This window comes from Dipteris shenzhenensis, chromosome 11 (genome assembly GCF_047967505.1).
Source record: "Dipteris shenzhenensis isolate YYH24624 ecotype China chromosome 11, Dip_SZ_1.0, whole genome shotgun sequence".
NCBI classification, from domain to species: Eukaryota; Viridiplantae; Streptophyta; class Polypodiopsida; order Gleicheniales; family Dipteridaceae; genus Dipteris; species Dipteris shenzhenensis.
In genome coordinates, this window is record NC_141606.1 from 39,219,939 (window position 1) to 39,292,027 (window position 72,089).

General features: G+C 40.3%; 1 protein-coding gene and 1 pseudogene across 1 annotated transcript; one reads left to right on the forward strand and one right to left on the reverse strand.

Annotated features, from left to right (window-relative positions):
* Positions 1 to 20,065: 20,065 nt before the first annotated feature.
* Positions 20,066 to 23,572, reverse strand: LOC147897001 (pentatricopeptide repeat-containing protein At3g53360, mitochondrial-like). Its single transcript, XM_087381028.1, has one exon. The coding sequence runs from the start codon at positions 23,131 to 23,133 to the stop codon at positions 20,593 to 20,595; it is 2,541 nt and encodes an 846-aa protein (XP_087237154.1). The 5' UTR covers positions 23,134 to 23,572; the 3' UTR covers positions 20,066 to 20,592.
* A 23,504-nt stretch (positions 23,573 to 47,076) lies between these two features.
* On the forward strand, positions 47,077 to 50,151 carry LOC147897002 (pentatricopeptide repeat-containing protein At3g12770 pseudogene; annotated as a pseudogene).
* Positions 50,152 to 72,089: the final 21,938 nt, after the last annotated feature.

Genomic DNA, 72,089 nt, shown 5'->3' on the forward strand with positions numbered 1-72,089 from the left:
CCCTAATTGGTCTCAAGACTTTTATGTAAATCCAAGTGTATCTTTGCATTCAGTTGGTGCTGTATTGCTACAAAAAGAAGAGGCAGGTAGAAAGCAACCCATATATTATGCTAGCCGATAGCTTACAGAGGTGGAAACAAGGTATGAAGAAATGGAGCAGCAAGCTCTCTCTTTGGTGTTTCCAATCCGAAAGTTTTGCTCCTATTTATTACCTCGACCATTTTTCTTCCTTACCTCCATTAGGGGAGAATTGGGGTCTCAAAAGGGCCTCCAATTAGTGTTTCCTAATTTTAAGGGATTAGAGAGTGATTTGAGGTGTACCAATGAGAGTGCTAGAAGGTGTGGGGCAATGGTATGTTGAGGTGGAGCGTGGGCAGGCCTGCAGAGAGCCCCTATTGGTTGCTCCCCTTACACTAGGGACCACCCAAACCATCCCCCCCCTCTTAACCCATGTTTGACCCTCCTACTAGGTGCACCTCCCCCACATGAGCCCAAAGCTGCCTTCAATGGGATGGTAGGGCTCTTTTGGCAAATTTTCTTTCTCCCCTCCCTCTTTCTAGGGCCTCTGCCCCCCACTGTTCTAGTCCAACCTGCCAAATCACTCCATTTGAACCAAATCCCACGCATTTTTCCTCTCCCCTCTTCTTTCTTTGCTCCCTCCTACTCTGGCCTACTTGTTGCAGCTCCTCTCTCTCTCTCTCTCTCTCTCTCTCTCTCTCTCTCTCTCTCTCTCTCTCTCTCTCTCTCTCTCTCTCTCTCTCTCTCTCTTTTGTGCCTCTATTGGAGCTACTCTGTCCCTCTCCTTCTCCCTCTCCTGTGCCTCTATTTTGCTGTTGCTCTGTCCCTCTCCTTCTCCCTATTTTGTGCCTCTGTTGGAGCTGCTCTATCCCTCTCCTTCTCCCTCTCATGTGCCTCTATTGTTGTTGTAAGAGATCCCGCATATGGAAAATGTGCTTTTGAACATTGAAGTAACCAATTTGTTAATCGGCATCTCTATGGTAGATATTGATGATGTTCATGTTGTTGCTTAGCATGGTTCTCGTCTCTTCCATTTGAACAATGTGTAGTGATTAATTGGTTAATCAACTCTGTGGTAGATATTGATGATGTTCATGTTTTTGCTTAGCATGGTTCTCATCTTATCCATTTGCGGTTGTTGTTACAACCATTGCATTGCCTTATTGAAGAAGTTATTCATTCCCATGGTTTATTGGTACCCAACTATTTCAATTGATCAATGCTTCTTGTTTTTGTTTACTTTTCTTTATGATAATTTCCACATAGTATGTATCTTCATATACTTTGCTCAACTCAACCCAATATGAATTGTAGAAATTTATCCACTACTCTATTTTTATTTTGCTTGCTCTAGACAATAGCCTATACTCATAGCTTCTTATAACCTATCTTCACAGCGTTCCAATCCTTGTTATAGCTAGACTGGGGTCATGTAGCTGGTAGCATTAGACTCCGATCACCAAGCCTTTTATGCTCTTCCTATTTTCTTTTCCATCCTCAAGAATTTCTTATTTAAGAACGTGTGATGATTCTCTTGATAATACAAGTGTTCCATCACTTGATACGTGAACCTTTCATGTGTCTTCAAAGCATTGGCCATTTTGGACTTAATAGATGGAAGCAGTCACTGCCTAGTCAATGGGTTCTAGGATGTATCCTGAATTCATAATCTTTATTTTAGTAAATATTAGAAATTTTGAGTTGTGTAGATGCACAATCATCCATCCAATGGTTGACAAAGTGGAGTTTTGTGATCTGCTACATCCTCATAATAGTTGATCCAACGCATTAGGGGAGAATTGGGGTCTCAAAAGGGCCTCATAAGGAATGGATTAGGGAATTCGTAGTGGGATAATGCAAGGGGCTTGTAGGGTCCCAAAGAGGCCTAACCAGCCCAACCTAGGTGGGTTAAGCCCACATTTGAGCCCACCTCTCCCCCCATCAATGAGGGGAGGGGGCCACTTTTTGAAATTTTAATTTCAAAATTTGAATCTCCCTCCCTCCCTCCCTCCCTCCCTCCCTCTCTCTCTCTCCCTCCCCCTCCTCCCTCCCTCCCTCCCTCCTCCCTCCCTCCCTCCCTCCACCTCCCTCCCTCCTCCTCCCTCTCCCTCTCCCTCTCCCTCCCTCCTCCTCTCCCCTCCTCTCCCCTCCTCTGTCTTGCTCCTCCTCCTCCCTCCTCCCTCTCCCCTCCTCCTCCCTCCTATAGCATCTCTCCCCTCCTCCTCTGTTCTGCAGCAGTAGCTCCTTCCTCTCCCCTCCTTCTCTAGCTGCCCTACTCCCTCTCCTCTGCTCCTCCCTCCTGCACAATCTCTCCCCTCCTCCTCCTTCCTGTAGCATCTCTCCCCTCCTCCTCCCTTCTGTAGTAGTAGCTCCTTCCCTCCCTTCTACACCTGTTGCCCTACTCTCCTCCTCCTCTTCCTCTTGCCCTGATGTGCTTCTCCTCCTCCCTCTTCCTTGCTACTCTCTCCCTCTCACTGCTCCATCTTTGCCAGCTCTCCCCTACATTTTAGCCTGCATCACTGATACCTCTCTTTGAGTACTCATGGCACTATTCAAGGACATATCCAACAAGTACCATGTGAACGTACAAGTGGAGGCAGAATATGAAAGCACACGTCGTTTGGGATATAGTGGAGCTCCTCAAAGTGTGCTCCATAGTCTTCGATTGCAAGGGAAGAAGTATCTTGACCTTTTGATGGATGGAAACTTGTATCCTTTACAACTGGCCACCCAAAAGAGTCCTCCTTTTCATACAGTGCATGATGTTGTTTGGTTTGTTGGCAATGGACATGCTGGATTGCTTCGTTATTGCAATTGATTGAACCATTCTCAGACATTGGCTATGCAAGCAAGCGAGGTGCAGAGATCCCAAGCAGAAGAACTTGCACATTCGGGCAATATTACTATTGCGGCAATGCATAGTAGTATACAGGATCTCCAATTGCAAAACAAAGAACTTAGTGTGACAAAGCATGTGCATTGGATTTGGAATGACAGGAATTGGAAGAATCAATCCAAAAGCTTGCTAAAAGCAAAAAAGATTTGGAAAGGTCTATCTATGGCCAAGTTCAACATGCTGTGGAGAAGGAACGAGAGAAGTCGATAGAACGCGTACAAAAATTGAAGGGAACACCTTTGGGACTGAAGGAGAGGAAAAGACAATTGCAATCTATGGATGCATTGTCAACCAATAGTGGTACCCAAAAGAGGAGAGTAAGGGCTGCAAGGTTAGTTCCCCAAATTTTCAATGAAATTTCTTACTCCAAAATATTTGTGGTGTTGCATTGTTTCATTTGTACTCTACTTTAGGAATTTCATGGAGGATGTGATGGGGACAATGGAAATGGATGATAGCGATCCTTCATATGTTCTAATAAGTTTAATAAAGTGAAGTCATGTCATTGAAGTGTTGAAGGACCCTAGACAAAAAGGGCTACGTGAACAAGTTGCTAGAGAGGTGATGAAGGACTTTAAGGGGCTCATGCAAAGGAGGTGCTTGGAGCTTATGATGCTCCTGGTGTAAGTCATGAAGCGTACAACTCTGTTTTTAAAATTTTCAAGTCTGCTATGGAGGAAAAGTATAAGATATCTACAATGCCATTGCCAACACCATGGTCTATAAGGCTTGCACGTCAAGAAACAAACCAATGTGCTAGAGAAAGCTTGGAGGATACCATTGTGTAAGTGGCACAATGACTTGGAAGAGTAAAAAGAAATCTGGCATCCAAACATTTGAGATGAATGCTTTCAATAATGTTTACGTGGATGTAGAGAATTTGCAAAGAGCCATGGTCAAATTCTATGGGATGAGAGAAGAAGGTAAGAGACATTCCCTCTTCACATTCAACTTTATTTCTTCTCATTTCTATATCCTTACTGCATTTCTCTTTCATTGTGTAGATGGCAAGTTAGTATTTATTATAAAAATGGATGAAGCTCAGTTTGGTAAAAGAGCACAAGCTAGAGAGGGTGAGCATTTTTATTATGAATGACACCTTGTGTTTTGCTCAAGAGGATGAGGAAGTTGAGCAAGGTTTCTTAGTCCAATCTGAGGACATATGGTGGATTGCATTCTTTGAGACCCCAAAGGAGTGCCACGAGACATTGAAATGGGTTTTGGAGAGAACCGGCATCTTGTCGATTATTTGAAGACAAGAGGCAGGGCAAACATTAATAGTGGATGGGCATGGAACGTTTCAAGTTGAATAGCATCTAGCTAGTGATTTAAAGACCCTCAAGTGCTTGTATGGTTGTGATACACGTGCAGATGCAAAATGGACATGCTTGTATTGCACCCACTCTCAGAAGATGCAAAAGGGAAGCCTACAGTGGGAAAATGGCATCCTTTCTTGCAACCAAAGTGTAGCCCCTGATCATCACAAAAAGGATCCTAAGTGGGAACCCATTCTACCAATTCCATTGGAATGGGTACATGTGTGTACTTTGCATGTTGAATTGCATTTACTTGATAAGTTACTCTATCTCCATCTAGTTTATGCTTGGAATTCGAAGCCACAGCAAGTATCTGTACAATGCATTGCGATAGTGCTCTCAACCAAGTCTGATAGCCCTCCAAGAGTGTGGACCTACCCTCTGACGGACACATATAAACTCATCACACCCCAGATCATGATCTCTAGGAGATGCAGCTCCTGTAGTCTCCTAATCAAGCGAGTTCGTGGGACTATGTCAAAAGCCTTCCGGAGGTCCATGAAGCAAGTATAGAACTTCTAGCTCCTCGACATAGTGGTCTAGCATCTGTAGTGACATGCCTACTCCCATGTTTAAGAAGATTGGGTAGAGATCTTAGGAGTCCCATTGTAGGAATCAGAGGGACTTTGGTTTTCGAGAGCCAAAATAGGCCTTCCTTGCCATGCATTGATATGCTGTTTGCAGCTTTGTTTAGCACAACCTTCGTGTTGCTTTCTTTTGGTATACAATGTATATAGTTACAATAGTACCAAAGCTTGACTAGAGGTTTTTTATGAGATGTCTACTTTCTCATCAAATCTAGAGATTTTTAGTCGTGGGTATCTTATCTCAACAAGATACAATGATGCTTTTTAAATGATTGCATTGAATGTGTTTACTTTCAAATGTCATTGTGGCTATTTAAAAGAAGCTATTTTGAAAGAGAAATGCTTTCATTTAATCATGTGCAAGAACTATATGAGCATAAGCATCTCACACACCAACTTATTGACCATATAATGTTCCTTCTTGGGTCTTCCACCGAGAAGCTCCCTTCTAAAGAGTGTACACTCCTATGCTTGGAGGATTGATGCAATGCTCACATACATGATTGGTATTTGGCATGCTCATTCTGACTTGATTTATTTTTTGTTGTCATTATGGCACTTTTTAAGGTTTTAAACACGTGCATGTCATGGTATAGGTTGGTAATCTAAAGGTAGAAGAAAATGAAGCGATTACAATGATGGCAACAAAAGAAGAGGATGTGGATATCATGTACATTAATTTAAAGAAATGTGTGAGATCATTGAAGCTTATGAAAAAGGAATTCTATCAAGTTCCTCAGCAAGACATAATGCAGCTGGACCATCTGTTAGATTGTAGATAGATCGATCAGTTTCTGGGTGCATAAGAAGGGGTGATATTATTAAGTGTGCAAGTGCCTCTTCAGATAGGTATACTACTGATAGATGATGTGTTTTTCTCATTTTTAATATGTATTTTTAGTAAGTTACTCTATATTGGTTGAAGAGGTAAAGAGAGCGTTGAAGGTACCGATATTATTGGTAGTTGTACTAGAAATGTATTCTAATGTCGAGGACCATTACTTGCATCCATCCAAGAGAAGGTGATGTTAGAATACACACAAATTCTAGCTTGAGACTACAGATGTCCTAGACCCCAACTCCTTGTTATCATAGTTAGGAATATGAACCAATAGTCAACCAAGAGACTTAGCAAAAGCATAACCATGAAAAGAAGCTTTTGGACAAATGTACTAAGCTAGAGTGAATTTCCAAGCTCATGGGCAGAAAGGGAACATAAAGAATTAGCACCTCATTATAATGCTTGCATCAGGAAAAGATAGGACATATCCTACTCCTACCCATGAGGGTAAGAGTTATTGTTTATATTATTTATTTAACATAAAAGGATAAAACCAATGAGAATAAAAAGAAGGAAGGAGAAGATACTCATTGTGAATGTGGGTTGGAGATAGGTAACTAAAACAAAAACTTTGAAAATCTTTAAAATTAAACTATTTAACAATAGAAGTGATTGTTTAACATATTAAAAAGGAAATTGCAATGCTTCCTATTTATAACATAAAGGAAATTTAATGGGCCATGAAACAAATATTGCAAACAAGGAGGGATCTCCCATAATTTGCCACCCAGTCGCAGGATCAGTGTGTGTCATCAGCTCTCTTTAGTGTTGTGCCATGAGGTTTCCACCTCCTTCCTGGATGAGCTTTATCTCTTTAACCCCACCCTTGAACCCAGTGCTTGCCACATGGGGATTACTTGAGTTCCATGTGTCCTTTATGAACCTTAGTACTCCTATTCCCTGTAGGCCTTAGCATAGTAGTCCTTCTTATTGCATAGGTTTAGGATTGCTTCTAGAACTAGACTCTCAATCTCTCTTTGATGCAAGCACTATCAAGCCCTTCAGTTTCCTGCCTCACCAAAACTGAGCCAAGGATTCCATCATTATAACATTCCATTCCACTTAATAATGGTTTATGTCCTTGTCAAAAAAATTGGGAAACCTTCTCTAGAGGTTGATTACCCTTTCCCATGTTAAACTCTCTTGGTAGATGAAGGAATTTGATAATTTTGGCCATTCCAATGTCCATTTTTGGCAAATCTAGATGGAATTTGACTTTGGCACAGAAGGCACAATTGGTGGGGAGCATCATGGGGTGTCTAAAAATGCCAAAACCTACCACAGCACGAATTTTTCCCTTGACACCCTCCAATTCATGTTGTGGCAGGTTTTTGCATTTTTGGACACCCCATGACATCTCGATCAACTTTGCCTTTTGTACTATGGTCAAATTCCTTCTAGATTTGCCAGAAATGCATAATGAAATGGCTGGAGTTGTCAAATTCCTTCATCTAACCCTTCAAAATCCATATTTATTCATAGAAAAGATAAAATGCATTAATCCTTTAGAAGGTGATGTAGGGGAAGCTCAAATTTTGGTGTTTTGTAACACTCCATCTTATCAATGTTACCTTAAGTGCCACGGTCAAATCCCTTCTTCATATGTCAAAAATGGTTATTGGAATGGCCAAACTTGGCAAACAACAACATTTTATTAACTTGTAAGTTACATCAAAATGTGATATATCTTTTGTGTGGAATATGATATAAAAAAATATGCAATATCAAAAACAACAAATGATTAAAATAGCCATAACAAAAGATTCAACATTTGGACATAGATATAGGAAATTTTTTAGCTAAAAGAATTATTAGAAATAGTTGTTTGTATTTCAAAGAGGCTTCATAGCCTATTTCTCTTATTCTTTTAGCTCTAATACCTCAAAAATAGGGTCTTTAAATCCTTAAGTAAGTCCTTACAAACACAACCATGCTATTTGGAATCTCACATTCAACGTGTAATTTTTTATAATCTCATGTACAACCATTGGAATGGATCACATAGGCTAACTTGGGTCAATAGTGTGAATTCTTCATGCCTTCTTATTCCAAAATGGATAGATTCCCCATTCCATCTTGTTCCCAAATGGATACATTCCATACAACAATGGTCCATGCACGTAGAGAATATGATGTTGCACACATGAAGAAACATCATTTTAGAAATTTAAATTTGAATATTATGTGAATTCTTCTTCTTGAATCAACTTCTATGTTGCTTTATAGAGACAAAGGTGTTGAGCTTCAAGATTTACATCAGTAGCATCACGAGCTCCAAGCATCTCCTTTGCATCACCATTCCCTTCAAGTCCTGCATTGCCTCTTCAACAACTTGCTCATGCATGACTTTGTGACTTTAGGTATGAAGAGTCAATATAATCTATGCCCACTATTTTCATCTCATCCTCCATGAAGTTCCTAAAAGACGAGAAAATAAAACCTTACCATAAACAATGAACCACTGTGGATTATCCAAAGTAAGAAATTTCATTGAAACACTAGGGAGTTAACCTTTTAGCTCATATTCTCCTCTTTAGAGCACCTCCAGTGGTTCAAGATTATTCTTTTCTTGCAAACAAAGATCATGGTAGAAGGTGTGTCATGGATGAAGAGGGTGTGAAGATAGTGGGAGAGAGGGAAGGAGTCTCACTTGCGGCTTTCTCACATACACAATGGGGGAATACACAAAAAGGTGGAGGCTAAAAATAGTTTTCCTCTTCTTAGTTGTGAAAGCCAAAAGAACTCTTATACAAAGAAATAGAAGAATCCTATATGTGGGTCTCAAACCAAACTCAACTAACTAAGGTGGCATACTAACTGAGCCACGAACTAGAGTAGACAAGGATAGCTATCATCTAGCTATTATTCGTGGATGGTGTACCAACTGCATTTGCAGCTAACAAGTCGGTGACATAAATGCATAACGGTCACCCTGGCATATCGCGAGTGGAGCTCGATATCTCAACCCTGCCCCTTGAGCTCAATCCCAATTCCTGCACACCAAGCAGGTCTCTGAACTTGCACAGCTTCTCTGTGCCCAATGCCTCCGTGAATATGTCAGCTACCTGATCCTCTGTGCTGACATAAACTAGATCAATGAGACCTAGTAAAACCTTCACCCACACATAGTGATAATGCACCTCAATGTGCTTTGTTCTAGCATGATAGACTGGGTTATTTGCCAAGTGTATACTACTCATGTTGTCACAATAAATGACAACTGGCCCATCCTCTGTGCTGACCATATAGGCATAGTGAATGGTTGTAAATCCATCATATTTCAGCCTATCCATTGGATACCTAGCTTTGGTAGACCTACACAAAATAGGCTCACTTCCAGGTGCTCTCAAAACATCCCTAGTCTTCCTTACACTAGGTGTAACAATAGAAGGAATACCCAACTCATCATCAATGCTTTGTTCTGAGCCACTGGATTCACCATCCATGTAAGAGTGACCTACATTCACATCAAACATGGGCTGATCTACCTTCTCTTTTCCTTTTTGTGATACCTGTGTACCACTATCTACATTTCTTTGAGGAGATTCTCTTGATCTCAATCTGCCTGTCCATGGCAAAGTATGTGAACCCCTGCTAGAGGACACTGTAGGTCCACTAATATTTTGTGATTGCTGCTATGAATTCTATGTGGCATTACCATTTTGTGCATCTACATCAATCATCACGTTTACTGGTTTATACTAGTTGCTCATCTCATCAAAAACAACATCTCTACTCACTATAAACTTATGAATAGAAGGGTTATAGCATCTATACCCTTTCTATTGCAGAGAATAACCAATAAAAATGCACTTCTCAGCTTTTGGATCCAACTTGGACCTCAACTCATCTGGCACATGAACATAGGCAATGCAACCAAAAATTTTCAAATGAGAAATATCTGGTTTCCTACCAGTATACATCTCCTCTAGTGTCATGCCATGTATTGCAGCAGTGGGAGTCCTGCTCATTATGTAAACAGCTGTAGCAACTGCTTCAGCCCAATAATAATCTGGTATATCTTTTTCATTCAGCATGGCCCGAGATACCTCTCAAATATGCCTGTTTTTCCTTTCTGCAAGTCCATTTTACTGTGGGGTATGACTGCATGAATATTGCTACTTTATGCCATGCTCCTGCAGGAACCTTGCAAACTCATTTGAGAGGTACTCTCCCCCTCCATCTGACCTTAGGCATTTTATTTGCAGGCCTGTTTCTTTTTCAACCATAGCTTTAAAAGCTTTGAAGTGCCCAAACACTTCACTTTTCTTTTTCATAAAATACACCCAATCTTTTCTGCTGTAGTCATCAATAAAAGTGACAAAATAGTGATAGCCTCCAATAGATGCAGCTTTAGTAGTCCACACATCAGAGTGGATTAATTCCAATGGCTTTTTACTCTCTTAAACATGCCTAGGAAATGGTTTCCTTGCCTATTTTCCAAATTGATAGGCTTCACAAACCTTATGCATTTCTTCAACCTTGAATTTAGGCAATCCTGCAATAATATTTTGGGCTTGCATTGATTTAAGTCGCTGTATATTAACATGACCAATGTGTTTATGCCAGATATCAATATCTGCAACTACACCAGTCCCATGTGCAAGCATTGCTGCACTCAATTCAAGCATGTCTACATCCAACGTAAACATCCTACCCTCCTTCTTTCCTTTTGCTATCAAGCGACCGTTATTTTTCATATCCTCAACAAAGCATCCATGAGGATTAAAATTTGACCTGCAAGCCCTACTCAACCATTTGACCAATAGAAACCAGGTTCTTGGTGATGTTCAGGACATGAAATACATTAGACAGGTATTTCTTTTTCCCATCCTGCATAGACAAAGGAATTTTACCAATCTGCATAATAGGATGTGCAGTATCATTGCCAGTCTCCACAAATCCTGGTTTTTTCATTTTCCTTGGATCCTGCATCCATTCTGCATGACCTGTCATGTGGTTTAACGCAGCTGAGTCAACATACCACACATCATTTTTTTCTTCCTGCAGTTGTCACAGAATTGGTCATGTGCTGCACCATATATAGATGCTCATTTCTGTCATCACCCTGTCTACTAGAAGATGCATAATTGTCTTGCTGCAATTTTCCATTCATAATGTCATTCTGCTTTTTGTAGCAGTCCTTAGCCATACGACCCATTTTACCACAGTAGTAGCATTCAACATTGTTGTTTGCATTTTGGCCTCTCTGCCATCCACCATGGCCTCTTTGGCTCCCCCTGCCTCTAGAGTTACCACATCCTCCTCCATATGACTGGTCTTCTTGAGTTTGCTGCATATTCTAATTTCTACCATGGCCTCCAGATCGGCCTCCTCTACCTCTGCCTCTATCTCTTCGAGCATTTGAGTAGAAGACAGTTTCTTTTGAAGTTCCTCCTGAAGAAGATGCACCCCCATTTCTCTACTCTTCAGAAATTTGAAGAGCAAACAACTCTTTAAAATCAAGAAATTTTTCAGGACGGCAATGGATGTCTGGAACTGTGCATAATCCTTTCCTAGACCATTCAAGGTCATAGAAACTAGATCATCATCTTCCACTGGCGACCCAATGGAAGCAAGTGCATCTGCTATTTTCGTCACCTTCATGTGGTAGTCATTGATGCTCATATTTTCTCTCTACATATTGTGCAACTCCTACTTGAGCTGCATTTTCCTGGCTTGCGTATTTGTGCTGTACACTTTTGCCAAAATATCCCATGCCTCTTTTGGCGTACTTGCATCCTAAATATGCACAATCATAGAATCCAAAATACTGAATGATAGCCAGTACATAAATTTTCTGGCTCTCTCATGCCATCCTTTAAATGCCTACATTTCACGTTGATTGGGAACATTAGGAAGAACTGGTTCTTCTTCATTTCCTGTAATGAACTCCCAATAGCCTTTTCCCATAAGGAAATTCGTCATTCTAAACTTCCATGCCTGGAAGTTATTCTTGTCAAGCTTTTCAGTGGCAATCTATGAAAGAGAATCAGACGCCATTACAGAACACTGCAAAATATTCTGTTACTACAAAAAACGCAGCTTTTACCTCACACGGGCAGATCTGCAAAATTGATGAAAGTGGTGTTTGACCACACAGTCACTTCCTAGTGACGATTTTGCATCAACAGGCAACAAGCATGATTCTACAACTCCCAATATCTCTACTTACATGCATACAATGCAATTTCTGCGGAAACTTTTCATCGACCAGCAGAGCAGTGGTCGCACAGCAAAAATAGGGCCTTTTTTTGAATGCCTGCGAAGAACTTCTGCCTTCAAAGCGGGCCCCGAAATGGCCTTGATTCAAAAAAATAAAGTCACCGAGGGCTTCGCCCAATCCCGTAGCTTATACTGCCCTCTTGCCACACCATGAAGGGCCTCTCAATCTGAGACAGTGCACTCTTGCACTTCTGGCTGTGCTACCTATAGAGATTTACTCCCAAACTCGGAAAAGGAAAGCAACACTGGTCCTCTTACCAGGACACTGTGAAATTGGTTTGCTTTCTTGAGCTCCTTACCATGAACCAGGCTCTGATACCATGTGAAGATAGTGGGAGAGAGGGAAGGAGTCTCACTTGCGGCTTTCTCACATACACAATGGGGGAATACACACAAAGGTGGAGGCTAAAAATAGTTTTCCTCTTCTTAGTTGTGAAAGCCAAAAGAACTCTCGTACAAAGAAATAAAAGAACCCTATATGTGGGTCTCAAACCAAACTCAACTAACTAAGGTGGCATACTAACTGAGCCACGAACTAGAGTAGATAAGGATAGCTGTCATCCAGCTATTATTCATGGGCGGTGTACCAACCGCATTTGCAGCTAACAAGTCGGTGACATAAATGCACAACGGTCACCCTGGCATATTGCGAGTGGAGCTCGATATCTCAACAGAGGGATGAGAAGGACCATGCATGATTAGGAGGGAGGAGAAGCAAGCAGAGGACTAGGTGTGAGCATGAGGGAAGAGGAACATGTGTGAACAAGAGGGAGGATAAGAAAGAGGAGGAGCATGCATGAGCATGAGGCAAGAGGAGCATGCATGAAATGGACACATGTGGGAGGACAAAGGAGTGTTGGGAATTGGTGGGAGAGAAGAGATATATCAGGACAAGACATGAGAACACAAGAAGAAGCAAAAAGTGTGCTCTATTGAGAGAAGCCTCTCATTTATAGAGTGGGAGAGAGGGTGTCCTAGATCATAGGCACCTCTCCTACATCAAAGCCAATAAGCCCTACATCATAAATACTTCTTGAATCATTGGCTTCTCTTGAAGAGGGCACCTTCCACTACATCATCACCTATGTCATGGTCCTAGATACCACTACGTATGCTTCACTACACACACACACACACACACAAACAAACTTTTGACTGCTACTAGATGCACACATGCACCTTAGAGCAAGCCCTTGATCATGAACATACCCCCCCTCAAGGGTTCGCCTCATGCTATGTCAAGGATACATCTAGTCACATAGTTTCACATGCCATCTCATGATGGTCAAGGACAAATCTATGGCTAGGATCTCATGCTAGCAAGCATGCCCAAGATGGCAAGGCTTACAAAAATGAGATAGATCCCCCTCAAATGGTTACTTCCCTTTCATGTACAAGGATTAATCTTAGGCTCTAGTTTCTCATGTCTATAAGAGGTACCATGGAGGCAAACACATATCACATTGCCTAGATCATATGGTGACCAGAGGTGACTTACAAAGATTGTAAGGACTAAAAACACATAAACGTTCCTTTTGGAGTACTACTCTAGGCAAAGAACTTTAAAATTGACTACATGAACAAGTGATGAAAAAATTTCCAAGATGTTGGAATTTAGAGAGTCCAATCTTTATCTTACTCTACCACAAAATTTGTTTATTCATTTGCTACCAAAAAATTTGTTTCTTCAGTTGTTGTTGAGCATGAGCATTGAAAAACATGTATCAGTGTGCTTCTAACCATGCAAATCATATTTAATGGGCATGGTACTTTGCATATTCCTTAAGTTAGGCAAGTTCCAAGCCTCTACAAAGTATCATGGCCATATTATGTCATTTTCATGGCTCGGAATGGATATTTCCTAGTTTTTCACCATGCATCATGCATGAGAATTGAGAAACATGCATCGGCGTGATTTTAACCATGAAAATGGTATTTTATGGGCATGATACATTTTCAAAGTCTTACAATAGGTGGTTCCAAGGCCTATAAAAAGTATCATGGCCATTTGAAGTCATTTTCATGGCTTGGAATGGATATTTCGTAGTTTTTTGCCTTGCATGAGCATTACGTGCATCGGTGTGCTTCTAGCCACCAAAATGGTATTTGATGGATATGAAAATTTTAATAGGATTTGAACTAGGTAATTTCAAGGCCTATGAAAGTATGATGTGAATCTGATGTCATTTGCATGGCTTGAAATAGATATTTCCTAGTTTCTCACCATGCATCATGCATGAGCGTTGAAAAACATGCATTGGTGTGCTTCTAGCCATGCAAATTGTATTGCATGGGTGTGATAACTTGAAAAAGCCTTAAAATAAATTGGTTTTAGGCTATGCAAATTATCATTGCTATGTGATAACATTTGCATGGCTTAGAATGGATATTTCCTAATTTTTCACCGTGCATCATACATGAGCATTGACAAACATGCATCAGTGTTCTTCTCACCATTGCAATGGCAGTTGATGGGAAGGGTTCTTTCCACAAGCCTTAAACTAGGAAATGTCAGCCATTTGATTTCAATTTCATGGCTTGGAATTCATATTTCCTAGTTTTTTGCCATGCATCATGCATGAGTGTTGAAAGACATGCATTGGTGTGCTTCTAGCCATCGAAATGGTATTTTATAGAGGAATGATACTTTGCATAGGCCTTAAAATAGGTGAGTTAAAGGCTTGTGGAAAGTATCATGTCCATCTAATGTCATTTGCATGGCTTAGAATGGATATTTCCTAGTTTTTTACCATGCATTATAGATGAGCGTTCAAAAGCATGCATCAGTGTTCTTATAGCCATGCAAATGGTAATCGATAGGCATGATACTTTGTGTAGGTATTAAACTATGTGGGTTTAAGTTGTGTGCAAAGAATCATGGCCATCTAGTGTCATTTTCATGCTTAGAATGGTGGCTAGAAACAACAAACCAGGTTGGTTTTTCTTAGATCCCTAGGTTGATTGGAGCAAGCTAGAAAGTCAGCCAGGATTGGAGGCTAGCAGTAGCCCCTATCCCATTGGGGGCTCATAACTCATCTAGCAAAAGAGCAAAATGGAGCAGATTTTTGGAAAATAACAAAGAAGTAATAACTAGGATTTGATAGACAAAAAATTAAATGCTGCACTAGTCAAACACATTGTTAGCAATCTTCAAAGTTGCAGGAGGAATGAAAGTGGCACTATGCATGCACTTCTCCACACGGCGGCTGATCTTACCATCATTTAAGGTAAAGTAGAAGGACTCTAACATGCCATCCTTCATGACCAATAGGTGTTCTCACACATCCCTTAGAGTCCATTGCGATGTGACATTCACATTCTTGACATCTCCCTCTTTAACATCAATAGACAAACTTACCCATGTATTGTCTTCATCATTAGAGTCTAGGGGAAGCCACCGGCCATTTGTTTTCTTCCAGTGCATGTACTGAAAAGCTAAATACAACATTTGGTGTGACAAATGGTATCTAATAACGACATTGTCTTTACATTCGTGACATTGAAACACATTACACTTTTGGTCGCCTAGCCTAGTTCCTCAATTCATCCCAAGTAAATCTTCAAGAGCATTTTCATCTACATGCTTGCAGGACCACATAGTTTTTGTTCTATGCATATGTATATTCTGAAATAAAGAAGCAAAAATATGTAGAGGCATAAACCAAGATAACCTTGCCCATTTGGATCAAAATGCAAACTTCATGGACATGTCCACATCCTTTGCAATCTTGTCCTTGTACGATAAATGTCCTCGAGTCCATGTTGCTACAATCCATGTCTTGAAGTTGTGGTGGTGCAATGGTTTGCAGACAACCATAGCTTGATGATGTCGTTGGAGTGATGTATGTTGCATTATACCAATACACATTCTTCATTCGCAAGGAGGCCAACTTCTCCCCAGCATACATTTGCTTACCTAAATCCTCATGAATCACAGTGAACTTGCCTATGAATGATTCAACTGGTTCCACTCCTCGAAATCTGAAGGGAACTCAAAATCACTAGGAAAACCATTGAAAAACATATTTTCTACCATCCCACAAGCACCAAAAATAGTTGCAACAACTTGACGTGGAAGGCTATGCAAGTTTACAAATATGCAATTTTGTCATAAGTTGAGGGTTGGTGCATCCATGAACCTTACTACTCCAAACACAAATTGTTGGCTTCAATGAAACAAAACTTATGCAAGACAAGTGCCACCATAGAATCCAAAAGATAATGTTTGATGAGTGTCTCAGTCATGCCTCTATAAATTGTATGGGAAGGGAGTCATGAGAAGATAGAGCACCACTTCTGATGATGATAGGAAGAGATGAAGTGGCTAGATTGGAGGTCTTCCTTTCTCCCATCCACGTTCTTCTTATTCCCATCTTCTTTAGATTGATCTTTCTTTGATTCTTATTTAAAAAGATAGCTAAGACTATAAAGCTAGACCAATTCTATCCTTTTCATGAAGCCAAATACATATGGCTATATTGTGTTACAAAATTTGAGCGCATCCATTGATTGGATGCATGACATATAGCTATATTGTGCTACAAAATTCGAGTGCATCTATTGGGGCAGATGTCATCTGCCCTAGTGCATACACCCAAAGTCCATGGCACAATATAGCCACATGTCTGTGATTGTTATAGCAAACATAAAAACTTCAACTAATTAAGTTTCCTAAAAGGATAGCTTTTCTAGTCTTGGTTTTCTTTTTAAGAGTCCCTTTTGAATAGCTAGATCTCTATCCATGCCACCTACAATAGCCTAGCTTCCCATTTTGGACATCCAAGTTAAATAGTTGTTGATAATGCATGAAACCATGATTTTATAGGGGAAAATATAGCTACATGATGAGTGCATTTTGTGTTTCATAAATAGTTTTGCATGATTGCAATATTGTTTGTCCCACATACTCATTTCATGAATTGATAAATAGTGTATGATCTCTTTCTTTTTTAAAATTGGATAAAACATGAGAGATGATTGATACACCCTTGTCCCTTATATAGGGTTTGTTGTAACAAAATGAGAACAAACTTACAAGTTGGACTTCTTAGCTTATCTAACATCACTGTGTGCAAGGTGCTAACTTTTTGTGACCATCTTTTGGACAACACATGTGGTACAATTTTCCAAGGACAAATATCTCAAGTTTTTAGCCCAACTTGATATGTCATTACTTTTGATGCTAACTCTAGATAGCACTCCGGTTGAAGAATACTCATGAATATACTATAATATCTATTGTTAGGTGCCCATTCGTATAGATTTATAATTCCAACTCTTAAGAATTATGATGCATCCACCAACAACGTCTATATTGTCCCATGATTTCCTCTTCTCTTCCTCCTTTAAAATATTGATCGTAGGGCTACGTTGACCTGTATCACTACCACACACCGTAGCCGAGAGAGAGAGAGAGAGAGAGAGAGAGAGAGAGAGAGAGAGAGAGAGAGAGAGAGAGAGAGAGAGAGAGAAGGGGTGAAAACTCGTCATCAAGATTACAACTTGACTCCTCATTGTTGATCCGAACATGAGACTCACTTATCATTGATTGTGAAATTAACTTTCAATCCATTGTTAAAATACTAAAAAGATTATGAGCCATGTTAATTATGATACATGAGTCCAAGCAATGCATATCCCTCCCTGTAACGCTACAAACGCTAAAATCCATTGAAGGTAATCAATGAATACTTTTTTTTCATTGCCATAACACATGAATTAATCATATTAATTCAAGGTTAACTTAGTCCATTTACTCACCTTGGTGAACAATGCAAAATTTCATGTTGGTTGGTTTACACATAATAAATATACCGAGTAGGTGAACCACCCATAGCCCACCCAACTTCATCACTCTGAAGAGGGTAAACTCCATGGCTAAAGTATTCCTTACTTAGAGCCAAAACCCAACAACTGTAGAACTCTTCAATATTGCTAATTCATGGATCAGCAATACATGAGCCTATAGCTGAATGCAACCTAAAACAAGTTCTTTTAGTAAAAAACATTTCATTTGAAGGGATTAGAAGGGAACAATATTATAAAACATTGATCACCCATATTTGAGCATCTATCACAAGCTTTTGGACAATATGAAATTCAAAAAAGATTTTATTAAAGCAATCGTGTGAATGAGTACAAATATGCACATGGTTAAAACTTAATTGATTTAGTCACCTTGGTAACCAACACAAAGTTTTTAGCTAGTCAGTTTACAAATGGGTAATCCAACCCACAATGCTCACCCAACTTCATCACCCTAAAGAGGGTAGCCAACTCCGTGGCTAAAGTTTTTCCTACATAGAACCCAAACCCAACTACTTGAGATAGCAATGCATGAGTTTAAAGCCCAATAAAATGTGAAGCATGTTCTCCAGTATATAGCATTTCATTTAAGGAGATTCCAAGGGAAGAACATGTGTCATAAAGAATTGTTTACCCATTTTTAAGCACTTAGCATAAGCTTTTGGACAATATTCAAAAAATATTTTATTGAAGCAATCCCGTGAACTAGTACAACTATGCATAGTGCAAAAATATGTGTAAATCCTTCTTCCCCCACCAAAAGGAAATGGTGTCAACCTCATAATAATAAACTCGAGAACTTTGTGTTAATGTGTTCAAAATGCAAGTCCATGTTCATTTGAAGGATTCAAATGAGTGAACTCCGATCCTACTCTCCAACCACCTATTCCCTAAGATGGGCTAATGAAACTCTCACTTCCTCGTGAAGACGACCATGTGAGGAGCTCGAGGCTTCCTCTTTGAAAAGATCTCATCCTCAATCTCAATCAAGGAGTGACCCAGAGTTGGATTGCACAAGCTTCCATTTCCACCAACCAAGATGGAGTTTAATGTGCCCAAAGTACACTCGTGAAAAGCTAGAAATGGCCAAGAAAGAAGACTATTGATAGCAAGAACTCTAATACAAAATGAAACACCCCCAAAGAAGTCAAGTCACTGTTGACCTTGGTAGGATGTAATCCTTGAGCTAGAATCACTAGTAAACCAAGTCACAGAATAGACACCCAAGAGGGTTGAGCTAGTAGCTCCCACCTATAGGGTGAATACTTCGAGTCACCCCTAAGATTGAGGTCACACCACCATGAGAGCTTGCTAGCATCAAGGTTAGATCGTGTCCTATACCACATGACCCTTCCCCTAGCTACAACTCTAAGGCCAAGAGGTCACATCCATGTGGGACATCCAACAAGATTGTGCCCTAGGCTTGTATTTATAAGCCTAGCTTAGCTATATTTACCAAGCCCCAACTTTAGGCTTCATGCATAAAGTAGCTTACTTAAGATAAGGGCCTCTACTTTTCCAATAAAGCCTAGCTTTTTTCGAATAGCTTCTTTATACTTGGATCAACTCTATCTATGGGATCTCAACCACATCCACGCTAGCTCCAATCCAAACCCTAGGTTATTCCAACCTCTAAATTACACTGCAGACTAACCCCAAATCGAATCCTAGGTTATAGGTTAGCCCAACCTTTTGACCCTAGACAATCCACACTTTCTCTTTGCATAGATCTAGGACCTTCTCATCTTTCGCATTAAAGATATTTGCACTCAGCGCTTCTTGCAACAACAAAGCACCTAGCTCAACAAAAGTGACTATCTAGGCACATTTTGATAATCTTTATGGAGACATGTTGAATATGAGGGATCCAAGTACATAGGCATCCACGTTCTAGACCTAGTCAATATTTGAGCACTCAAGCGGAGTTTCTCATCTTAGGAGTGTTCTTGAGTATAATCCAACTTTCACAAGGTGTGCAAGCTAGATGTCGGGGCATGGGCAAAGCTTCAATGTCATTGTCTTCCCACTATAATTCTATATTGAGATCTTGTTTATGGACTCCAGTTGCTGTCTTGGCATCCATGATCTCAAGTTCCATACCCATGGTGCTCTTACATATCTTCCATGCAATGTATGGCTCCTCTCTTTGATCTTCCAGTTAGTATCGTCCAACTTTTTTATGTTAACCAAAGATGGGGATAGGCAAGCATGATACCCATTCAATGTCTAGCTTAGGGAATAGACATTGACACCTCCACACTAGAGGGGCTCCTTTTAACCTTGACATTGCTTACACGATATGGACCTTTGGCTCTGATATTGTGTCAAGGAATAAAAACTAGCATACCTACGAGTTACAATGAAAATGAGGGCCAAACAGGATCACAAAACTCTTTCCAATCTCAGTAGTAACAGTGCATATTTGACGAGGTTTTAATGTTGTAAACCATCAAAAAGTACAGCAAGGAAGAGCTCCGAAAGTGAGTGTACAGCTTGCAACACTAGTGTGCAGTACTGATGAGTTGAAGACCTCCTAGATTATGATGGAGTGCAGAGAGCATGCTAATTTATGTACAACTGTGTGGTAATGAGGTCAATAGTTGCATAGTTCATTGTTCAATTTCTCTCCTCCTGGCACTGACAGGCCTCATATATGAAGGTCTTCAGCATATGTCAGAGTTCGTAGTTTTTGCCCGCACTATTCCATTCCCGAAGAAAACATATCAGATGAAAAGGTTGACAGAGTGAGCAAAGCTGCACTTCTTAATCAAATCGCAGGCTCAGGATAGATGACTAATCTAATTTTAGAGGTAAAAATCTTGATGGATCACACTGTGTCTTCAAGTCAGGAATGTCGCTGTAAGCTGTATAGGCTTTGGTTGTCAACATGGCAGTCAAGTCATCTCACTTACTAGCAGCCTTGGGCTGCTTCTTCACATCCTTGTCCCTCATCATGGTTATCACGTTTGCAGCATCCTCTCCCCTGCCAGCCGCAGCATAGATATTTGATAGCATTACATAAGGTACATCACTTCGAGGTTCTAACTCAAAAACATGCTCAGCTGCAACCTCTGCATGTTTCACATCAACTTTGTATCGGCAAGCACCCAGCAATGCCATCCACGCCTCAAAAGATGGTTGACATGGCATACTTTTTATCACAGTCTCGGCCTCATCCAACCGTCCAGCCCTACCAAGCAAGTCAATGAAACAGCAGCAATGATCTACATTGGGTGTGATGCCATAATCTCTACTCATCGACTTGAACCAGTATGTAGCTTCATCCACTAACCCAGCATAACTGCATGCAGAGAGAACATTAAGGAAAGTGACTTTGTCAGGCACCAGTGTTTCCAGCATCTGGTCAAAGAGAAGGAGGGCTTTCTTGCCCTGCCCATGCTGGGCATATGCCCCAATCATCGTAGTCCATGATATCACATCACGTTCAGGCATTTTGGCAAACATCCTCTGTGCAGCTTTTAAACTGCCGCACTTCCCATACATGTTAATGAGAGCATTCCCCACAATACCATCCTCCTCAAACCCACAACTTACAATATATAAATGGATTCGTTCAGCTTCTCTTGCGGTTCCAAGGCTTGCACAAGCATCAACAACACTGACAAATGTGGGTTCACTAGGAGCTACTCCTTCCCATCGCATTCTGTCAAAAAGTAGCAGTGCTTCCTTGCCCTGGCCATGTTGGGCATATGCTGCAATCATGGCATTCCATGTGATAACATTATGTGCAATCATTTTGTCAAAGGTTCTTTTTGCATACACCAAGCTTCCACACTTGCCGTACATGTTAACAAGGGCAGTTCCCACAAACACATCTAACTCCATTTCACTTCCGACAATGCAAGCATGCATCCTTTCACCTTGGTCCAAGGCAGTTAAGCTGGCACATGCATCAAGACAAGCAGACAAAGTCACTTGGTCTGACGTTATCCCTTCCTGCTGCATCTGGTCGACAAGTTCAAGGGCTTCATGGCCATGTCCATGCTGTGTACAAGCTGCAATTATGGCATTCCAGGAGACCACATGCTTTTCAGACATGCTTTCAAATACCAACTGTGCATCACTAAGTCTACCACACTTGCCATACATACTGATAAGGGCATTCCCCAAAGTAACATCAGTCTCAAACACACTGCCCACAATTAGGGCATGGATCCGCTTGCCATCAGCAAAAGCAGTAACGTTAGCACATGCATCAACAATACTAACAAATGTGACCTTGTCTGGCAGAACACAACTTTTCTGCATGCAGTGAAAGTGTGTGAGAGCTTCTTTGCTCTGGCCAGTCTGGGCAAATGCTGCAAGCATAGCATTCCATGTCACAACATTCTGCTCAGGCATGTTCCCAAACATTGTGTATGCATCCTTCAAACTACCGCATTTACCATACATGTTGACGAGGGCAGTCCCTACAACAACATCAGACTCGCATTCATTGCTCAAAATGCGGACATGCATCCACGTGCCTTCTGCTACTTCTGCCAGGCTTGCACAAGCAGACAGAATTACAGTGAAGGTGACTTTGTTTGGAATAATTCCTTCAAACAGCATTTGATCAAAAAGATGAAGAGCCTCCCCATCCTTGCCATGCTGGGTATATGCTGATATCAGAGTCGTCCATGTTATCACATTTCTTTCAAGCATTTCGTCAAACGCTTCTCTTGCATGAGCTGTGCTGCCACATTTGCCATACATGTTGATAAGGGCAGTCCGTATTACAATATCAGACGCAAATACACTGCCGGCAATGGAAGAGTGTATTCTTCTGCCTTTGTTGAGAGCTGCCAGGGCTGCACAAGCAGAAAGAATGCTGATGTAGGTGATTTTGTCTGGCATGACCCCTTCTGCTTGCATTTGTTCAAAGAGTTCAAGAGCTTCGTTGCCTTCTCCTCGCTGATCAAATGTCCTAATTAGGTAATTCCACACGTAGGGAGTACATGGATGCATTCTAGCGAACAGATGACACGCATCCTCCACTGCTCCACACCTACAATACATTTCCAGAAGAAGGTTCCCAAGCACGGCGTCTCGGGCAAGCCCATTTTCGATGATGTGCTCATGGACGCACATGCCATCTGACAGGGCCTTGGCATTCCCGTACAACTCCAGAAGGGAAGCATAAGTGGTGAGATCCACCGGAGTGGAGAGGCGGTCCAGGCGATCCAGAATCTGTTTCGCTGATCCGGTAAGGTTTGGGGAAGCTGAATGCGACCCACGAAGGAACCCATAGAAGGAAAACTGTTCCTGCCCCTGCTGCTGGAGAGAGCTCGAATCACTTGCAAGTGGGCGATGCTCTAAGGCACAGCTCTGGTCCTGCAGCTCAGTTGCGGGCTCTGCCAAGTGAAGAGTCCATCTTACAAAGCCAGAAGACAGCAGCTTCTTCTCCTGCAAGCCATGGAGCAGTCTTCGAGAGGCTGCCTGCATGAGCCCGTTAACATCATGCCTGACCGTTAAGGGGGTTTTACAAGCATCTGGACTCCATGTCCAAGATGCTTTCCCCACCAATGGAAAAACCCCTCCGCTATTGAGGCCGTTTACATACTACGGGCACCCATGCCCGCCCATGCTGCATTGAATGAATCTGCCGTGGAAGAACGTGGGCGGGCAATCTTGCCAAGGGGTGATCTGTCGGCATGTCCAAAGATTTGGTAGTCCGTTAACAGCCTGATGCAGCCCTTCAAGAAACAACCTTACATAGGATCTGGGTCGCCCGTTATGAGACTTTGGTTAATAGATCTGTTGTTTTTCCCCTAATCTGTAAACAGGCAGCCATGGATGTAGCTTTACAGGTTAGATGGCTAGTAGTTAGTTCGCCTGACGAGGCGATCCGAGCTAGACTTCAGAGTCTCTTGTATGACATGTCTTTTGCTCGTTATTTAGGAATAAATGAGCAGACCACTCACAATATTAAAAAAAGAAACAACCCCCCAACCCCCCCCCTATCCTAACTAGCATGCCTAGCCAATGCCTAGCCACGAACGGGAATCCTTCATCTCGCCCATCTCTTGGCTCCCCAATTGTCACCTAATCAAATCTTCTTCTTCCTTGCAATCAATCAAGTCCATGGCATGGTCCACCCCATGTTTTTAGCAGGAGCTTCTACATGTGTTTTGTCATGCTCTATTCCATTACAGAGCAGGGATACTACTGCCCGGACATTTGTAAAGGCAACTCGCCCGTCCGCTCATTTTTTTACAAGGTGGCAAAAGCTATGAGAATGATTATGAAACCCCAAAGCCACAAGCTCGACCCCAATGTTTTTTTTAGGCAGGCAACATAGTGCAATCAATACAAAATTCAAGCTCTGATGGAGCCACGTGTCATGCTATTATGGCTCCACCACGTGTCACGCTATTATGGTCGAGCTAAGAGCCATGTGGCTCTGGTAGAGCCACGTGTCACACTATTCAAGTCGAGCGAAGAGCCATGTGTCATCATGTGTCACGCTATTTTGAGATTTTTTAATAACTAAAGATAAAGACGCTTTGCTTTATTATCCCACAATCATCCTGCCAAGGCTACTGTACCTAAGCTTCTTCCGCGCAGGAAGTTCAGGGATGGACTGTACCCGATAAGTGTTATCAAAATTGTCGTACATAGATCTGGTGATGATGTTGGTTTTTCCAACAGATTGATCGCTAAGAAATACGAGCTTATACTTGGCTAGAGGAGAAACTGTGGTCGTTGCCATGGCATTGCGAGCTTCGATTGAAATGCAAATTGATCGGATGGAGCATTGTGGCTTGGTTGGATAGTACGTCGTGGTGTGTTAAAATCTACTGATTCTTGCTATGCCAAACAATATTGATAAATTCCAAAGTCTACTGATTCTTGCTGTAATTGTTGCTCTCTCCCGCATCCTCATCTTGAGCCTCCGCTGCATGCCAGGCAGGATCGTCCTCGATATCAAGAAGCATCTTCAATAGAATCGCAAAGAGCCTTTTGATGAATTGAGGCAGTTTTCGCATCATCCCTGGAGCCCACCGCTCCGAGGAGGAGATTTTAGCTCATCCATGGCCAACTTCTGTAAAACGCAAGAAGAGGAGGAGCATGATCGGTTGAGCATCAACTTCTGTCATTCGAGATCACGCAATTGCTGTTTTGATTCCATCCATGGCATCTCTGCAATGTTCAAATCTCCTCATGCTTCTGCTGCTTGCCCTCTCTTTTGTAGCATCGGTTGCACTTGGCAGGCCTCTACCACATGCACCCTCTCCATCCCCAACATCCACGTGCAAGCCTCCCTCGATTGTGTTTGGAGCTTCTTGATCCTTTGGAGATCGACCAACAATCTCACTATAGTCCTTGCGGAAGTTGTTAGGAGCATCGCTCGACTGACCGTCATCCACAAATTTGCTGATCGTTGGTTTATCCTCGGTAGCATACATGTGAGTGCTCTTGCGTCTCATATGTGGAGTGAGCTTTACAAAAGCTTTTACTCATAATTCGTTCCTAGTGTAGGTGTGCGGCAGTGCTTGGACAATGTGATCCTCGAGTACCGTGCCTCAAGTCGTTCCACTCCCTAAGGTACTCTGATGAGATTTCCCTCCTTTGGGGAGACTTCCAGGCTCAACTCCAATCAATCTAGCAGGTAGCTATTGCACGTTTAAGGCAATAACAGCTGGTTTCTCGCATGCATCGTTTCTGATCATGAAACTTCTGAAATTTTTTCTGATCAAGAAATTGGTGAAGACAAGTATCAGAAGCTTGAAGAGCTCAGGCGACTGGTATCAGCTGTAGCGGACAATGTATATGAAAAGGTATGGACTTCTTCTGCTTCACTCCAAAAGACCTTCTTGTGATCGCTTTGCTTCGTCATTCCTTTCTTCTTGCTAGTTGCTAATGGCGCATCATGAGCACTCCATTTGTTTGTCCGATGAGACGGATGCTCCTCAAGTGCATACTTAAATGTTACAAATTGACGGGTGTCTCAGGGAAGCTGGAAAGTAATTAAAAAGAATGAAGCAACTCATGCAGAGCGTCAATCTTCCTCATCAAAATAAAAACAACAATATTCTTACAAAAAATACATATTATGCAATGTGCAAAATACATTATGCTATTTGCAAAATACACAATGCAAGATCCCAAGGAACACACATACATTATGCGATTTGCAAAATACACGATACAAGATCCCAAAAAATAGCACATTCCTTGGTCTTATAATTTTTGGAGAGAAAGTGTGCCAACTCTCTCCCCATATGAACGTGTAGTTACATGAACGTGTGGTTCTATATAATCATGTAAAATTTGTGCCCAGATGATCATGTTTTCACATGATTCTACGGTTATATATACTGCCAACTTTCTATCCACATGCCAACTCTCTATCCACATCAATGTGTGGTTATATACAAGAAGTTATCTACAAGCACATCTAAAGACCAGGTACTCTTATATTCTAATTGCTATCATTCATAGAAATGAAGCGAACATTTACTAAAAAGGGAGTATGTGCTTATCATAATAGTATCTGAAATAAGAAAAAAGAATTATACCCTAGTGTTATATCATGGCCATTCATCGATACATATTTAGAAGAGTGGCAAAAGATGTTCTCCAAATTTATAACAAAAATGAATACTTCTTGAGCTCCACCCTTGAACATTAACTCATCATTCACTTTCACAATCTAACACAGCTGCCTGCCCGGATCTAGTTTCATATTCCTTGATTCCAGGTCCCCCAAAGCTGCATATGGTATGGCATGATAAATGGTTAGTATTTAATGATATTGGATTTGTGAACAATTTCTTTAATGTCTTTGCTAGTTGAAATCACTTTGATGGTGAAATTTCTTAGTACAACAAATTTGGCCCTTTTTTATGTGGATTTTGATATTTAATGCGAAGGTGGTATGTGATCCTGCTTTTAATTCCCATGTATTTCCCACAAAACAAGTGAGCTCTTGAGGTGAATGGTTTTGTGGGAAATCAGACTTCTTGAAGTGTTTGCGATTTGAAATGGCATCTAAACATTGTGATATTTGACATGAGGAATTGGTTTTTTCCTATAACAAGATGAATCACATTCAAATGGCCTGCCCTTGGGTTAAGAATGGTTCGAAGTGAGTTTTGTCAAGGGGAAAAAGTAGGAGAGTAATAAAAACCTTCCTGCAACAGGATTTCCTCGGATGTGACCATGACCTTTGAAAATTGAGGAGATGACCCTCCCCTTAAGTCAAGTTACTCCTTAATAAGCATTTACTTATTTGTTGGGCAGTTGTCTAACCCAATCCAAAGTGATGGGCAGATTACTGCCCTCATTTGGATTGTGCGTTTGCTATAGGTGGGAAACACACACGTGTGCGCGTGCGCAAACACTTCCAATGGAGAGGGCATGAGTTGGAACTTGAAATAGAAAGGTGTTTTCTTTTTCTAGAAAACAAGCTTTTCACATGAGTCATTAGGAAAATTTTCCCCTAGACATTACAGTGTAATATATGAGATATGTATACCATAGAAAATTGATTAATTATTCAATTACTTTCATAATTTACTTAGTATATATGTATGTATAAAGAAAAAAGAGAGACCCCTATGGGTCCCAAAGACATTGAACTGACATTAGTCCTAATGGGATTGCTTGTATTGCCTTCTTTTAATATGAGATGTTGAGCCAGTCCCTTGGTCCAATGGAACATGTTGAGCCAACCACTAAAAGGCAACCTCGTTAGATCGAGCATCTTGAGATGGATGACACGAAAAGCATACAAGATATTGGTATTACCTAGGGAAGCTTCTTGCATTACACAGACACATAATGATCTCGATCAAAGATAATCCATGGGAATACTGGTTAAAAAGAAAACCTATACTAGGAGCCATTAAACACCAACAGCACAGGGGGATTGACATAGATACTAAAAGCAGATTCAAATGGAATGAAGGATAATTCCCACACCAATAGTTAATGGAAGGATGTACTATCACGCATTCCTCACGAGAGAATACCTTGAAAATTCCCAACACACTGGTTCTATCTTCTCCCAAGGAAAAGCAACCAAACCGGCTCCCATGAACGAAATCACAAAACACTTCAATCACCAACTTTGAAAGCATAGTAGTGGTGAAGAATACTGTTCCACTGCTTTACTAAGCACATGAGAATTGGGAAGACATTATTTGGTTTTGTGCATCGAGGGGCAAGTGAACAATCCACCCAACACGAGGATACAAGATGGAGCCTATATAGGCATAGCTGGTCTTCAATAATAGAAACATTGTTTGTACACGAATGCATTGCCCTGCTACTCATCAGAATGCCCAAGAATAATAGAAGTATGTAGACATTCATGTTTGGCAAGATGAGTAGTCAGAGCAGCCGCTAGGACTATGACAAACTTATGGCGCACTAGCATAGGGCGATGACCTTAGTTCTTGAGATGTGCCACTTTAGCTTGGCTACACCCTTATGTTTACATAATGACTCGATATAACATTGTAGAGTATCCTTTGTTTTACATACATGCTAGTTGACGCTCGATAATCTCTTGTGCTTGGAGGCGAGCAACACAATATTCTCTCCCTCGTCATCCTCCCCATTCTTGGTTTCTCCCTATCTCATACTTGCTAAAATGTTCTATGAGCTCCCTACTTCAAAAGGATCAACCGTCTCTACGTAATGAAGGCTAAGGTTGTGAAAATGTTCCCCAAGATAGTAGCCCAAAGCCTATTCAGACCCCTGTCTCTGCCCATCAATAGATTTTTTGATAAAAAGGCATTCGACACGTTACCATCGATGATACCTTACTACTATATGAAGTTTACTTTGCTTTATTAGATCACGTTGTTAACTATGGGTGCATAGAAAGAAACTTGAGTGTTTGAATGGCCGAGAGGAATAGATGGGTTTATCAGCAAGTTGAAACACATGATGCTCGCCACCCATGATGATCCCTAGGAAAATGGATGGTTTCAGTCAACGTTACGTTCACTTTTCAGTTGGATGAAAATTGCTTGATTCACTCTTCTTCGACTTTGCATTCGTTAACATAGATTTTGTATACAAGAATATAGTCTCTGGGTGACCTGCAATGGCTTACATGTTTTATATAATACCCTAGTGTGTGTGTGGTCTGAGCCCAATGATAATGCATGGTAATCTCAGCCTGTCTTACAAAGGAACCCCATAGTTAGAATGAATAGTTGGTTGCATCTTCCTGTGTACACACGATGAATGTGAAGAATATGTCTCTTAGAAGCTTGCCTTACTCCAATGTCATCTAATAACGAAGTTCTATAGTCTTGAAGTCATATTTTACTTTTTTACCATAATGTTGGCTGACTTGTTTGAAGGAAACAACACGAGTAAGCATCCCCAAATGAATGGTTGTGTATGTAACCTTTGTCTAGAACCATGACCGACAGATTCCATGATGTAGATTAGCATCTTTGCTGATTAAAGGCAACTACCTAGTTGTGCCCCAATTTCGATGTTTGCGAGTACCCTGATCACTAGTTAAATGAAAGGTAAACAAGATGATATGTGTCAAAGGTAATGAGCAATATTGGATTGCAAGGGAGCCTTATTAAGACCAAATGATATGAGCCTACCTTAGCAACTCAAACACGTGGTTATTCCCTTGATTAATGGAGATGGAATCCCCATGAACCCCGTGAGGGATTGGTCCATAAATTACTATGGGATGGATCCAACTAGCTTTAATCAATTCTAATTGGTTTACCTAAGATTTATTCATTGATTTTGAGAGTAATTATGTATCTAGAAATTCATTACTTTAATTGTAAAGGGAAGTTATATAACTAGTAATGATACATAGACATTTTGCATTCAAGGAAATTTTTTATATGTTACATCAATTGATTAAAAAAAGAGCCAGGCAAGTTACACTCTTTTCCATGATTATGTGGGGTAGCATCGTGAGAGGCTCCCCATTAACAATTAAGATAATAGTTAAAAGAATTTACAAGAATCATCCCTTTCGGTATCCTTTCTGCAACTATATTGCTATGGAGTGAGTACTTTATGATGAAGTGGCATCAGGCCCTTTTTATGGTGAAATTTGTGTTGATACATCTGAACATTGTTCTATGATTTGAAACATCAAACATAAAAAATACCAATAATTTTAACAGTAAAGGAGACTTGATATGGACCATACCTTGAGCTCAGGTTTGTTTTGACATAAAAGGGTGGTATATACACTAGACTTACACTTGGAGAAGAAATATAGATAGGAAGGCTCCAAAATGAAGGTGTACACATTGAGTATAATTGAATAAGCTCAACCCCTTGGAGAATTTTTGAAATACTACATGTAGATCCTTTATAAGCTCTTGAGAGAAGGGGAATTGTTAACTTATTACTAATTTTCATGAAAAGACATTTAATTAATTTTTCTATTGCCATTTAGTATATATTTTTGGAGATTCAAATGCCAAAATGTGAATTATAGCAAATTGGGATGAGTGACATGGATAACAACTGTGTGCCAGCATGGAGGCCTGCAGTCCCACATTTTAAGTTCCTTCTTCTAACTTGTTCCTTTATGTGGATGCATGCAGGTGAGTTGGCATGCTTCTCAACCAGATTTGTGGATGGACATGTTTGAATATTATGGTGGAACAGTAGCTAGCATTGGCGAGATGAATGAACACTTTTCTATGCCCTATAGTACTTGTTGTTCTTCTACATATAGTTTTTTGGTGTCACCCAAAATTTTGAGAGGAGATCCATTTTCATATTGAACTTCTACACACATGGGTGTATTCTGCAGGAACATGGATATCCCTATTTATGGTCATTGTACTTCAATTTTGGATAGACTTTTGTCTTTTTGTTGAAGAAATCTCTCCCATTTGACATTATGATGGATTTTGGTGGGATGAATTGAATAAGATAGTTTTGGCTGAGCATATGTATCCTTTTCTACTAGGATATATTTATATATGCTAGCAAAATTTTCTGATATAACACTGAAAATACTTTGACACGAATTTTCAAATTTTTTTATAGAAAGGATCAAACTTAGAAATTAAGTGACATTGGAATGTCACAAAAACAAATGGGTGTGAAGAGTTGACTTGGAATAGCAAATATTTGGCAACATATATGTTTAAGGGCTCCTTGGATTGATGTTAAAATGGATTCTGAAAATAACAATCATTGATATTTTTTGATGTGATAAGAGATGAGTAAATAGATAGGATGAATACACAGTAGTGTAGCCATTGTGAGGTAGCAAAAAACTCATGACTAATGGTTATAATTGGCTTTGATTAGCAGGCCTCTTCATGGCACAAAGATTTGATTGCTCTTAAATATGTGGATCCATTGCTAGCACCATCATTGGATTCCAGGCCATAATAACAATGTTGAATAAAAGAGTCCATAAAAGGATTATAGCTCTGGATATGCAGGAAATTAAGGAACACCCTGATTCAAATAAATTTTTGGTGATGCAACTTTCCATTATTAATTGGTGCAGAATTTTAGTAATCGAAAAGGGAAATATGGAAAAGATTCTGGAAGTTATTAATCGGTTATCTCTATCTCTGGACCAGTTAATGGAGGAGGACAATATTGCTTTATTGGACTTTGCTGAAATGTGAATTATAGCAAATCGGAATGAGCGACATGGATAATAACTGTGTGCTAGCATGGAGGGCTCTAGTCCCACATTTTAAGGTCCTTGTTCTAACTTGTCCTTTATGTGGATGGATGTAGGTGAGATGGCATGTTGCTCAACTAGATTTGTGGGTGGACATGTTTGAATATTATGCTGCACTAGTAGCTAGCATTGGCGAGATGAATGAACACTTTTCTATACCCTACAGTACTTGTTCTTCTTTTACATACAGTTTTTTGGTGTCACCCAAAATTTTGAGAGGAGATCCATTTTCATATGGAACTTCTACACACATGGGTGCATTTTGGAGGAACATGGATATCCCTATTTATGGTCATTGTGCTTCAGTTTTGGATAGACTTTTGTCTTTTTGTTGAAGAAATCTCTCCCATTTGACATTATGATGGATTTTGCTGGGATGAACTGAATATGATAGTTTTGGCTCAGCATATGTATCCTTTTCTACCAGCATATATTTATATATGCTAGCAAAAATATAACACTAAAAATACTTTGACACCAATTTTCAGGACCTTTGGAAATTTTTATGATAGAAAGGATAAAACTTAGAAATTAAGTGACATTGGAATGTTGCAGAAATAAATGGGTGTGAAGAGTTGACTTGGAATAGCAAATATTTGGCAACATATATATTTAAGGGCTCCTTGGATTGATGTTAGAGCGGATTCTAGAAAAAAATTCATTGATATTTTCTGATGTGATAAGAGATTAGATAGATAGGTCGATGAACACATACACACACACACACACTATCCTTTCGTCCTTTTTTCCATGAAACCTATTTTCCTTCCCTTTTACTCCTTTGGTAAAACTTTCTTAACTACCTCTCCCCTCTCTCTCTCTTCAAATAAAACTTCCCCCCACACTTCTATCCTTTCCCCCCTTTTTAGGTAGGTAGCATTGTGCCATCAAATGAAAATATGACTTGTCGTGAAGCCACATGTTATTATTTAAAAATCACTTTTAAAATTCAATACATTTTTTTGTTTTCTTTTGTGAAGGACAATAAAATTTTTCGCTCATCGTTTTCCTTCGCTTGCTTGTGTTCAACCTGCACGTGTTCATTCTTCTTGGCTTCCTTGCATTTCTCATCACAAAGAAATGCTTGTTTTGTGTGCAAATAGTGGTCAATAGCCGCTAGGTTCTTTTACAAGAGATACATTCTTTGATGCTAAAGTAATTTTTGATGCTAGAATTTTTCGCTTTCGGCAATTTATTGAACAATCCGATACAATTTCTATAGTTGTTGCAACAAATTGATCCATCTTCCACTGATTTTTATTGTTATTGTTCCAAAACAATCATAGCAATCCGATTCTAGCTCCCATCGATATATTCATGTCACAACAATTTGATCAATTTCTTGTGTCTTTAATCCATCCTTCTTGAAATGATATTTTTTGTGCAAGTCCATCGATTTTTATTGTTTGATCCATACGTCTAGAGTTCCATCGATTGATCCATCCATCCTCATGTTCGAATTCCAACAACTTTCAATTCTCAATCGATAGATGCTTCCCAAATCATCGTACTTCATACTTTGATCATCATCCGTATTGACTGGAGTGCACACTTCCATGTGCAGGCTTAATCCATTATATCCCTCCAGTCCATTAGCAATCCACAATCAATTCAGTAACAAAATTGACTCATAGATTTTTCTGCATCAATCATTAGATTCTTCACACTTGTAGATTTTGCCCAATCATCTGCTAATTTTTCTATAGCTTCCCAAATTATCATACTTCATACTTTGAACATCCTCTATATCGACTAGACTATAGCCTTCCACGTGCAGGCTTAATCCTTTATATCCCTTCCCTCATTAGTGATCCACAATCAATTAAGTAACAAGATCAACTCATAGATTCTCCTCCGTCAATTGTTAGATTCTTCACATTCATAGATTTTGCCAATCATCTACTAATTTTGGATAGCTTCCTCATTTTTGCACTCCCTCATCACCTCCGACTTGATGCATGTGAGCAACTTTGATTTTTCCATGTAGTTAGGCACAACATCACAAATCCACCCTTGATTTGCTTCTCCTTTCTGACCTTTGACATCCAAGATGATCATTCAACAAGAATGCATCAGGATCAGCTCCAATTCTATGGAACAAAAGGCCATACCGTTCCACCAAGAGAGAATGGAATCGGAGGGCCTCCCACCTATGGAGGGTACTTCGTGCAATACAACATCTTGGGGAATATGTTCGATGTCACTGCCAAATATCAACCCCCAATTCAACCCATTAGTCATGGAGCTTGCGGAACTGTATCATAATTCTACCTCTCTCTCTTGCTAAAGAATAAGAAGTATGCTCCTCTATCTAGTAGAATTGCCTAGGAAGGATGCGGGAATGTTAACCATGGGTTTCTCGCAAAGCGGTTGTATACTGCACTGTAATTCTACTCAATTTGTGTTTGCCATCTTTTTTATGGTCAGGTTGGAGCGATTGGATGCCATCTCAAGTACTTTTGGTTACCTCTCACCAATTGTGTGAAGTTTACTAGATTCACAATGTTTCTTGTTGTTTCTTTGTGCAATGTGGCTAGTTTTTTCCATAGCAATAGCATTTAACCTTTGAAGGATCAATCTTTTCTTTTCCATTTTGAGTCATCACGCCCATATTTGGTACAAGTAGTGCAATACTTTGTTTTACACTGATCTTCCATGTGACCATTTCTGGAACATTTACCACACCATTTCTCATTAGAACCTGGCTTTCCTCGAATCCCTAGCTCTTTCAAGGCTTTATTTATGCCTTTCATTGACTGCATCTTCATTATCATTGTCAACATCCTTTTTATCAGTATCCTTGTTCTTTGATTTACCCTTGAGACCCTCACTCTTCTCTAAGGCAACTATTTGATCAAGAAATTCTTCATATGTTCGAGTTGGATTTACAATTTTTGGCTTCCTCAAGTCAATCTGAGTACATCTCATGATCAACCATGCTCGCATAGACTTATCATCAACAAGTACAACTGAAAACTAATTGATGAGAGCTCGCATTCATAACACGAAGTCTTGAATAGATTCTTCCTTATTTTGTTTTAACTCGCTTAATCGAGTTCAAACATCTTCCTCATTGATCTCTTGTCGAAACCTTCGTAAGAAGGCTTTAGACATAGCATCCCAATTAATGAAGTATCTAATGGAGAATTGATTAAACCACCTTTGTACACCCTTACCACTCAGAGGACTTTCCAAAGGTACGGTGTTAACATGAAGATGTTATCTCTTGCACATTGTTGTGCAAGATCCACAACAAACTCAATGAAAACAGGGTAATTGAACATGGGGAACTGGGGTGATTGAAGTTGGGGTGACCGTATGATGATGGGGTGGAACGACTTACATGAAAACGCTATTGTTGCACACAAAGAGAGACCCAATTCTATTAATCATTAACCATTTACAAGAAGCCACCTTGGCTTCGCTTGAACCCTCTTGGTTTAATCAATAGACTCAACTAAGGACATTCCATTCGTATGGATAGACTCGGCTAAGGTCGTACTCTTGCCTTAGCAATGGCTTGACCTAACTAGGAAGATCCACCTCAACTAAGGACATTCCATTCATATGGACAGACTCAGCTGATGTCGTACTCTTGCCTTAGAGATTGTAGCTTATATATCCCCTTGCAGCTGCTTACTACTCTCGTAACTCGGATACTCAGTGACTCGGCATACTGTAATATTCCTTTGACTGCTGCTGTTGGTGAGTTCTCCTATGTTGGCCTAACCCAAGGGCCAACACAAATGCTTGGCATACATCCACGATGCTCTGAAAAATTGACTCCTCATGAAACACAATGCAAGTGAGATCCCTATATCTTGCAACTACAGTGTTCAGATCGTGGGGACTTTGCTGCTCACCAACTATACCTTTCATGCATCTATAGAAGCGAGTTCTCTTTGCTATATACTTAGTGCAGGTCTCCTACCCATGAGTGATTGTGGCTTCCCACACCCAATTTATAACTCCCTTGCCTTTATCAGAACCTCAGAAAGTGTTGATGTTTTTTTCATTTGATATACATCCGAATTCAACCTTTAGTATTCTAGAATGTACTTTGAGTCATCATTAAATATGCATATAAAAGAAATGACCTATTAACACTTATTTCATTAATTTTGGACTTGTCAATGTACAAACTCATTTTAATAGATACTTTTGGACTAGTTTATGGATAAAATATAAGGAAAAACTCACTCTTCAAAACACAGATAAAAACATAAAAACAAGCAATTTTTTAGATTGTTTTGAAGGAAATAAAATCAAAATTATAAAAACGTAACATAGATAAGCTACACCAAAATATAAGAAACAGTAGCAAATGATGAATGATGTATTGTGGTTTAAATTTTCAATTAATGGCTATATATTTTCTTGTTTTAATTAAATAAATGCTTGGAAAGATGCTTCCGGATGATTACGGTTCTGACATGGTGTGCATCCTAACCACTGTGGGGTGTGGAAGATGGATGCTAATTGTGTGTGTGTGTGTGTGTGTGTGTGAAAATATAAGAAAACTTGAGGGAAAGTAGAGGGAAGACAGCAAAATAATAACTTAGAAAGCATGAACTTAGAAATGAAATAAAGAGAAGAGAAACACATACCTTGAAGGAAAGGGAGAAAGAGGTTTGTTGCAAGAGTTGGAAGTGGAGAGGGAGATTTGTGGAGAGGATGGAAAAGTGGGAGATGGGGAGGGAGCTTTGTTTGTAGGGATTGCTAGGGGGATGCAAAACAAAGTCGAACGGAGGGAGAAATTGGCGAAACTACGAAAACAAAATGTGAGGCATCGCAGGAGAGAAAAGCGTGCAGGTTTTCAGCTTGTTATGCCAAGGAACTATCAATATATACCAATGGTATTTAAAGCACACTATCGGTATATACCAACACCTATTCATTAGTATATACTAATAGAAATAGGGTTTGACATTGGTATATACTGATTAACTATATAAATATAAATATAAAAGCCTTACGGGCATGCCCATGCCACGTGGACAGTGCGGTGCAGATTGAAGTAATGCCAAAGTACAGATCAGAGAATGCTTTTTCAGTTTGAAATTCATTTGGTACTGGTCTCTTGTCAAAATGCCATACATACATACATACATGCATACATACATACATACATGCATGCATGCATGCATATAAATTTTCATACATTTAAATTGCTTTTATTAATTTAAGTGTAATTAAACTATTATTTTTATTAAATTATTAATTTAAATTGTTATTAAGTGCAACATTATAGAGAGATATTCTAAAATTTATTATGTGGAAATGACAATGCCAAAAAGTAAACTTTTGATTCTCGAACAACATTTTCATAAAGTAAACTTCTCATTTGGGAAGGAGTTTTAGGAATAGTCCAAATGTAGACATAGGAGTCCAAAATTAATTAAATAAGTGTTCGTTAAAACTTTTCCATCCACTCAACTTGTGGCAAATTTCCTTTTTGTCCCTCATCAAGGGTGATCCTGCAAGCTTCACAAAAGTGTTGCCCATCAATGGGCTCAAACTTGCATCTCTCCAAGAACCTATTTTTTGGCATCATATATCTCTTCTCAATGTCACTCCCGTATCTACTCTGGTACAAACCCTCTGCATGAACAAATTAGCTTTCTTTGAAGTCTTCAAAGGCTTTCAGAAAATCTCCGTGCTTTTGAAATGTCACTTCACTCGATGTAGGATCATCTTCTGGAAATATCTTGAACATCATAGGATGGAGAGTTATATTACTTGAAAGTGGTGTTTTAGCTCTCCTCATATCTTCATACAATTAATGTGCAAAAGGCTTATCCGAAATTCATTGATTTGTGAACAAGGAAGTTGGATCAATAAGTATTGTAGCCATGCTAAATGGCAATAATTCCCAAACATTTCTCTCATCATCAGGAAGTTGGACACACGTATAGAAAAATCTGTATGCACATCTTCTTCATGTGGATCCTCTTCATCATCAGTTTGCAACTCCTTGCTTTTTTCCAAATAAGCTACACTCGAACGATTTGCACAATGTCATGCAGTTGGAGTTCTTTTGGCTATCTTTCTTAAAATAGCTGCAGAAGTCAAACTTGCCCTAGCCCTTCGCATTTTTGTAGGTTACAGTCGTAGATGGTGTAGCTACAGTTATAGATGGTATATTTTACATCCATAGATATTGTATTTATAGCCAAATGTGTTATTGGGGATAGTACCTCACAGCCCATCTACTCAATTGCTCTACTATGCTGCTTTGAACATGCCAAAACTTTATGGTTCCTCTCGTATCAAGAAAGTATTGCCTTGTTTGTTTCAACACATCTTGAGCATCTATTGGCAAGCTCAAAACCTTGACTCAACCGTCTACACTAATTTGATGGTTTGGGTACAAGTATAAAATATTTGATCTCTTCCATGACTTCTCTATGAATTGTGCATGCAAATTGCCTCTAGGAATGCCACGCGCCTTCTCAATCATGCTTTCACTATCTTTTGACTTTGGCAGACAATGTATCCATCCTTCATGTTCACTTAATATATCAACTTGGTGAAGTTGGAGAGAGAATCCAAATCGGGCTTTCGAAGACTATGTTAGGAGCTCTCATATGACACAATTTCAAGATTAGGGGAGGAACAATCATGTGAGGAGATCTGGCATGTCACTGGGGGAGGAAAGATTGTCTGAGACGCTCTCAGACTGTGCAAACATGGAGGAATAGGATGACACATTTGGGAGGGGATCCAATGTGAGAGGGGATAGGAGTTCCAGGAAGAGTGCAATAGAGAAAGGTTGAGAGGTAACAATGAAGGGTGTTGAAAATGGCAAAGTAATTAGATGAAATAGTGAAAGGAGTCAGAACTGGTGAATGAAATGGAATAATGGAGGCTTAAGTAGAGTGATGGCCACCATGGTAGTCTGGCTCATGCGATGGTGGTTGTCTGAGGCAACTAAACCATAAGTCTTTTTTTGCAAAAACAAATTTACATGCATGCGATTAGGTAGAGTACAATTAATTAGTAGCCACTGCCATGGCTCCTTGAGTTGACCGAGCTTGCATGCAATTTAATTACCTACTATTAATTACTAGTCATCAGCATTGGCGCGGTGTCTCCTTCATGATTATTTGGATGGCACCACTAGGATTGCATTGGGCTACTTTGCTCCATGCTCCCTTCTCTAGCTCTCATTTTCTCATCTACTCCCTCGTTCATCCGCTCCACTACTCACCTACTATTTTCACCATGCCAAGGACTGTAGGAAAAGCAGCTAACATTACTACCACCCTCAATACAACATCATCCCAATCTTGTCCACCTTCTCATATAAGGTTATTGTGTTGCTGCCAGGACTTGAAATGCCTACTCTTATGGAATCTTCGTAATCTCTATCAATTCCCCCCACATCTCCATGTCACTACCTTGGGTGGACTACACATAGTTGCCTCTTTATGGCTGTGGTCTATGGATTCCCTGGCGACACTGATGAAGGGCTAACGGTTTTTAGAGTAGAGTTTTTATCGAGTTGTTGGGGGGGTCAGATTATGAATTGAGTATGATTCCTACATTTTCGCACAGTCTTCGGCCTCTCCATCGTCTCCTCCATCAGCTCTCCCAAAAATCAAATGTAGCAAGCTAGGCTAGCCTCTATGAATATGATAATGTGTCTATCAGCAAAATCGGCTATACTGAGTTGTACAAATATCCTCTTTACAACTTTTGCTCAACTAGGCTCATAACCACTCAACAATGGCTGAGAGGTTATCCACACTTTGGATGTAATCTTTTGGGCTCTAAGGCTCTCAATAATTGCTAAGTTTTTACAAATAGAATCTCTTTTGTTCATTTTTTTCCCCATGAGGCTCTCCGTAATTGTTGATTTGTTAGTTTTTATGAAATGTCTTTAGATGTAGATGTAATCTCTTTTTGTCTAATTTTTTGTCAACACGTTTCTTAACAATTGATGAGTTGTTATAAATTGTCTTTGGATGCAATCTCTTTTAAGTTTCAATTTTAATATAAGTAATACTATTAGCGCATTCGTTGCATGTAGTGGTCGTGGCAGGTTGCAGTCATTGCAGAAGCAATTGGTACACAAGGAAACACTTTTCCTTGGTTGTAGGATCAATTGCAAGCAGCACTAAAATAGTTCCAAGAATCCGCATAGTGGTTGCAAGCAAATACATTTTCCTTAGTTTAGGATTAACTGCAACCCACACCAAAATAAAACCAATATGGTGTTTGCACATGGAAATACATTTTTCTTGGCTTTAGGATTAACTACAAGCAGCAATGAAATACTTCCAAGAACCAACATGGTGGTTGCAAGGAAACATATTTTCCTCGGTTTAAGATCAACTACACCCCCCGTTAAAATAGAACCAACGTTTGGTTGCACAAGTAAACACATTTTCTTTCATTCCTTCCTTTAGTATTAGCTTTAAAACAAAGGAAAATGTATTTCCTTCATTTAGAATTTACTTTTAAACGAAGGAAAATATTTACCTTTGTGTAACATATGCACTAAAATAGGATCAAATGTCAACCATTCGTTTTAAACTCAATGCAAAATATATGAACAATTATGGGACTCCAATAAGGGTCTCACTTGACCCAGCCAATTAACATAAATACATTTTATTTGGTTTAGCTATAGCCACCTCCAAGAACCAGTGCGGTGGTCACACCAAGCCAATGTCAATCAACATGATGGTCGCGAATCTAGATCAGCACGAGAGAGCTATATGTGAAGAGAGTGGGAGAGAGGTAAGGAGTCTCACTTGCAGCTCTCACATACACAATGGGGGAATACACACAAAGGTGGAGGCTGAAAACAATTTTCCTCTTCTTAGTTGTGTAAGCCAAAAGAACTCTCTCATAGTACAAAAGGAATAGATGAACCCTATATGTGGGTCTCAAACCAAACTCAGCTAACCTAGGTGGCATACTAACCGAGCCACTAACTAGAGTACATAAAGATAGCTGTCATCCAGCTATTATTCATGGGCGGTGTACCAACTGCATTTGCAACTAATAAGTTGGTGACATAAATGCACAATGGTCACCCTGGCATATCACAAGTGGAGCTCGATATCTCAACACTCCCCCTCGAGCTCAATCCCAATTCTTGCACACCAAGCAGGTCTCTGAACTTGTGCAACTTCCCTGCACCCAATGCCTTCGTGAATATGTCAGCTACCTGATCCTCTATGCTGACATAAACCAAATGGATAAAACCTACTAGAACCTTCTCCCACACATAGTGATAATGCACCTCAATGTGCTTTGTTCTAGCATGATAGACTGGGTTATTTGCCAAGTTTATACTACTCATGTTGTCATAATAAATGACAACTGGCCCATCTATAGAATGATGCATATCATAAAGTAGCTTACACAACCAAGCTACCTCACATGCAGCCATTGCTGCACCCCTGTACTTAGCCTCTGTGCTCAACAAGGTAACTGTAGGCTGTTTCTTGCTACTCCAAGTGACTACAGCACTCCCAAAAGAAAACACATATTCACTGGTAGATCGTCTATCAGAAATACTACCAACCCAATCAGCATTAGTGTATCCATGCAGCTGTATCTAAACCCTAGTCTCATAAAATAGTCCATACTACAATGTGGACTTCACATACCTCAGTATGTGTCTAGCGGCATCCAAATGCGGTTTCCTTGGAGCTTGCATAAACTGACTTACCAACCTAATAGCATAGCTCAAATCTGGCCTGGTAATAGTCATATAAATAAACTTCCTACTATGCATCTGTATGTAGTAGGGTCTTCCAGAAGCTCACCTCCATTGGCGCTCAGCTTCACATTCTACTCCAAAGGAACTGAAATAGGCTTAGAACCTATCATCCCATATTTGGATAGCATGTCCAATCCATATTGCCTCTGCAAGAGCCATATCCCACTTGTGGATCTAATCACCTCAATGCCCAAGAAGTAACGCAGCTCTCCCAAATCCTTCATCTCAAACTTTTGCTTCAATAGCATTTTCACATGAAGGATATCTTCATCTCTATCACCTGTGATGATCAAATCATCAACATAAATGACAAGCACCATAATACCTTTCTCTGTTTTTCTCACAAAAAGTGTGAAATCTGACATGGAAATCTGAAAGCCAATAGTGACAAGATAGTGTCCTATCTTGTCAGACCATGCTCTGGGTGATTGCTTCAAGCCATACAAGGCTATCTTCAACCTGCAAACAAACTCAGGATGAACAGCATGCACATAACCTGGTGGCTGCTCCATATAGACCTCTTCTTGCAAATCACCATGCAAGAAGGTATTCTTTACATCCATCTGATGTAAATACCATCCCTTTGATGTAGCCATAGCAATGGCTGCTCTTATGGTTGCCATCCTCACAACCGGACTGAATGTTTCTTCATAATCAATGCCATATGTTTGTGCATAACCCTTGACAACTAATCTTGCCTTGTATCTGGCCACAGAACCATCTGCATTGTGCTTCACCTTATAGACCCACTTATAGCCAATTGCATGCTTGTCTTTAGGCAAAGGCACCGATTCCCATGTAGCATTTGCTTCCAAGGCATCCATTTCTTCATCCATGGCTTTCTCCAATTTTTCTTTTATCCTGGCTTGCTCAAAAGAAGTGGGTTCTGATTCATGTATCACTTTGAACATATATGCATAGTAAATGGCTATAAATCCATCATATTTCAGCCTATCCACAGGATACTTAACTTCGGTAGACCTGCGCAAAATAGGCTCACTAGGACGTGCTCTCAAAACATCCCTTGTCTTCCTTACTCCAGGTGTAACAACAGAAGGAATACCCAACTCATCATCAATGCTCTGTTCTGAGCCACTAGATTCACCATCCACATAAGAGTGACCTGCATTCACATCAACCATGGGCTGATGTACTTTCTCTTTTCCCTTTCGTGATACTTGCATACCACTATCTGCATTGCTTTGAGGAGATTCTCCTGGTCTCAATCTGCCTGTCCATGGCAAAGTATGTGAACCACTACTAGAGGACACTACAGGTCCACTAATATTTTGTGATTGCTACTGTGAATTCTGTGCAGCATTACCATTTTGTGCATCTACATCATCAATCACATTTATTGGTTTATACTAGCTGCTCATCTCATCAAAAACAACATCTTTGCTCACTGTAAACTTACGAGTAGAAGGGTTATAGCATCTATACCCTTTGTGCTGTAGAGAATAACCAATAAAGATGCACTTCTCAGCTTTTGGATCCAACTTGGATCTCAACTCATCGGGCACATGAACATAGGCAATGCAACCAAAAACTTTCAAATGAGAAATATCTGGTTTCCTACCAGTATACCTCTCCTCTGGCATCATGCCATGTATTGCTCGAGTGGGAGTCCTGTTCATTATGTAGATTGCTATAGCAATTGCTTCAACCCAATAATAATCTGGCAGGTCTTTTTCATTGAGCATGGCACAAGATACCTCTCAAATATGCCTGTTTTTTATTTCTACAAGTCCATTTTGCTGTGGGGTATGACTAAATGAATATTGCTGCTTTATGCCATGCTCCTGCAAGAACCTTGCAAACTCATTTGAGAGGTACTCTCCCCCTCCATCTGACCTTAGGCATTTTATTTTGTAGGCCTGTTTCTTTCTCAACCATAGCTTTAAAAGCTTTGAAATGCCCAAACACTTCACTTTTCTTTTTCATAAAAGACACCCAAATTTTTTTACTGAAGTCATCAATAAAAGTGACAAAATAATGACAGCCTCCAATAGTTGCAGCTTTAGTAGTTCACACATCAAAGTGGACTAATTCCAATGGCCTCTTACTCTCTTGAACATGTCTAGGAAATGGTTTCCTTGCCTGTTTTCCAAATTGATAGGCTTCACATACCTTATGCATTTCTGCAACCTTGAACTTAGGCAATCGTGCAACAATATTTTGGGCCTGCATTAATTTAAGTTGTTATACATTAACATGACCAATGCGTTTATGCTAGATATCAATATCTGCAACTACACCAGTCCCATGTGCAAACATTGCTCCACTCAATTCAGGCATGTCCGCATCCAATGTAAACATCCTGCCCTTCTTCTTCCCTTTTGCTATCAAGCGACCTTGATTTTTCATATCCTCAACAAAGCATCCATGAGGATTAAATTTGACCTGCAAGCCCTGCTCAACCATTTGAGCAATAGAAACTAGGTTTTTGGTGATATTCGAGACATGAAATACATCAAACAGTATTTCTTTTTCCCATCCTGCATAAACAAAGGAATTTTACCAATCTGCACAATAGGATGTGCAGTATCATCACCAGTCTCCACAAATCCTGGTCTTTCCATTTTCCTTGCATCCTGCATCCATTCTGCATGACATATCATGTGGTTTGATGCACCTGAGTGAACATACAACACATCATTGCTTTGCACTTGTCACAGGTCATGTGCTGCACCATAAACAAATGCTCATTTCTATCATCACCCTATCTAATAGAGGATGCATAATTGCCTTGTTGCAATTTTCCATTCATGATGTCATTCTGCTTTTTATAGCAGTCTTTAGCCATATGACCCATTTTACCATAGTAGTAGTGTTCAACATTGCTATTTGCATTTTGGCCTCTCTGCCATCCACCACGACCTCTTTGGCTCCCCCTGCCTCTAAAGTTATCACGTCCTCCTCCATAGGACTAGTTTTCTTGAATTTGCTGCATATTTTGATTTCTGCCACGGCCTCCAGATCGGCCTGCTCTACCTCTGCCTCTACCTCTTCCAGCATTTGAGTAGAAGATAGCTTGTTTTGAAGTTCCTCCTAAAGAAGATGCACCACCATTTCTCTGCTCTTTAGAAATTAGAAGAGCAATCAACTCCCCAAAATCAGGAAAATTCTCACGGATGGTAATGGATGTCCGGAACTGTGCATAATCCTTTCCTAGACCATTCAAGGTCACAGAAACTAAATCATCATCTTCCACTGGCGACCCAATGGAAGCAAGTGCATCTGCAATCTTCTTCACCTTCATGTGGTAGTCATTGATGCTCATATTTTCTCTCTGCACATTATGCAACTCCTGCTTGAGCTGCATTTTCCTGGCTTGTGTATTTGTGCTATACATTTTTGCCAAAGTATCCCACGCCTCCTTCGGCGTGCTTGCACCTTGAATATGCACAATCATAGAATATGAAATACTGATAGACAGCCAGTACATAACTTTGCTGGCTCTTTGATGCCAGCCTTTAAATGCCTGCAACTCCTGTTGATTGGGAACATTAGGAATAACTGGTTCTTGTTTAACTCTAGTAATGAACTCCCAATAGCCTTTTCCCTTAAGAAAATTTGTTATTCTAAACTTCCATGCTGGGAAGTTGTTCTTGTCAAGATTTTCAGTGACTATTTGTGAAAGAGCATCAGACGCCATTACAGAACACTGCAAAAATATTATGTCACTACAAAAAACACAACTTCTGCCTCACAAGGGCAAATCTACAAAACTGATGAAAGTGGTATTTGACCACACTGTCACTTCCTAGTGACGATTTCGCATCAACAAGAAATAAGAATGATTTTGTCACTCCTAATATCTTTGTGCATAGGCATACGATGCAATTTCTGCAGTAACTTTTCACCGACCTGCAAAACAATGGTCGCACAACAAAAAGAGGGCACCTTTCTGAGTGCCTGTGGAAAACTTCCGCCACCAAAATGGGCCCCGAAATGGCCTCGAATCAAAAAAATAATGTCACCAATGGCTTCGCCTCATCCCACAGCATATACTACCCTCTCGCCACACCACGAAGGGCATCCCAATCTGAGACAATGCACACTTGCACTTTCTGGCTGTGCTACCTGTAGAGATTTGCTCCCAAACTCGAAAAAGAAAAGCAACACTGATCCTCTTACCAAGACACCGCGAACTTGGTTTGCTTTCTTGAGCTCCTTACCACGAACCGAGCTCTGATACCATGTGAAGAGAGTGGGAGAGAGGTAAGGAGTCTCACTTGCAGCTTTCTCACATACATAATGGGGGAATACACACAAAGGTGGAGGCTGAAAATAGTTTTCCTCTTCTTAATTCTGTAAGCCAAAAGAACTCTCTCTTAGTACAAAAGGAATAGATGAACCCTATATGTGGGTCTCAAACCAAACTCAGCTAACCTAGGTGGCATACTAACTGAGCCACTAATTAGAGTACATAAAGATAGCTGTCATCCAGCTATTATTCATGGGCAGTGTACCAATCGCATCTGCAGCTAACAAGTTGGTGACATAAATGCACAACGGTCACCCTGGCATATCACGAGTGGAGCTCGATATCTCAACACTGCATGTACATGATAGGTGGCAAGCTGTAGGTAGATGACAAGTGGCAAGCTACGGGCAGATGACAAGTGGCAAGCTGCAAGTAGATGATAGGATAGACTGTGGACAATTTGATGTACAAAGATGAGGCATAGAGACTACGTGGAGGATGGAAGAACTACTCATGTAGTGACATGTGTTGAGCTTGACAATGTTCAGAACATCAAGTTTTGAGACATTGCGTCTCATTATTACGTCAATAAGTCAATCATTACGTCATTAAATTTTGGCGAGAGTGCAAGAGCATGAGTCCGCCCAAAGTTCAAAATATTACCCAATAGTGTATCGCGTCATGGTCCCAAAACTGTCCCTAAAATAGTTCTGCGATTGGCTACACATCGTGCATTGACCCTCATTCTCATATACCACAGTACATTTACACACGCCGAGATCAAGTATTGGTAGCAGTAGTGTGAGGCATCCATGGAAAGATCCACATTGTCTTTTGTTCCTTACAAACATGCATTTCAAAAGGACCGATAAACTATAATTAGATAGATGTAACCAATCATCATAAGACATTACCCATTTACTAATCCTTCTTCAAAAAAAACTACAATAATCTCGGAGTCTTATAACGTGGACATTGTAGCCATAGAGCCATGAATGAAAAGAAAAAGGTCATTGTAAGAATTTATCAAGTCCTTCTTGATCTTTTTCAAGATGTCAATGTTGACAACAAAACTTAGTAAGCACCTGTGCACATGATTTTTGGTTATGATAAAATGGAAGAGGTTCAAAATATAGTTAGGAGATGTTTTGTTTTGTTTTGAGAGTTGTCTGTGTGTGAAACACGAACCCCGCCAGACATCTCAGGGAGAAATCTTTCACTCTACGTTCTGTATTAGGTGCCACCTCAAGTGTGGACTCCTTGCTCTGTAATTAACTAGAGAGCGCATAAGATACCAAGATCGTGGATGGATCCAAGCATGCCTTAGGACTCCGCTAATACGTCATTAACCGGCGGGTGCTCCACTTAACTAAGAGCTACCATACCCATACTACCGATGCCATGCCAATAATGTTTAGACCAAGCGATTAAAACGTGTGGGTGTGTACATGCCGGTCCTAAGTTCATACGCGGGGTGCGATTGGCATTCAACGCTTAAAGAAAAACTATGTGGTTGACACGTACTGATCACTTTGGAAGATGCAAATGCGTGGCTATATGTTCCGCCATCTTCGTCTAGTCGAAGGAAATCACTCTCTTTACGCTGCTCTCCACTTACCCACTTTTCGGCCTAAAGTTCGTGCAGTGTAACGGGGGAATGTACGGTTAGCACGAGGATTAAGATCTAAATAGGCCATGGATTTTGCCAATCCCCAAAAGCGCCAGCGAAACGAATTCGAATTCGGCCTGCCCTTTGGGCAACTCCCTTCTCGCAGCTATCGCACAAGGTAAGGATTGTGTTATGTAAGAATCATGGGCACCTTCAATTAGCTGTTTCATGAATGATATAGCTGCTTGGCCAAAGATATGGATGCTAGCTTCAGCTGCTGTTCGGTAGTGACACCTCCTTGGAGCCTCAAGGCTAGGCTTCCATGTTTAGATCGATTCGCTGGTAGCTACACGAGTGCCCATTACGGTCAGCAGAAAGGCGATGTATTACCTTCTGGCTCGTTGGAAAGCCTCAAAATAAGCGAGTGTAAACATGGAATTGTGAAAGAGAAACTTGATAGAATGGGTTGGCAGGGCATCGCTTCCCTTTTACAGGAGCAAGATCTTACGCTTTCAGAGGGAAAAGTCGTTCACGGACGTGTTGTCAAAACTGGACTCGTGCAAGACACATTCATTGGAAATCTCCTCGTCTCCATGTACCGCAAACTCGGTCGCCTGGAGAACGCATGCTTAGTATTCAATAAGATGCTGCAACCGAGCATAGTCTCCTGGAATGCCATGATCATGGCATGCTCAGAACATGGGCATGCCCAAGACGCTTTAGAACTTTTTTGGGAAATGCGGCACCGAGGTGTGGAGCCAAATCAAGTCACGTTTCTCTGCATACTGAGTGCATGTAGCATTCTGGCCAACCTAGCAGAGGGTAAGGCCATTCATGCATACATTCGTGATTGTAGGGCTGACTCCAATGTCAAGATAAGAAATGCTCTCATTAACATGTATGGGAAGTGTGGGGCTCTAGTAGATGCGCGTGCTGTATTTGAGAAACGTCTGATGCGGAATATTGTGTCATGGAACACTATGATTGCTGTCTACTCCCAACTTGGGAATGGAAGGGAGGCCCTTGGCCTTTTTTGGCAAATGCAGCAGCAAGGCATAGAGCCAGACGGAGTTACCCTGATATGTGTAATCGGCGCATGTGCCATTTCAGCTGCCCTAGCGGAGGGAACTTGTGTCCATGCATATATCGTGGACACTGGATTTGAGTCTCATGTGGTTATAGGAAATGCCTTGATCAATATGTATGGCAAGTGCAAGGCTTTGGATGCAGTGAATTCAGTTTTTGCCAAACTTCCCCAACCTGATGTGGTGTCATGGAATGGCATCATTACTGCATATTCACAAGAAGGCCACGGAAACAGGGTGCTTCAACTCTTTCGACAAATGAGGCTGCAAGGTGTGGAGCCAAATGAGATTACCTTCATTGGAACACTTAGTGCTTGTGCTCACCCAGGAGCATTGGTAGTGGGTAAAGCCATCCATGCAGAAATTGCAGATACTGGGTACGAATCCCATGTTGTCATAGCCAATGCTCTCATTAATATGTATGGCAAGTGTGGCGCTTTAGAGCCTGCACGTTCTATCTTTGACAACATGGGTCAACGTGATGTGATCTCCTGGAGTGCTATGATTTCATCATATGCTGAGCATGGGCATGGCAAAGAGGCAATTCGGCTTTTTCAAAAAATGAAGCGGGCAGGTGTACAGGCGAGTGCAGTGACATTTGTCTGCCTTCTATCTGCTTGCAGCCACTCTGGCCTATTGGAAGAGGGCCATCACTTCTTTGCTTGTATGGTAGATGAATACGGCATTGCTCCAACGCTGAAGCATTACAATGGCATGGTTGACCTCCTTGGGCGAGCTGGGCAACTGGAAGAGGCAGAGAACATAATCTATCAAATGGCCATTGAACCTGATACTAAGATATGGATGACGCTGCTCAATGCTTGTAGGATACACAAAGATGTAGAGCGAGGAAAACGTGTTGCTGAACATTTGTTTGACTTGACACCACAAAATACAGCTGCATATGTACAGTTGGCAAATATCTATGCTGGAGCTGGGAGGTGGGATGATGTAGAAAAGCTGAGAGAAGGCATGGTTTCGAGGGGCATAGAAAAGCTGCCAGGTTGCAGCTGGATTGAGATTGGAGACAGAGTGCATGAATTCTATTTAGGAGATAATTCACATCCCAAAATAGAGGAAATACATGCAGAACTGGAGAGGCTGAGTCAGCAAATGATAGGGAGTGGCGTTGGGCCTGACACAGCATTTGTTTTACATGAGGTGAAAGGGGAACTGAAGCAACATATGCTTTGTGGTCACAGTGAGAAGCTAGCAATTGCATTCGGGCTGATTAGTACTGCCCCTGAAGCTCCTCTCTGTATAAACAAGAATCTTAGGGTCTGTCTGGACTGTCATACTGCCACAAAATGCATATCAAAAATTGTCAAACGACAAATCATTGTTAGGGACCCTAGACGGGTACATCGATTCCAGGATGGAGTTTGTACATGTGGTGACTATTGGTGATACTATCAATTGTTACAAAGCACATATAAGAAATTATCAGATGACAGACCACTGTAGGGACCCTAGATTCCAGGATGGAGTTTGTACATGTGGTGACGATTGGTGATACTATTAATTGTTACAAAGCACATGGGGCTTCTTTAATTCTTCTGCTAACATGTATGACGAACATGATTGTATTTGAGATTGGGATACTTCAAATCAGTGCATGGAGAGTAAGGTTATTATTCTGTAAACAATAGCATGTCAGGGTTGTACAAGTGCAGTGCTATAAAGTAACAGAAAGATGAAATTGCAATGTTGGAGATCTACAAGGACTTTATAGAACACTGCAAAGTTCTGATATGAAGGCAGGCCTCATGCATTAGGTTGTACCCCATTTCTGGAGGACAATATTAACATGTCCTTACATGTTTGGGGAGGTCCAAGGATGGTTATGAGCTTTCTGGTAATGGAAGAGAGGGACAACTTTTGCAGCGACCTACTTATTCCTGCATGAAAGAGTACTGTACCTGAAGAGACAGAGATGGACAACATTGCGTGTCCTTGGTAAAGAGGATTATCAACTTTTTGAGAATAAAAGACGTGTAGAATGTATGTGAACAATTTTGTCCTGCATGAAATAGACCTTTACCACGTGTATGGAGACCTGTGCTGGTCAATTGCAGTTTACTTGGATGAGTGAATTCCGTACATATTTGGCTGTATGCACTCTATGTGTGGCTAGCAAGACGAGACAAGAGGATACTTTTATTCCATTCAAGGATTATGGCCTTACTGGCTCTTAGCTGAAGGCAGAGGAAGCAGTGCAGGATTCACACTCATAGATATTGGCAAAGGTATAGCAAACTAAATAACAATCTTTCAAGCAATTTGAAATATCGTAAGTTTCTTGCTTCACTGACAAAATTTTGCATCAAGTTTCACTCTTCAAAGAAGTAGCCTTTAAAAAATCAAAGTTTGTATTCATGCAGATTTGAGCTGAACATTCGCTTATTTTGGCGAAGGCAGGGCCACCACCTGAAATAATTTTGGTCACAACATCTCCATCATGAAGTGGTGGAGATGGTAGCATCAAACGATAAACTAGTGATTGGAAAGTCTCTAACTTTTGGCAATCATGCTCTTTTCATACACTGGTATTTGCAAGATTCATGAGATTGGTGGATTGGACGAATCTCAAGACAGTCAAACAATCACTGTATGAGTGAATGCAACCACCTCTGCAAAGCTGGAATATTTGTCCACCTGTGCCCCGGAGTAGTATGGGCTCTGTGGACCGAAAACACAGCTATGCCCCAATATCCTGAAAGACAGCAACAGAATGGTACAAAGTGAGCTGTTAAGGCCCTCCTTTCGTCTTATGGTGGCAGGGAAGTGGCTTGACTGTTAGCGGCAAAGAATACCCAAACAAATTGACAATTTGGATGAAGTAAAGGGATACCTTCAACAAATCCCAACCTTCAAGCATTCTTTAGACTGACTGGAAGCTATTAAAAGAAAGAAACCCAAAAAGAAGGAAAAAGGAAAACTGTGCTTTCGCTGAAGTAGTGAAAGTGGAGAGATGGGATGTGAGAACATGAAAGAGGTCTGCAAGTGGAGAGATGGGATGTGAGAACATGAAAGAGGTCTGCCTTGCAGATGGCAAGTTAACTTGTTTGTTGCAGTTTGCAGATCTGATTTCGGTTAGGCCATTAATTTTGAAAGTTTTAAAGGGTGCATGTCAACCAAAAGCCGCAGAAATGTGCAAAAATATGTGTTTCGCCAAGTTCCCTTTCTTCAGAGGCATAAACAGGTTTTTGTTGAATTATGAGAGAAAAGAAAATGGTATGGCCATCAAAAATATTATGAAAACATATGCACAATTGTAGAGCACATATGATGTTTTTACATTGAGTATGTAATAGTTCAACAAAATTTTATTATGAGGGATCACCCAATTGGGCTATCATTTTTCAAAGGGGCATTGAAAAAAAGAAACTTCCTCAGTCATTTCCTTCAATGACTGTTCTACTCCTTCCAGTGGTCCGATCCTCTTCTTGGGTTGTGTTCTCAATTTGCATGTTTGTGTTGTTTGCTGCTAGCTTCTGGAGTTGCAAGAAGAATTTAGTCGTCACTTCCTCCAGCCATTTAGTCACTATGGGCATACATTCTTTCTAAACTCTCACTTGAGCAAGCAATTTGGCCACATGCTCCTCTTATGACTCTTTGTACTGATGATACTCATCCCACAGCTTTGCCAATTCTTGCTGGCAGTCTACCAATTCCTTTTGTTGCCATTGTTGCATTTCCAGCGTGTGCTTGAAGGCTTTTGTAAGTCTTGAATCTTCTTGGTTAGCTGTTGGTTTGCATTGCCCTGTTGCTCATGAAGTGATTTCAAAATACCCATGGCATAGTGAACTTCCATAATAGATACGTTACCCAATATACCTGCAGTCGAAGCTGCCTATGGTGGAGACTGTTGATACGCCGTAGATTTCTTTATGGTGTCATCATGACTGTGTCCGCAGCTTCTTTGAACTGTTCAAGTTTACCAACAGACATCTTTTTAAGGATCAACTTTGCCTTTCCCAAAATAGCAGACTTAAAAATTTTGAAAACAGATGTGTAAGCTTCACGACTTACACTGGTAGTATCACAAGCTGCAAGCATCTCCTTTGCATCCACAATATCCTTGAAGTCCTTCATCACCTCTTCAGCAACTTGCACATGTAGGTGCTTGTGTCTTGGGTCCCTTAGTATCCCAATGACATTGCTTGACTTTAATAAACTAGCTAGAGCATATGAACAGTCAATATCATCCCCATCCGTTCTTTCCATCACATCTTTCATGAAGTTCCTAAAGAAGAACACAAGAAAAACTTAGTCACAAACAGTGTAGCACAAAAGGGCGTAATTTCATTGGAACATTTGACAACCAACCTTTTAGCCCGGACTCTTCTCTTTCTAGCACCACCAGTGGGTGCCAATGCATCTATGTTATGTAAGTACCTTCTTTCCCTCTCCTTTAATCCTAAAGGTTTTACTTTCTTGGAATCGGATGTGCTTGCCAACAGTTCGCCTCCTCCTATGGGAGTATCCCATAGACTTTCTGCTAAGGACTTACCAAAGACTAACATATTGGCTTCCTCAGTGCTATAGTTGGCTGCTTTCAATGCTTCAACTTTCTTCCATTTTGCTTTTTCTTCCTGTTTATCATGCTTATCCTTTGTTCTCTCGTCCCTCTGTTGCATACACATCTCCTGAAATCTGACAGTAGACATTTGAGCAAAATCATACAATGCAAAGATGAAAGGTGCTACCTTTGAGTGTTTGTTGGTGTTGCTCAAGTCTTTCTTTGCCACTTCACTCATCAGCCTTGAGTGCATCAAATTTGCCCATGAAATTTTGCCACGTCTCTCAGTAGCTCTGAGGATAGCATAGCTTCCTTGCTCATGGTGTTTGTCTTCACTAGTAGTTGAATCCTCTCCAAATACCATTTAAATTGTTGTCGTCGATAAGGATCTTGCACCTTGTTGATGAAGAAGTAAATTTTTGCTGTCTCTGTAGGTTCGAACTCTCTGTTCATGTCGGCCTCAACATCTTTGTCATACGAGAGCTCCTCTTTTGTCAGTGGGAGGTTGTAGACATGGGAAGTGACTCTTGGATTGACCATTAGTCCTGGTCTGATCATGCCATTTATTCTTTGAAAATGCTCATATTGTTGCGTCGCATCTAGCTGAGATTTCCAAACGTTCCATGGCAAGCTACCCTTTTCAGCCATTTGTTATGCCGACTAAGGTGGAGAGACTTGAAATTCCTTGAAGCTCGCTTGAATCATTTGCTTCTTGGCTAGGGGTAGAGTTGCCTCTTCATCTGTTTCTTCTTCGTCCAGCAAGGCGATTGCAATCGGCTCTGCATCTGCGACGTCTTTCTTTTGTGGGATTTTTCGGATGGTTGTCCGGCCTTTCTTCTTCACCATGGTGTATGCAGCAATGGCGGTGTTGCTGAGAAGTGCTAATTGCAAGCTTTCTTCACCTTCACCCGGTGAATGTGCGAGTGGAAGGGAGAGATTTGGGGCCATGTAACTGCGTGGGCAATCCTTGAGAGTCGAGTGTGTTGGATTGCATATCACCTTGTGTGAGTTGAGGTGAAGTACTCATTTGAGTTGTAGTTGGCGCCTCACACAATCTAATGTTGCATGCAGCTCAAGGTAGTGAATTGGGAGTGCCGAGGTGGCATGATGTGTGAGCCCAAGTCGTGCGAGACTACTTGAAAACTGCGAGTTCGTTTTGATGCCGTACAATTAGTGGTGTCTATGATGATATTGAAGTCATTTTGCCCGTGGTCCAAGCCGTTTGGAGAAGTCAAGTGATGTTTTATCAGAGTCCAGTCGGATGCACCATGTTTTCTTGGTTGATGGGGGTCGAACTCTCTCATCCTTTTTGTGCATAGTGAAGTCGGACTTGGGTCGGTCTCTTTGTTAGTGGAGCATAAATGGATCGTGGGCCCGGTCATAGTCGCGTTAGTGGGTTGGACTCCACTTGGTGGTCGGACCGTCGTCCAACCGACCTCCGCCTCCCTGCTGCTTACTGCTTTCTGATGGCTTTCGACTATTCTTTTTCAGTGATGTTCCTCCTCCCTTGTCCATATGGACATGCACTATTGAGGACAGTTGTCCGCCTTCATTTTGTCATGCGGCTATGAGTCAGAATCCGTTGCCTGGTCTGCCTTGTCAAAGCGAATGCCAAACATTCTCATGTTTGCAATGTACTTTTTCCGTCACGCTCCGGATTCACTTTCCTCATTGTTGGATGTGTTGGAGTCATTGGTGAGGGTCTGCAGTTTGTCAGACTTCTTGCTGTAGTCAAAATGTATTTCTTATTCAAACTTTTGGAATCGGATGGGTTGGGGAATCTGGTCATGAGGCTCATCCTTTGTTGCTGTTCATTATGTTGAAGCTTTTGGTGGTAACATTTTGGAATAGATTGGAAATCTTCTTCAATATTCTGCTCTTTGGCAGTGTCTGCAAATTGTCGATTGGAGTTTTTGCTTCTTTCTGATACTTGTATCACATGGATTACAATAACATCTGGATACATGTCAATATAACCTTCTATACTCACCATATATATCTTTGGTGCTGATGGATCAGGCCCCACATAGGGCTTAGCCTAAATCCATTGACTAGTTTGTCAAAGACATTGCCATGAAGATCAGCTATCTTGAAAGTGCCTTGATCAAACACCTCCATAATTCTAAATGGGCCATCATACTTCAGTTTGAATTTACTTGGCCTTCTTCCTAATTTTTTGTTGAACATTAATACTAGATCACCTTTTCTAAAAAGTTTGAACTTGATGTTTCTATTGATCCAAGTAGTTTTTCTTTTTTGAATGAGGTCAGCAATGTAGGAACTCTGTAGTCTATCCTCATCCAGTTGTAACCATGTCACGTGATCCAATGGATATATGAATCCAACTTTGAGCAGTTTATCCAGCTCCTCTTTTACTTGTTTGGCATAACTGGGGTTCATTTTGTACCTATGCTGGATCACTGGAGTCACATCCTTCCTCACGTTTATCCTATGTTGGCAAAATCTAGGATCTACTCCTTTCGTATCTGTATAATGCCATGTAAACACATCTTTGAATTCAATTAGCAATTGTCTGAGATGTTGTTTGAATGGCTCTTGAAGCCCAGTGCTTACAAGCACTATTTTTGGTTCATTAGGGTTTCCAAGATTCATCTCATCTAGATCCTCCGCTTTTACTCTTGCATTGTTTCTCTGCCTCAATGATGGCCTGCACACGTGTTTTGTGATTTCCCTCCAATGCAATATCCTCATTGTCTGACTCATTTGCATCATTATGATGTGTAGTGATAGAATCTTTATCTGACTTCTGTCTGATTCTGTGTGCCTATCAAGTTTCCACAGTCAAATCAGAATTTTGTGATTTTCCTTCTGTACTAATGTGTTGCTTCACAATGCTTTTAACATGCAACTCAAACAGAGGTATAATTGATGGGTTCCTTCTCAGGAATATTTCCTCCTCATCTTCCTCTAGTTCAGCCACCATGTTCACTCCTTCTACCTCTAATGGATGCATATGTCTAGGGAAACTCTTCTTTGTTGTCAGGGAGATCTTGAACTTTCTAATTGTAATCCTCTCAGCTCCCCAATGTTGCTTCACTTTTGTAGCCTTGAGCCAAGGTTTGCTTAGGAGCATGGAGTAGGAGCTGTCTCTTTCTTCCATCCGGAGGACAACAAATGTCACAATGAAACTTAATCCCCATATGCTGATTTCTTGACCTCTAAGAACGCCAAGTGGTTGTATCTTTCTTTGATAAGCCATTCTCGTTTGGAAGGGTGCTGGAGCTAATTCATTAGAGTAGAACTTCTTGAACAATTCTTCAGACAATATGTTTACTCTAGATCTGCCATCAATAAGTACATCAACGATTCTTTATCTCTTGTATTCCACATCAATTGTGGGTACTCTATAATCCACTTCTTCCACAGTTGAGGTGTAGATTTTTATAGCTTCTTCTTCATCCTCCTCGAGCATTTCTTTAGGTGCCTTAGGTAGGTTGCCTTCCTCTAAACCTTGAAATAATTGTTCTTTGAATGTAGGTACATGATTCAGGAGTTGATCCAAGGTAATTTGTGCCTTTGAGTGTAGTTATTCTTTGAAGAAAGCGTTAGGCCAACCATGACTTTTTGCCTTGTGAGCATTGTCTCCTTTAAAGATCATACTATTGTCATGAATGTCGGGCATATCCTTTTGGAAATCTTTTGTTGTTTGTCTACTGGTGCTGCTCTCTGCTTTGTAATTACTCTCCAATGTGGTTCCAACAAGAATATGAATTTCTATCCTAGGAACATCTGTTTTAGCTGGCTGACTGTGTCTTGCTTGTTGTGCATCAACTGGATGCTCTGCTGTCCTCTTGTGGCTTGGCATATTTGAATCTCTATCATCTTTTGCATGAATGGGACTCTCATTGATGCTTGGTAACACTCTTGGTAGCTTGAAGTCGGACAATTGTGTTTTTGGAGTTAGATCTACTTTTTCTTTCCCCTTCTTGTGTATCTTAGATTCCTTTGCTTCGTCTGTTGCATTGATTTGTAGCATTTGCTCTAAGGCTTTGTTTCTAAGCTCTTATTATTCAGCCCAATCAATTGGCTTAATTACATTCTTGGGAGACTCTCCCAAACCTAGGACTATTTGTTTGCCCTTTGATCTTGTTACTACCATTGCATCCTCATCCTTTTGAGCTTTAGTAATCTCCTCCTTCTTCTTGCATGTTGTGTCCCCACATTCCACTTTAGGGAATGTTTTGCTTTGTTTGGTTGTATGGCATGTTGTGACAATTTGAATAGTCCCTTGATGCAAAGTCTCCTTAGACTCTTCAATGCTTGCTAGGAACACCATATTAACACCTGTTGGTGGTTGTGCTGGGGGATTTGGGTTTCCTCTTACATTGTACTGCACAATTGGAATGCCTCTTTCCTTACACCATACTTCACATTGTGGACCTTGTCTATGACCATCCACACCACAATAATTACAGGCTTGATTCATGTTGGGTCTTTGTTGAGCTACCCAATTCTGGTTGTTCTACCTTCTTGGTGCAATATTATTGAACCTTTGTTGCATTTGTCCTCCCACTCGAATCTGATTGACTACAAGTGGTAGGACTACATTGTTTGCTACTTGAATGTGATAGGGTACCCTCCCTCTGAAGTTTGGGTTGTACCAACATTTGTCTTTGTTATGATTGTCTTTGCCACAATACTCACAAGAAATCTTGCCCATGTTTGGTGATAATCTCAAATTCTACAATTGCTCTTTTATCATTTGTTCTAATCTAGAGTCTCCTTTTGATCTCGTCCTCTTCTTTTTGTTCTTTGCCTTCTACTTGGCCTTTGAATTCTTGTTATTTTTCTTCTTTTTGCTTTCGCAAGATTCTTCATCATCAGAATCTTCATCAGAGCTATCTGTCTCGGGGTCTTCTCTGTCCTCGTCCTCTGCTTCGAAATCAATTTATGTATCTGAATCTGTGTCAGAGTCATGGTCTTTTTTCTACTTTCCTTTCTTTGATTTTTTATTAGATCCAAATCTCCTCTCAGCTCTTTAGGCTACTTCCATCAAGTTGTTAAAGTTATTTTCTCGTGCCAATTGGTCTCATGCTGCTAATGCAGTCTTCAATTGTTTGTTTAGTCCTTTGCAAAATAGTCACCAAGTTGCTCTTGAGTAGGACTTTGTGCATGGCAGCTAGCCTTTGGTTCATATTCTTGAACTTATGTGCATAGTCCTCCATAATAGGTCTTTCTGCTTCATATCCCAAAGCTTCTTAAGCACTGCTTCTGGAGTTTTTTTCTTTTCTGAATCTACTTAAGAATGAGGTCTTCAAGGTAGCATAATCTACAAAATGAGCAAGACCATACTGCATTAACACACTCATTGCCTTACCTTCTAAGGTAGCCTCAAATTGTTCCTTCTTCACTGCATTAGGTAACTCTGCTCAAATATTAGGTAATGTTAGAAAACAGAAGGAAAGAATCACTCTAACCTCCAGCCAAGATCTCTCCCGCTCTAGCAACACTCAACTCAGATAACTGATCACAAATACAATACTCACTCAGAGAAAACTTAGACAGAGAGAGAATATATTCATCCACCGGATGGTGGGCAGAAAACTGGCTCCAGGGGAGCAATACAAAACTCAGCCAAGTCCAAGTCCGCTAGCAATCCAACGAGTCTCGAACTACTCGACATGGCTGTTTGGGTTTACTCCACTCTTCCCACCAAATTTTGATGTTTTGACTAATGGGTTCTGCATTCTGATAGGTGGTGGATCAGGTCCTCTCCGTTTTGGTTGGGGTGGCAAGGGATTGAAGTTCATTTGTCTTTGAGAAGTGATGTATAAGAATGCAACTAAATGTGTGCCGAGTGTAGTTCGTAGGAAAGTTTCAATCGGTGTTGAAGCACTCAACACTCCCAGCTCATTTGTTGCTTCTTGGATTTCCGAGTTGTGAGCTGAATTCTTTGATGAAATTTCTCCACTCAGTATGTAGTCAGGATCCTCAAAGATTCTATCACCATCTGGGTCTGTTTGACTTTCAGCTTCAGCTCTTGCTCTATTTCTTATGAAGTATAGTTAGCCTCGGTTTGGTGACAATGGGTACTCAGTTTTGTCCGACATTCACTAGGAGTGCCTCCATGAAATAGATTGAACCTGTTAGACTGTTTTTAACTTGAGTCTGCAACATAGATGTCGATGCTAGTTGCATAGCATAGTTGGCTTGTAGAAATAGAGGATTTTCGTCGTCTTTGTCTGCCAGCATTTGGTGAAGTTGCTATCTTGATCTCTTGAGAGCTTCTTTACTTTTGGCTTGGACTCCTACTGAGTCAGACATTGTTCCACCTTATTTTCTTTTTCTTTATTGAGATATTGGTCGAAGATATTCCTTGGCACCTTCGCAGCTGTTTTGACTTATCCATTGTGCATTGGGTACATTGTGGCGGCATCCTCAAGCTTTAGTATTACTTCTTTTACTAGCTTTGTATCTTTTGTCATGGTTTGGCTTTGTCATGCACTAACTATTGTTAGAGACGATTGTCGAAGCATTGTCAAATCCTTTCATGGTCTTTGTGAGTCCAGATTTCCTTCTTGGCTTGATAAGTTCCTGGCGCGATCTTGTGATTCTTTGTTTTTCGATGAGGGTGGGTTGAATCGTATTCAATGATCAGCTCCTCCTGTATTGTTGAAGAGTTTTTTTGTTGTTGTAGTGGTTGAATTGCTCATCACTTCTATGTTTGCATGCTTTGTCACCTTGATCTCTTTAGTGGTTGTCTTTGCTTTCTTTGTATTGGCAACCTATTGCCTTGAGCCGTTGTGTTGGGCTTTGAGTCAAAAAGACATTATATTGTATTGTGTCTGTTCACCTTCCAACTTCAATTTGTCATCTTTCTGAGCTCAAACATGTAGTAGGATCGCTAAATGTATTCTTTGTATGCACAATCTAGAACACTTAATAATACCATGTACAAAAATTCATATGAACTTGAGAACTAAGTATACAGTCAAAATAGAATTGGAAAGGAAATGACAATGGAAGAACAACTGTACAACCAACTAATGCATATAAAACTTCTCATTCATTTTTCGTCCTAAAAAAACACAAGAACATTCTTCTTGAACTAAGTAAGAGATATTACAACAGTCCAGTAACAGTTGGCCTTAACAACATGATTGTTGGGACTAAATCCAAAGTAGTGGCTTGCTAACTATTATAAATGACTACTACCCAAGATAATGTATCAGAATATTTTATTCTATCTTAGTCTATCTCGAGATGATGACCTCGTAGGGTGGTGAAACTACCTGTCAACATATCACAAACCATATCACCTTTTTCTTCAATGTTATCAAAATACTTTTAAGTTTTAAGGCCATTTGTTATGAAAAGGAGAAAGACATCTTAGTTTTCTCCATTTTTTCGGATTTCTAAGTCTCCTCTAGACTTGTGATTATCATTATCATAATCACATGTTTGGATTTATAAGTCTCGTCTAGAATTTGCGATTACCATTTCTAATATTATCAGCCACATTTTTGTAGCAAACATAGCAATTTCTTAGGAGGATATCCCTCTAACCAGTACAAGTGGCTACTTTCCAAAGTCTCCAAAGTGGCATTTATGAGGGCAGCTAAAAAAATATATGTAGAACCAATTAACTATGACCCAAGATCTTTTGGGATAGGAAATCCTGCAAGACATTTCCGTTTGTTGGGATACTCGTCTCCCTAGATGGTGTAATTTATACTTTGCATTAGATGTGCTTTAATTTATTTTTAGGTGACCTAGAAAGATTTGATCTACTTGAACCTTTTTTCAAGGATATTACACATATTTAATTTAAATGTTTGAATTCTAAAAATCCTATTAGTAGGCCCAAACATTTAAGGAGCCTTTTTGGATCTATGCACCAAATAATTTTAGTAATAAAGAAGAAATGACTTGTTGTTAGAGTAATCTTCTTGTACTTTATTTTTCTTGTTGTTAATGTAATCTTCTTGTACTTTATCTTTCTTGTTCTTTCTCATTTTTGGAGATATTATTCAATCAAGTTTTCTTGGAAAAAGGACTCCCCCTTCCAAACCATCTCATTTATTCAAGATACAAAAATGGACCCCCCTCATGGAATGTAAATGCTATTTTGGACCAATTATATCTAGGTACCTACTCTACTTCTATAACCTTACTAGCTTCTCAAGATGTGGTAAATATGGCAAACATGTATGATCTTAATGAATTTGTAATAAATAGAACACTTAGGATACGAGCTAATTTCATATTACAAGACATTTCCATAAATGTTAATTCAAGATATAGTTTCTTAAGATGCATCATTCCCGAGTTCAATGCTTACATTATGTGTAGTAGGGATGCTATTGCAGATAGTCTATAGCACGAGAAAGAAATAGATACTGAGGGTTGCACTCATATGTGGCCATGAATAGGGATAGACGGCACCATTAAACCTATACACCTACACTAAGAAGATAGGGAAGGACAAAGGAGCTTATAAGGGACTTATGCTTGAGTGAACCTACATGATAACTGACATGGTACATAACAAGTAAGAAGAAATGTGACGAGTTAAATTGGATGATTCCTGAAACCATGATTTGTTTACCCTTTGTTTACTAGATATGATGAATCATGCTTGTACCATTGTTATGCTTGGGGTTGAGATCCTTGTAGAGGGTAAGCAAAGAGATGCAAGGCTAAGGCTTCCTAAAGAGTTTTAAATTTAGCTAAGGGTAGAATTAACAAGTGGAGGGTTAGGAAGAGTTGTAGTATTTAGAAACATTGTGCATGGTTAGGAAGAGTTTTACTATTTAGGAATTGAGCTTAGGTTTAAAGGAAAGTTTTGGTTTGAGTTGAGAAAAGGATTAGAAAGGCTTGAAGGGTTGTGTGTGTGTGTGTGTGTGTGTGTGTGTGTGTGTGTGTGTGTGTGTGTGTGTGTGTGTGTGTGTGGATCATGTGGTTGATACTGGGACATCTTGTGGGGTTACAGATTCTAGGCTCACGGCCTTTTATTGCACAGGCTTATGCAGATGATTCTTACTTCATGCCAAAGAATTGTCCTGTGGAGCTTCGCTTATTGATGGATACCCTTTCTGATTTTGGTTTGGCAGCTGGTCTAAATATTAATGTTCAGAAATCAAAACTCTTGCCTCTCAAGCTTTGTGACTGGCATGCTCTTCTTTGGCCAGGTTAGATTGTTCCTCCTGAGCACATAGTAAGGCATTTGGGTTATCCGATTGGCTTGAAAATCAGCAATAAGTAGCAAATGTCTTGGGTATTCAACAAAATTCAGGACAAATTAGAATATTGGAAGATCTCCACTTGGCCTTTGCATGTTCGGCTTCAAATTTTCCAGTCCATTGTTTTGGCTTATGTCTAGTTTTACTTGCCTTTATTGCATTGGTCATCTTGAGATCTCTCTTCTTTTATGTCTCAGGCCATGGAGATTTTTTGGAAAACTAAGCTCCATAGAAAAGATTTGAGGTTGCTCAAAATGGACTTGCTTTGCTCTCCAAAGATGCATGGAGGTTTGAATATTCTAAACATCAAATTTCATATATTGGCAAGAAAGGTCACTATGCTCAGGACTTTTTTTCAGCAAGACCAGCCATGGTCTATTATGTTGGCAGCTATGTGTGGACAGATGCGCACAAATGCTTATGGGTATTGGATCACTAATCCATGGGAAGTAGTACTTGGCAAGTTTCAAGGCAAAATACATGGCTGTCCATTTTCTACTGCCTTGATTCAAGATTGGAAGCAGGTGCTCTCTCACATCCAATGGTCTCCCCATCCTTCTTCTATAGCTTCATCTCTTCGACTGGAAAGCCTTCACTGGAGTGTTGTTTTTAACTCTCCTCTTGCTGTACAACAACCAATCAGGGCTTACAATCTCATGAAGTTGGGCATTCGATCAATTGATAATGTGGTGGATCTTCAGTGGCATATTCTCTCGTTTCCTATGGCTTTGTCTCGACAATACAATCTTGGGATGCATCATAGACCCATATGGAAAGTTATTGCAGCTCTCTTACTCCCTTTTGTTCTAATTCCACCATTGGCAGTGGTAGTAAGAGACAGGCTTCAAGATTGGCATCTTTAGTCTTCAAGTCCAAGATTATCCTCTCAAGCTTTGCATTTACTGACTTCCATACAGGCTTATAGATTGATTTTACCTCCTCCATGGATTGCTCATCATGCCAATTCTCTTTGGCATATGAATAAGTCTTTATCTTGATGGAAAGCAAACTTGAAATTAATATGGAAGCTGAAAATGCCATTAAAGCAGAGACTCTTTTTTTGGAGATGCATTGTTGGTATTTTTCCAATGGGAGTGAAATTGGCTCAAAGAAGTATTGCCTCTCCTCTTTGTCCAAGATATCATCATGCTCTTGAGAGTATTCAACACTTATTGTGGTTTTGTTCATATTCTAGGGACCTTCTGGACAGGATCACCTATTTTTTATCTCTCAGATTTTCGACACATAGGTTCTCGAGGTTTTTCTAGATGATTGGTAGATTACCAGCTCCTTTGTCCCAGTACTCTCTTTTCTTCCATTGGATCAGATATTGGGCGTTGTAGACCCTCTGGCTTCAGCCAAATCATGCATTCTTTGCTTCATCTATTCAGCACCCTTATGAGTTCTTCTGGGCCTCATTGCGGCAGTGCTTATATGATGCCTTGCATGAGGAGGATTTGGATGTCTCTTGCATTAAGATTTTCTTTTACTGTTTCTGATAGATAGGGTTTGGCTCTTTTCTAGAGCCCTGCCCTGTTGTAAAATGGTTATTTCATAAATAATGTTCATAGTTTCACCCCCAAAAAAAGTGTGTGTGTGTGTGTGTGTGTGTGTGTGTGTGTGTGTGTGTGTGTGTGTGTGTGTGTGTGTGTGTGTGTGTGTGTGAGAGAGAGAGAGAGAGAGAGGAGAAGCAAAAGGGCGATGGAGAAGGTGTAGGGATATGAGGGAAAGGAGAGGAGGAGGAAGAGGAGCACGAGGAGGAGGAGATGCCATTCAGAAGTTGACTAAGGTTGCACCGCATGTGACCACTCACTACAAGAGATAGCCAATGAGATGCCTTGCCATCGCCTACGGCGACGGGTACTCTTGATGATTCTACAAGGTGTGATACCTTCATTGATTTGGAAAGGATCTTGGACCCTCCATATGGTGGGGAGGAGGTGTCGACAATCTTTTCTTCCTAAACAGGGGGGAGTGACCAACTTTTGTGTGTTTTGATGCAGCATCCAGGTTTTGTGACCCTTTTGAGTAGTTAACAGTTTATATTTGATCCAGGGCATGTGAAAATGGCACTAGCACCATGCACTATTTTTGATTGAGGCAAGAACCCAGGCTGTTGGATTTGTTAAAGTTTAGGAGCAACAATGACCACATGGAAGGAAGGTGTTCAACAAGGGACATCTCACTGCCTTTCTTTGTACGTGATGGTCCTAAGCATGGAGATGCTATGCATCCTATGCCTAGAGGGGAAACTATTATAGGCAAAAAATGAGAATGGTATAAATATATATGTGTGTGAGTGTGGGCAAGTCCATGTGCCATCCTTCCATGTAAGAGAACCCATAGGTTTGTTATACATAGTCCATAGTAAAAATAATATAGTATGGTGGTTGGCACGGTATCCCACGTCCCACACTCCTCCATCTAGGTGGTTCCATGCAAGCATTAAGTGAGATATGGCGAAGGGCAATGGGATATATAGTATAGAATTGGTGGAGGTGGCAAGGAATCTTGGACTTACTCATCCTTGTGGGCTGTTCCCACATGGAGGGGTTGTGTATAGTCCAAGAAATAATATTTCTCTAAGGAAGAGTAGGATGAATGGCAAGCATCTTTGTGCAAACCCTCCACTTGTTGCTCACACGCTTCAAGTAAGGCTTGTTGAATAAATTCTACATGTCAATTGCAAGTAAAGCACACATAATTTAAACCAAACCAGTTGCTATTTCCACTTATATATGGAGAATCTACATTAAATTATCAAACAGCTAAATCTACGTATATAGTGTACAAGTAAATTTGTATGCAAACCCTATGGACTACTAGTGAGCAATTCTGTTTTATACCCGAAATAAAAAGAAAATTACATGGTAGCCATAATGTTTCACAACGTATTAAATGATCTCTCACAAGAACATACATTCAACTTGCACACCATTAACATCCATTCATGCTTTCAAAACAAACCTCTAGATGTAAAGTTCATGTATCATTTGAGCAAACCTTTGCAAAGATACTCCATAGCACAAAGAACATACATCAAACATTTCACATGATACCCCGTTACAATACCCAAGTTTGCATATCAACAAAACAAGAACACCCAGTGGACAAACACATGCACAACATGCAAATTCCACAACAATTTGAGCAAACCCTTATAGGAACCCCCCAAAGCATAGGAAAAGAGCATGACAACCTTAATGTTTCCCAATGTATTGAGTGAGTCCTCATAAGAATATACATTCAACTTTTACATCACCAATGATCATACACACACTCACATATCAACACCCGCTAGAATATTCATAGGCATGGAGAACGCAGGTGCAACCCTTATATCACATGCACTCACTTGATTCAACACCCCATACAAAAATTGCAAATGTAATTAAAGTTCCGAGTCACATGACCTTGTAGAAATACTCCAAAGTACGTAGCAAACAACAAAAAGAATGAGCGTGCACTCAGCATGCAAGTTCCATGTACCATTTGAGCAAACCGTTGTAGGAATACTTTAAAGCACAGGAAAAGTACATGATGGCCATAATATTTTTCAATGTGGATGCAACCTTTATATCACATTTATTCACTCTAATCAACATCCCATATGCAAATTGCATATATAAAAACACCCGGCAAACAAACACACGCACAACATGCAAATTCCATGTGCCATTTGAGCAAACCTTGCAGGAATACTCCAAAGCACAGAAAAGTACATGGTGTCCATAATGTCCTACAATGTACTAAGTCACTTCTCATCAGAAACCACAAACCACAAGCAACTCTTCACAACTTGGAGACGTAGAAAATGTAGATGAAAACTGTAAGATACACATGCTTACTCGAATTAACACCTACACAACATGCAGATTCCATGTGCCATTTGAGCAAACTCTTATAGGAATACTCCAAAGCACAAGAAAAGTACATGGTGGCCATAATGCTTCACAACATAGATGCAACCCCATGTCAAATAAGATATCCTTTCTTTTTTCTCCCCCCATCCCTCTCTGTCTCCAAAGCATATGATAAGTACATGTAAAAATCTTAGAACATGAATTTGAACTTCGATTGTGCAAGTGTAAATTTAAATGAAACATCTTCCAAGTACCATTTGAGCAAGTACTTGTAGGAATACCCCAAAGCACACGGAACATACAATCCACATATCTCTGTCTCGACATTGAGGAACTTACAGCAGAGAATATCCAAAGCACACAACAAAAAATTCTGTAAACCAGTAAACAAGAGCATCTAGCGAATGAACACACGTACGCCACGCAAATTCCATGTGCCATTTGGGAAAACCATTGAAGGAATACTCCAAAGCATAGGAAGAGTACATGATGGCACACAACAAATGAATTTGCACACCAGTAAACAAGAGTGAAAGAATGAACACACATACACGATACAAATTCCATATGCCATTTGAGCAAACCCTTTAAGGAATGCTCTAAAGAACATGGATCCCCTCCTACTATTATGGATCCTCTCGTGGTGTTATCATGGGTCTATTGATTGTCACTTTCAAAGCTAAAGCGCATATTGTAAGATACCTTCAACTATTACAAGATTAGTAAATAATGTATGATATATAAATCATGTTTGTCTACTATCCTTCAAGCCTTTGCTTTGCCCTGCAAAATCTTCATAAGTAAGCCTTCAATTCCAACATTCAATGGCTATCCGAATTACTTAAAGCAATGCCACTTTCCCCAATAGTCCTCGTCTTTGATGCAGGCTGAAATGCTTCCTTAGTGTTGTACCTTATAGCAATGGCTGCCTCAATCCTTGATAATGGCTCACCAAATCCTTCAATACGTTATATCCAAATGTTGCTCTTCAATTTGCAAGTCCCTAATGCTTTGCTTTTGCTAGAGTAAGCTCTCAAGTATGGGCCAAATATTGCCAAGCTGCAGGTTGCTTTGACCAATCTGGTTCTACTCAAATTCTATGATCTTCATGTCCAACCATATAGCTAGTCATTTCTACCTCAAGGTACAACTGTATACATCAAGCAATGGTTGCTTTTATCAAGATGTTAGCTGTCTTCCATAACCACATAGCAGCCATTTTGTTCATGGTGAGAGCCGCAAGCAACCTATTTCCTTGATGAAATCATCCCCCCTACCTTGCTCCCTTCTTCCTCCACTGTCTAGCAGCTTGATCTCTCCTTCAACAACTTCAATGGTAGCCTTCCACAAGATTTCTTCCCTCTTGCTGAGACTCTTGATCTCTCCTCCAATGGTTTTGCTGGAGCGATTCCTCGCTCGATTCAGAGTTGTAGCGAACTGTAGCAACTCAGTTTCTCTTACAACAATCTCAATAGTAGCTTGGGTGCATTTTCGGGAAGGCTTTTCAGCATCGAAAACCCTTACGTATCCAGCAATTACATCGTCGTCCGATCCCACCTGAGCTGGGAGAGATATGTTCAACACTGCTGCAGTTAGATCTCTCAATGAATCATCTTTCCGGCAATATCCCGTCTATTTTTGCATCATGTCATGCACTTCAGTCATTCAATTTAGTAAACAACAACCTTTCTAGCACCTTCCCAATCGACATCGTGAGTCCCATGCAAAATATGGAGCCCATAAATAGGTCGTTGAATGTCAAAAATCCCATGATACCGGCTGCTTCCTTCATAGCTGTCTCTCCCGATAGCATGGCCACTTCCAAGCAGTTGTGTCACATGCATTGTTCCCATGAAGTTGAACGTCCACTGTATCTTTGGTGCAGAGAAGAAATTCGCATAGAATTCAGTAGCAGCAAATATTCAGATTTAAAAAGATATAATGATGATACAATGGTGTTCGAATTTGGATGGAGAACCCCTTCTATGCGTTGGATGCACATGATAAGCAAACAGGATCTGTTGGATAAGTTGCAACAGATCAAATAGAGCAAATGACTTGAAAACTACAAATTCGGAGCACTGTTTGCTCAATGTACGTTTTAACTTCTATGAGCTCTTGTTGTATACAGTGGCTCCTTCCAAGCTCATGGGCTCAGTTTCCTCCACATAGCGTCTACTGTCGCAACCTTTAGAGCTCTTTGATGAGAGCTTTCAAGCTCCCTTTGAGCTTCCATTCAGTTGGACAACTTCTCCTAGTCATTGAGCGGAACGCAGATACAGCCATATCTGTTCTGACCGATTCCTTTCCTTGAGCATTCAGACCTCACAATGAGAGGCCTTCATTCCTGAAGACACTTGATCCATAGATAATTTACCCTCGAACACCCTACCTGAGCGTAGCACGTTCCAAATCCCCAGACGATCGCAGCTGGATGCGATGCAATGCAAGAGCCAAAAATTGAAAGTTTGAAGAAGGGGATCTGATAAGCAAAATGCGAGACGGAAGGTGCAAAGCTTTGAAGAGGAAGTGGCACCTCCTTAAGGAAACTCTCCTCATGGCGACTATGCGCAGTCTGCTTCCAAGGCTCCGATACCAAACAGTTGTGGTATAGATGAAGAAGAGTACACATATAGGAGCAGCTATCGTCGTGAACGGGAACACCCCAGTCCTCATATTCGTGGTATGCAACGTAAAAGGGATCATTCTGCGCGGTGATAAACTTGCATCTCTTCGGCTCAATGGCTACCGGAGGCAACGATGTCAAATCTGGGGCAACGCTCCTGGCTTTACCCTGCTTCCACCCGTATTCCGCAACCTTAAGCTTCCTTTGCACATTCAGTTCACTAGCAGCTGCCTTCTTCGCTGTGATGATATTTGCCAAGGAGGTCTCGACTAGTCTAAGGCTCCCCAGTTGCTTCCGTGACCTTCAAAGGAAGCTGCAACTCTTGAAGCTCTCGAGAAACTATACTTTCCTGGAGGATTAGCTACAAAAAGCCAGCTAAATCAAAGATTTATAAATCCCCCATTTTAGTATCAAAAAATAATAACTTATTCAAAAGTCCATATCATTCCTCCATGCTGATATAACTTTATACCCACTAACACTAATTTCACATCATCCATGAGATAGTTTGTATGTTCAATTTCCAATTCATTGTTTGTATTAAAGACAAACCCTACAATAACTGCAATCAAGTTCTCTCTTTCCACTCGAGTAATTGAGATCCTCAATGCAACCTTCCAGAGCGATGGCGTGTTTCCAAGGACTCCTTGCATGGATTAGTTTTGATTCCATGCATATGTAAATGCTTGGCTTTTTTAAATCTATTCACTCTTGGAATGAAACCCATGTTTCGTTGTTACTGCAAAAATATCCTTCCCTAATGATTTATTCTTACCTCCCACTAATCTAACCAATGTAATAAATTAACCACAAATTCATATTTTGGTGCATTAAATTTTACTAGATGGTGCACAAAGACATGATAATCATCTAAAGTACACTTTGCCATTTGATTTGATATGTAACATGACCGTGTTTGGACTTGTAAATCATATGTTGACATCTTGTAAAAATACAGGGATGTGAAAATGTCCTCTTTTGGGCCAAAACAGGCGCTAAAATGTCCTCTTTTAGGCCAAAACAGGGAGCACCTGTTTTGGCCCAAAAGAGGACATTTTCACATTTTTTGGGCCCAAAAGATGAGTTTTTAACATCCCTACATCTTTTTATTGTCAAATATAAATGGCATAATGTTACATATCAAAAATCAAATGACAAGGCATGATTCATGCCTTTTTGCACCATCTAAAAAAATTGTGTGCATCAGAATATGAATTTTGTGAAATTCTGTCCAATTTTTTGCACCAAGTTTAAAGCAAGGTTTCCCATAATGGGGAGCAAGAAGACACCGTCTATTTTGGCCAAAAAAAAACCAAATTTTAACATCCTCTACCTTTTAATTGCACTCTTGGGATCACTCTTCATAAACCCATAAAGCATGTGCAAGCAAGCATGTATTAAAAATTACCCCTATTCTTGCAATTTTACATTTTCTCATGTAAATAGTTGAACCCATGTATGTGTTTATATTTTAAAAAATCTACATATATAAATTACATTAAGTTGCTATTGTATAAATCCCCTCATGCACACAAACAACATGTAAGTCCCCCCACTAAAAAATACCCCTCAATGCACTAAAGTGCTATGTTACATGTTTATGAGTGACACCCCAGGATAATTGCTAAACCCAAATGGGGTCATGTTACAATAGTCCTTAACTTTAGACTACTCAATTTCAAGAAATGTGACACATAACCACTCTTTTCAATACTTTATACTTCAAGCAATTATTTTATAAAAAACTAAGATTCTTTCTTTGCTTGCTTGATTTTCCAATCACTTCAACTAATTGTCGCTCGCTTTTTTTTTCTCGCTCGCTCTATTGACTACCTTACTTTCCTGCGAAAGCACTGATCTTTTGTGGTATACGTCCACTCAGTTGATTGTGGGCTAGAGACAAAAAGTTTAGTTGCAGGAGCCTTCCTAGCATGACATAAGTAACCAGGCCTTCAAGAGAATTAGAGGCTAATGACAGATATTGCAGGCTCGCAAGATGGGAGAGCAGCTTGGGAATGTGTCTAGAGTTGTTCTCGAATAAATCCAGATGCAGCAGAGACTGAAGCCTTCCAACACTTGGAAATGTATCTAGAGAAGTTGTTCTCAGATAAATCCAGATGCAGCAGAGACTGAAGCTTTCCAACACTGTGAGGAATGTACCCTGACAGACGGTTCTTGCTGAGGTCGAGCGTTCACAATTGATTCAAAGAGCAGATACCACTGGGTAAGCTCCCACGAAGTCCGTTGTCGAAAATATTGAGACGTTGTAAGCCACTCAACAAAGAGATCGAAGAAGGAATGATGCCTTCCAGGCCTTGGCCACCAAGATCAATGGCCACAATGACTGATTCTTGGGAGCATTTGATCCCATGCAAGTTGTAGATTGGAAGAGTGAGATTCTGAAGCAACTCTTGGTTTTGGCCAAAATATTTCAAGAAAATCAATTCTAACACTCGTTTGTAAGAATCGTCTTGCAGTTCATGTTGCTGCTTCTTTGGTTCTTTAGGCCTTCGTCCTTGAACTTCCCTTCTGCCTAAACTGAACCCTTGTGCCCCTCAGCCTCTGCATGCTCTTCCTTCGCCTAAAAGAAATACATGGTCCGCAATCCTAGTCAAACAATAGTCTGACTACCATACCTCAAGATACCATTATCCAAAAGGAGTTATAACTACCCATAATGGTCCTTGGTAAGTGCCACTCATTCATATGACTTGTGACCTTCCAACTTCCACATGACTCTACTTAGCCTATGACTTAGCCTAGGCACCTAGATACTGATATAAAAAGTAAAGGCCCTTTCTCTTTTCTACCCACCCTCCTTTTACATTCACATAAACATGTTTGTCCATGTACATTTAAATATGGAAAAAGACAATATTTCTCATCCAAACATGGCCATAATGCTTCACAATGTAGATGCAACCCCATGTCAAATAAAACATCCTTTCTTCTTTCTCCTTTGACCCCTCTCTCTCTCCAAAGTATATGAAATGCACACATAAAAATATTAGAACTTGAATTTGAACACCAGTTGCATTTGTGCACATGTAAATTTAAATGAAACATATTCCAAGTGCCATTTGAGCGAGTACTTGTTAGAATACCCTAAAGCACATAGAATATACGATCCACTCAACATTGAGGAACTTACAACAAAGAATATCCAAAGCACATATGATAAAAAATTATGTGCACCAATAAATGAGGGCTTTTGATGAACGAACACAAGTACACTATGCAAATTCCATGTGCCATTTGAGCAAGCCTTGAAGGAATACTCCAAAGCATAGGAAGAGTACATGATGGCACACGATAAATGAATCTATGCACCAGTAAACGAGAGCACAAATGAACGAACACACATACATGATGCAAATTCAATGTGCCATTTGAGCAAACCCTTGAAGGAATACTCCAAAGCACAGGAAGAATACATTATGTTTATGATGTTAAACAAGAAAATCACATGCACTCACTCCAATAAACACTCCAATCACAGGAAGAATACATGATGGCTATGATGTTAATCGAGAAAATCACACGCAATCACTCCAATCAACACCCCATATGCAAATTGGACGTTTAATTAAAGTTCCAATCACCCCTGCCAACATGTAGAACAACTTTCTCCTCCTCTCTCTCTCTCTCTCTCTCTCTCTCTCTCTCTCTCTCTCTCTCTCCTCTCCAAATCATATGAAACATGTGGGCATGCCCCCAAATTTACTTAACTTGAAAAATAAATCATCATATTAATTAGCATGCAAATATAAAATCATTATGCACATTGCTACTCTACCAAAATAAGAAGCATCCTATGTCATAAAAGCCCTAAGAAACTTGTTTTCCATACCATAGTCTCTTATTTTAAACCCTTGGATACCAAATTTTAA

Excerpts from the sequence above, each read along its gene's own strand:
- LOC147897001 (XM_087381028.1), bottom strand. The coding sequence starts at position 23,133 with ATGCAGGCAGCCTCTCGAAGACTGCTCCATGGCTTGCAGGAGAAGAAG.